The sequence below is a fragment of the Euphorbia lathyris genome, chromosome 8, assembly GCF_963576675.1.
Source record: "Euphorbia lathyris chromosome 8, ddEupLath1.1, whole genome shotgun sequence".
NCBI lineage: Eukaryota > Viridiplantae > Streptophyta > Magnoliopsida > Malpighiales > Euphorbiaceae > Euphorbia > Euphorbia lathyris.
The window spans coordinates 85763606-85835694 of NC_088917.1; the positions used below are offsets into that span (position 1 = coordinate 85763606).

Consider the following 72089-nt stretch of genomic DNA (forward strand, 5'->3'; position numbering starts at 1 on the left):
ACCCATCTTAAGAGATGGAGGATTAGGGTTTTAGTTTCCTATAAATAGGCTTAACCCTAATCACCACATAAGATAAGATAAGGTTGAAAGGTTGCCTCCTCCTCTCCTGCACCTCCTTTCTCTCTCTCTCTCTCTCTCATTCTTCTTCTTCACTTTAGTATGTGGATTATTCAGTCTTCCCTGATTAATGCTGTGTGGTTGCCTGTTACCGGTGGTACAAGATCATGGTGCTTAGATCCGCTTCCGCTACCACTTCCGCTACTCTGAGAGATCTATAGGTTCTGCTATTCAATAAGGTACGTCTGAACCCGTATATCTCAAATGGATTAATTATCGTTAATGCCTTCATAATCATCTCTAATTAATTAGTATATATCCATCTTTTTATTGGTCGGGAATATTACACTCGGTATGTAATACAAGTTTCCTAAATATAAATTCATTATATATTTCAAACAAATAAATAATAAAATAGGACATTTTTAAAATTATTTTTATTAAAATCATCCACTCTCAATTCCATGATTAAAACCTATCAACCAAGAACACAAACATATTAGATCATTTGGTAAATAGTACAGAATAAGGCAATAATAATTTAATTATGATTGAGCAATAGGAAAAGAGCAATGACACCAGCAGATCACAAAAGTAAGTCCTTCATCATCATAAAGCAATCACAACCAAAAGTTATTGTATGGCCAAAATTAATTAGTATGGATGATTACATACTTATTAAACCTATTGAACATCATTGAGAAGCTTAGCTTTGATCTTGTTGAGAGCACTTAGAACATCTTTGCTACTAATCCTCTCCTCAGGTACATCTACACAACACTTCAAGGCTAAGTTCATAATTGAAGATGTGCAATCTATCTTATCCAAATAGTGACGTTCGTCGACCCTAACTAAATTGGGATCTACAAGTTGATAGACTCTAGAAGGCAGAGACTCTTTTACCCATTGTCTTATACTCATATCTAAGTTAAACATCTCATCTGTAGGCCTTTTTCTTGTGAAAGTTTCGATCAACATAATACCAAAACTGTAAATATCACCCTTGATAGAAACAATTCCTTCTGATCCATACTCTGCATCAGAATTTGATTTAGTTAGCCTGGCAAAAGCAAAAAATAAGTATAGTATATAAAGAAAATCAAACATCACCTGGTGCCATGTATCCAACAGTTGCAAGAGTTATAGTTTGTATGAAAGATTGATCTTCTCCGACGAGCTTTGCTATGCCAAAATCGGTTACATGTGCAACCATATCCTCATCTAGAAGGATATTACTAGGTTTGAGATCACAATGAACAATAGGATCTATAGAACCATGATGAATATACTCAACTGCTGATGCAACATCAATCATTATGTTCAATCTTTGAAAAATATCTAAAAAGTAGTTGTGAGAATACAACCACTTTTCCAGGCTCCAATTAGACATGAACTCCATGACTAAAGCCTTAAATTCTGTGGTACAACAACTGGTGATTATTTTTACAAGATTTCTATGCCGAATACCACGTAGTACTTCACACTCCACATCAAAACTCTTGAATCCTCCTTCTAACTCCAAATTGAAAACCTTAACTGCAACAGACAATCCATTTGAAAGATTCCCTCTATATACCGAACCAAAACTCCCTCTGCCAAGCAAGTTCACCTCATCAAATTTATTTGTTGCCCTTTGAAGCTCATGAATAGAAATTCTTTGCCATATTGGTAAAGTTGGAAAATTCACTTGGTGAGTCAACAATCTTATTTTCCTTTTCGAATACCAAATTAGGATAACAATAACAATTCCAAGTGCCAAAGATGTTAATGCAATTGCAACCAGTGTTATCTTGGTTTTCTTTGAATGGTTCTGATTGCTAGTTCTACACGGATTGACTTGGAATTTGGATGCCCCACAAAGTGCTTTATTTCCTAGAAATGATTGTGCTGATAAGTTCATAAATAACCCTCCATTAGGAATTTCACCTTGTAATTCATTGAAGGACACATTAAAATCCTTGAGATATTTTAATTTCTCTAGAGACTTGGGAATTTTTCCTGAAAGATTATTGAATGATAAATCCATGAATTCCAAGCTTACCGCATCACCAAATGATTCAGGAATGGAACCCTCCAATCTATTATTGGATAATGAGAGAAACTTTACAGATTGGAGGCCTCCAAAGGTGCGTGGGATACTACCTGAGAATTGATTTCCAGAAAAATCAAGTAATGTAACGGCTCTCAAATTGCTAATATCTAGTGGAAGATCACCGCTCAAGGAATTTGATGATAGGTTGAGTTCAAGGACATCTTTAAGGCTCCACATGGTTGACGGAATAGTAGAATTAAGTTTGTTGGATTCCAAATAGAGCTTTCCAAGAGAAGTGAGATTACCCAAACAAGAAGGAATATTTCCGTGGAGCTCATTTTCTTCAAAATGTATCTCATTCAAACTTTGTAAACCACATAATTCAGAAGGTATGTGCCCTTGAATTCCATTTGAGTCAAGATATAATACTTGAAGCTTCCTCATTTTACTAATTGTCTTAGGAATGAATCCTTTTATATTGTTATATCCTAGATCCAATGAAATGAAGCTAGTTATGTTGCCAATTTCATTGGGAATGGTTCCTGTTAATCCAGAATCATATATAAGGAAATATTGAAGGGAATAAGATAGGTTTCCTATGGTAGTTGGTAGAGTATCATTCAATGGATTTTCACTCAAGGCTAAAAATGTCAAATTTTTGCAATTTGCCAATGAGGAAAATAAAGTCAATAAAGATTGACTAGTGAGTTGATTTCTCCATAAATTGAGACGTTGAAGATTTTTTAAATTGCCAAGAGCAAAGGGAATAGAACCAGAGAACATGTTTGTTTCTAAGCCTATACGAAGGAGGTTAGAGGCATTAGAGAGAGATATGGGAATATGACCATGGAACTTATTTCCTCCAATATAAATTTCTTCAAGATTGGGAAGATGGAGACCAAAGCTTGGAGGAAGACTGCCTGTGAGATGATTATCATCCAACACCAAATATCTTAATGTTGAAATATTAAAAGTATTGGAAGGAAGCACTCCATCAAGGTTGTTAACTCCGAGATATAGTCCCTCTAGATAAGCAATGTTACCTATTTCAAAGGGAATGCTACCTACAATCAGAATTCATTTGAAAAATTCTAAATTAAAATTGTGTTTATAAAAAAATCCAACTTAAATTTGAAGAAAGATATTTAAACCCAACAACATAAATGAAGATATATTATCAACATGTCATATCATATAAATGATTTATAGGCGAATACGAATTTAACATCTCACAATCATACAAATATATACTTGTCATTTTTCAACCTACTGTCTCCAAAGCTAAAAAACCTAGCTTAGTTAGATTTCTTATTGATGAAAGAACTTTACTATATACGAAGCTACTTGAATTATAAAAACCACACTCAAGAATTTTCCTGAAAATTATATGTTAAAATAAGACAACATATTTATAGCCACCAAGTCTTGGTATTCAAGACAACTTGATGTCCAATTTGTTAAACTTGTCCTTACTCCATGTTTGTAAAATTTAGTCTTTAAGATTTTAACTCATGCACTTAGAGATGATAACCAAGTATTACTACACAAATTAGTAAATATTGTATTTAGATTAATTTTAATTTAACATCTCTGAGTACGAATATATACCTGTCAACTTATTTTCTCCAAAGTCAAAGGATCTTAGCCATGTAAGATTTCCAATGGATGAAGGAATTTGAGCATGAATGGAATTTCTCCATAATTCTAATCTCTCCAAATTTATAAGATTGCCAATAGACTTTGGAATTTCTCCTATAATAATGAAATAAAGGATAAATTTATAACTGATTAGTTTAGTTCTTTTATTTTAAATATATATGAGATTGTAAGTAGAATATGTAACTACAACGATATGTTATATATATGAAGTTCCAGTTTATTTATGGATTTAAAGTATTTATTCAATTTTTTCTGTCATAATCATAGAAACTATGTTATCCGCAACATGTCAATCGATCTTTCACATGTGAATTGACTGTTCGACCAAATTTTGTACTAAAATTAGTGCTATATATTTACTACAACATATTTAGATGAGATATTGGGAGTGTATATTTTTTTTTAAAGAAATAAAAGAATTGATACGATAAATTTGGCTCAATTCAATGATAAATTATTAAAGAACCGTTCGCACAAAACTTGATATATAAACAAATAAAATGATTTTTTAACTTATTAATATGTTGTGAGATATACAACACATGTCAATTTTTATATAAAAAGTCATCCATTTGAATTGGAGAATATGACTCCTTTAATAATATCTGGAATTCCATTAAATTTAAAATTGCTCATTCTTAATTCTTAAGACTATAGAAATTTAATTTTATTAATGTCTACAAAAACATTTTATAGCTATAGTAACTTTTGGTGGAGATAAAATATCCTTATCTACTTTGCACATTGAAATATAACAGATATATTGACGAAATTTGTTTCTTTGCTTAGCTTGTATTTCCCCTTAATGTGCTATATTTTCATTTCTAGACTTCGAATGAAAATTGAAAATCTTTTTAAACCAATTAGTCTATTTTCAATATACTCATGTATAAGAAAACCTTTAAGGAGATTTATATTCTATGTCAACTTGTCTAAGTTTTTCACATGAAGCCCTCAATTTTTTTTTAAATCACATTAAGTCCCTTAGTTGTCAACTTAATTAATTATAAACATCAGTTAACATAGCTTCACTCATTTTATTTGTGTCTGGAATTATATTTTTTTACGAATTAAAATAAGATTCCTATAGTTTTTCTATACCCACATCACACGTATAAAAAAATTATTTTTGAACTATTATAAATGAAAATTCGTACGCATATGAATTTGATGATGCTTCGTTAACTAAATTTTATGTAAAATATGACTTTTGGTTATCAAAGGACTTGACATGATAAAAAAAAAAGATTGAGAACTTAGTACGTCAAAATCAGGATGATCTAGGACCTAAGGTTGCTTTTTTTTTTCATAATAATGATCTCCGATCAAATTTCAAGAAAAATTGAATATTATAGATACCTTTAAAATTGTTAAAGCCAAAATATAAGTTTTGAAAAAATCAATATTGTAGATACCTTTAAAATAATTTATTATAAAACTATTATAAAGTTTTGTAAGCTCAAGTAAACTTTTCATTAATATATCAAAAATTCTAAAGTAAATGAAAAGCCGTTGAATTTTACTCTCTCTAATATGAGTTCAATTAATAGTATTTTCTTCATAAGTACAAATAAACTGAATCTTTATTTTTGTACATCATTTTTTAATTTCTCAATTTATTATATTGAGCTCACAATCACCGTTACCAACAGCTCAAACTAATAGTTAAAGGTCCACTCCATATTCAAACTGACTCTGATACCATATCATGAAACCATTTTAACCAACATCTCAAGCTGATAGTTAAGGCCCAATCGTATATCTTATATCAATCTTCGATGTCAAAGATTGATATAAGATATACGATTGAGCCTTAACTATCAACTTGAGCAGTTGGTTAAATCGGTTCCATGACATGGTATCAGAGCTGCTTGGACCAAACTGTCAAGGGTTCGAGTCCTGATAACCTCATTAGTTAAATCGGTTTCATGACACATACAAGGGCAAATGATTGTTTAGATCCTAACTTCTCGTCATTGGTGCGGTGAGCGTTGACCAGTAAATGAGATACAAGAATTCTAAAGCATGAATATGAGTAAACATATTTGATGAAAGATTGCATATTAGATTAATATACCTGTCAACTTGTTGTCATCGAAGCCAAGAATCCTTATCCCGGTAAGATTTCCAATAGATGAAGGAATTTTACCACTAATGGAATTTCCCCACATGGTTAATGTCTCCAAATTTATAAGATTGCCAATGGACTTTGGAACTTCTCCTATAATAATCAAATAAAGAATAAATTTTTAACTAGTTAGTTTAATTCATTTGTATTAAATATATATGAGATTGTAAGTAGAGTACCTAACTGCAAGTAGGTGCTATATATACGGAGTTACTGTTTATGTTTGGATTTAAAATATTTATTCAATTTTTATGTTCATAGGCATGGGAACTATGCTATCTGCAACATGTCAATCAAATTTTTGTACTACAAATAGTGTCTACATATTGGTACAACATGAAGAGGCTATTGCACATAGAATCGACAGTTTTTTAAAGAAATAAAAGAATTGATATGATAAATTATTAAAGACCCGGGTCTTCTAGCATATATGAAGGACCGCCCACACAAAAATTGATATATAAATAAAATGATTATCGACTTATTAATGTGTTGTGAGGTATACAGCACATATCAATTTTTATATAGAAAACTCTCCATTTGAGTTGGAGAACCTATTTCCTCTAATGATTTTTATCATCCCATTAATTTTAAGTAGATTATGTAACTACAAATACGTGCTATATATATGGAGTTACAAGTTTATGTATGGATTTAAAATATTTATTCAATTTTTTTTTTCATAATCATAGAAACTATGATATTTGCAACATGTCAATCAAATCCTTTACATGTGAATTGATTGTTCGATCAAATTTTATACTAAAAATAGTGATTGTATATTGGTACAACACATTTAGATGAGCATGTTGCACCTATAATAGAGAGACTATATAATTTTCAAAGAAATAGAAGAATTGATATGATAAATTTGGTCCTGTTTTAGAATAAATTATTAAAGAAATCAGGTCTTCTAATATAAATGAAGGACCGTCCACATAAAAAATTGATATATAAATAAATGAAATGAATTTTTTACTTGTTAATATGTTGTGAGATATACAAGACATATCAATTTTTGTATAGAAGATCTTTCATTCTAAGTTGGAGAACTCGATTCTTCTAATAATTTTGCAATTCGATTAAATTTATATTTACTTGTTCTTAATTCTTAAGGCTATAGAAATTTAATTTTATTGTTTTCTACAAAAACATTTTATAACTATAAGAACTTTTGCTCGGGATAAAATATCCTTATCGACTTGCTTTGCCTATTGAAATTTATTGTCAACAACTAAAAAAAAAGTAATTATATAGACCAAATATAACATATATACTCATCGAATATGATTCTTTGGTTAGCTTTTATTTCTCCTTAATGTGCTATATTTTCTTTTCTAGATTTCGAATGAAAATTCTAAATATTTTTAGGCAATTAGTTTATTTTCGATATACTAACCTATAAGAAAATGTTGAAAGTCCCTTGCTTAAGTTTTTCACATATAGTATGTTATATATTTTATAATTAATTTTAAATTATTTAGTTTACTAATTTTTAAAATTTATTCTATGTATAATTCAAGTTTAAATACCAATTAAAATTTGTTGATATTTAAAAATAAAAAATACTTTCTTGTAATATAACAACAATATTTATTTTTTTATTTTATTTAATAATTTTCTTTAACAACGATCTGATTTGTAGCTAAAAAATTCCAGTTTTACGCAACACGTTGTTTGTTGTTGCTATAAATGTTCGCACTTACAGCAACAACTAACAGTCGTTGCTGTAAATGTTTCATTTACTATAACAACATTCAATCGTTGCTGTAAAATTCAAGTTTTACGCAACAAGTTGGTTGTTGTTGCTGTAAATACCCGTACTAACAGCAACAACTGACAGTCGTTGCTATTAATAATTTCATTTACAGTAACAACATTTGTTGTTGCTATAAATGCTTTCATTCACAGCAACGAAAGTATTGTTGCCAAAGCTAATACATATTTCCCACAAACCTCACCTCCCGAAATTTCTTGAAGGAAATATGTAAGAAATTTACAGCAACGACCTTTGGTAACGATATAAAAAATTCGTTGCTAAAGTTCATTTTTAGCAACAATATTTTCTTTCGTTGTCAAAACTTGTTGCCAAAAAGCAATTTTCTTGTAGTGACATTAAGTCTATTGGTTGTCAAATTAGTTAATTATAAACATGAGTTAACATAGTTTCACTCATTTTATTTGTGCCGAAAATTATATCTTTATAGTTTCTCTATAACCACATCACAAATATAAAGAAAATTGAACTATTATAAATCAAATTCGAAGGTATGTGAAATGAATAACGTTCTGTTAACCTAGTTTTATGTAAAATACTACTTTTTAGTTATCAGGAGCTTAACATGGCAAAAAAATATAAGATCGAGAACTTAGTACATCAAAGTCAAGATGATCTAGGTCCTCATGATGCTTTTTTCATAGTAATGATCTCCCTTCAAATTTCAAGAGAAAATGAATGTTATAGGTACCTTTAAAATTTTTAAAGCCAAGATATAAGTTTTGAAGCATGGTGGAATTGCCAGAAACTCTATGCAAATATCCTTGTTGAAACACAAACTTAAAATATGTTTCCTTTTGCATGTCAATACATTGGACCAATTGACACTTGAATTCTAAAGAGGAAACATGAGCAACGTATTTGATGAAAGATCGCATGTTAGATTATTTACGGAAAATCGAAGAGAAAACAATAATGAGTAATATAGATAATTATTCATAGTAGACATATTGACCTTCAAGATTATTATTCCCCAGGTAAAGATGATGGAGCTTTGATAAGTTGCATATTTGTACTGGAATGCCACCTGTAATGATACATGAAAATAATATATGAAATCATCGTTTAAACATTTATTTATTTATTTCAAGGGAAATTAAAATAAAAGTCATTTCACCATTTGAGATTTTGAGGATTATAAATTTGTTTTTATTTTGACAATTATGATAACATTAGTTTTTTATGTTAGCATTTTTTTTTTTTGGGAATATTAAAATGGAGAATATTTTTTCCCATCACTTTTATCTGCTTATATATTCTATTCAGTACGTTTGCAAATAATTCAGACTATACTTGCACATAATTTAGTACAATTAAACATCCACCTTCAGAAAACATATATAATTTATGATATATAATTATCCAATTGTGGCATCCTTCAAATTTCGAGGGTTTAGATTTGTTTTGTGATACCTCTAGTTTTCTACTTTAAAAAAAAAGTTTAGTTCTACGGTCATCGAGGGAACAAATTAAGTCTATCGAAAAAAATCATTAATTAAAAATATGCAATTTTAAACGTTATAGGGTGGCAAGAAGGCTGGATAATGTAGGATGGTCAAAACATGAAATTATGCATCAGAAAAAACTCATCTTTTGTTAACGAAGCTTGAAATTGAACCATCTAGCAAACCTTATGTTTAAGATTGCATTGTTTTATACGTGGAGGCCAAATCTACAAAGGTAGGCTTAAGATTAAAATGTTTTTAAAACATGAAAAAAGGTACGGATAAGGGAAAGAAGAAATTAACCTCCGAATTTATTAGTGTCGAGAGCAAGATACTGAAGTTGAGAGAAAGATCCAATCCATGAAGGGATAATTCCATTGAAATGATTGTTAGTCAAAACAAACAACTTCAATCTGCGTAAATTGGAAAGTTCAACAGGAAGAGAACCATGGAAGAAGTTAAATGGTAAAGAGAAATTAACTAAGAATGAAAGCTTTCCAATTTGCGGAGGTATGGTCCCTGTTAAAGACATATTCCTCAATCGAATGCCTCTAACTCTAAGATGACGAGTTCCACAAGTAATACCAATCCAATCACAGACTGATGTATCTTTAGACCAGTTGGATGCTAACAGATTTTGAGGATCATCTGTGATATGAGCTTTCAATGCAAGTAACGCATCCTTATCCGCACTTATATTACTCGTAGCTCTGATTTCATATGAACATTTCAATAAACACATGAAATACAACCAAATTATCATTGAGAAATACTTTATTTTCTCCATGAGCAACAAATAGCTATTTAGGTTTTGAGGAATTGGGATCACATAAAAGCTTTGCAACTAAATATATAGTACTCAACTAAATATATAATCATTCGTTCTTAACCCTATTGGAACATGGTGCAAACACTTAAGTCAAGTCAACTCATTGATTATTTCCTTCATCCCATTTGTTGGAAAAATATGTAATTTTATGTACTAATTCAAAGTATTTAATTAATTGATTAAAAAATTGTTACTCAATTACCAAGAATGGACATTTATTTTAAGTTTGGGAAACATCATATTATCATACAGTAATATTTTGGTAGCCAGCCATCTAGAAAGTTTTGAAAAAGTTAAATTTATCCTAAGTTAATTTACTTAGGATCAGTATCAACTCAGTTTTTAAAGTTGATTGAAAAAGTTAAATTAATCCTAAATCAAATTAACAGTAAAAATATAATATATCTAGGGTACCCGAACTTTATCATGTGGCCACAATGTTAAATGGATAAAGTTCAGTAGCCACAAAGTTAAATGGATAAAGTTCAGTGTCCATAGGTATAATTTACCCTCTATGTAATATAGGGTAAATTACATCCATGGCTTTACCCATTATCACAGTATGGTTACTGAACATCAAAATGTAACATAAAAGCTATTGAACTTTTCAATTTTTTATACTCGTGACCACTCAACACCTCAAAAAGACCGTTGACGGCCTCAAAATAAAAAAATTAAAGAATTAATGATATTTTAAGCAACTTTAATTCTTTAATTTTTTTTTTGTTTGAGATTATTTATGCGTTGTTTGGTTAGTAAAAAGAGTGATTTTGAGAGAGAGATAAAGCTAAAAAAATGGAAATTTTGGAAATTAAAAAATGTGATTTTATGGTAAATGTCGTTCTGAACAACTTTAATTCTTAAATATTTTCATTTTGAGGTCGTTAAGGGTCATTTTGAAGAGTTAAAGTTTAATGGCCGCACATGTAATAAAGTGTAAAGTTTAGATGGGTTGGTCTCGGGTCAGGTTGTCAATTGGGATAAATCAGAATCTTACTTTGGAGACTCGATTTCTGCTGTCAGGAAAGCTCGTCTTATTAGCATCACTGGGGTCCGTTTGGGAAGTGTTCCGTTTAACTATCTAGGGGTCCCCCTCTTTAAAGGTATGCCTAAAAGGCAATTTTTGAGTGCTGTTTGTGACAGAATTTCTGGGAAATTTGCTAGATGGAAGGGTTCTTCCTTGTCAATGGCGGGCCGTCTGGCGTTGGTGAATTCAGTAATTACAGGTTCTCTCACACACTCCTTTGCTGTTTATAAGTGGCCTCAAAGCTTGTTGCATTGCCCAAAATCTCATATTCGGAATTTCATTTGGAATGGTAATGTTTTTGAGAAGAAATTGGTAACGGTTTATTGGGATATATGTGTAAAGCCGGTTTCTAGGGGTGGACTTGGTATTAAAGATTTGAAGAGGTTCAATTTGGCCCTTTGTGGCAAGTTAGCTTGGGGGATTCTAACTGGTGATTCAATGTGGCTATCCCTTTTGAAATCTCGTTTTCTTGATCGTGCTGGCCTCCCAAGATTGCACCTCTCCAATTCGCCAATCTGGACTTCCATTCGCCCTGCCTATCTGCTATTACGGCAGAACTGCTATTGGTTTCTTGGAGGTTATTCGAATTTGAATTTCTGGTCTGCAAGATGGATTAGGCCAACAGTGGCGGATCGGCTGGGTTTGTCAACAACGGATCAACGGCAGCATTTCGAAACGGTCTCTGATTTCAGATTGGCGGGTGAGTGGAATCTTCCGCCTTTGCCGGATGACATTTCACAGGTAATTCATGAGGCTAAACTTGATGAGGATCAGGATGACAGGTGCGTCTGGATGCCAGCGGCTAATGGCGAATTCTCCTCTAAACTCTTTTATAATTGGTTGGGTCAGGATGATCCTCAGGAGAGAATTTATAAATTTTTATGGCAGAAATATATTCCGCCAGCTCACTCATTTGTGTGTTGGCGAACCTTTTACAACGCACTCCCGACTCACTGGAATCTTAGAAAACGTGGTCTCTGCATTGTCTCTTGGTGTTGTCTCTGTCAGAAAGAAGCGGAATGCTTAGATCACTTGATGATTCATTGTGGATTTGCTAAGGCTATTTGGCGGAGTATTTCCGCTCTTTTCGGGAGACGAATACCGGATGTTGACACGGTTAGGGATCGTCTCTACTGGGCAGCCTCTCAGCGGTTTAGCTGGCAAATTCAAGCCTTGTGGAATAGCGCTATTCTACACGCAATCTGGTCGATCTGGCTCATTCGGAATGATTGCATCTTCAACGATAAGCCTCCGGACATCCACCGTGCTCTTCATCTCATTTGGCTTCACACCAGACGGACTGACCACTTTCGAACAGGCAACACTTGGAACTCGTCTGTTGAATTGGCCATCCTGGACAACTTGGGTCTTCAACCTCGCCTTTCTAGATCCCCGAAAATTTTACCTGTTCGATGGCTTCCTCCGCCTGCTGGTTGGGTGAAGGTGAACACTGATGCCTCGGTGTTGAATGGCGCAGCAGGATGTGGCGGGATTTTCAGGGATAACAGTGGTTTATGTCTTGGTGCTTTCTCTTTCCCAACTGCTGACACACTTGTCCATGTTGCGGAGCTGAGATCTGCTCTTTTTGCCATTATACGAGCACAGAGTCATGGGTGGGATTCAATTTGGCTCGAATCGGACTCAACGTATGTGGTGACTTGCTTCCGGCGTAACTGTTTTGCTATTCCGTGGATTCTGCACTCAGAATGGCAGGACTGTCAGCTTATAATGGTTGCAACGAGGGTTGTTGTTACTCATTTGTTCCGTGAAGGTAATCAAGTTACCGACGCCTTGGCCAATTATGCCCGTTCATCTACCGGGATTACTTGGTGGGATTCACCTCCCTCTTTTTGTAATAGCTTATTAGCTTTCAATTTTTCAGGTCAGGCATCATTTCGTTTTACCTGATTGAACTCGGTTGTATTTCTCATTTTTTATTCTTTTATTCAATTTGGGTTCTGGGGGTGGCCTTCAGGGGTGCCAACATAGTTGGAATGTCTGTATTCCGTTCCCAGTCCTCCGTTTTAATAAAAAAAAAGTGTAAAGTTTAGTGGTTTTTATGTTATAATTTTGAAGTTAAGTGGTCATACATGAAATATAAGTAAAGTTTAGTGGCCATTGGTGTAATTTACCCATGTAACATATGCCAATAAAATCAAATTTCCTGTAGTCTTTTGATGCGGCAAAATCCTGAAGGGCTTCACACAAGTTTCAAATAAGATAGGAACAAAGTCGAAAGAGGGGTTTGATTTCAGCTAATCCACTTTGATATCTAAATCAGGTTTTAATGACGACTTAAGGATGAACATAGTAAATCAAAGTTAGATCATAAGTTTGGTGAATATGAATGAAGTAGTGTACTTTGGAGGATATCTTACTTTGGTGTGTGTTGTGCTACGTTAGACGAACGTGTGTCTGCAGATCGGGGTTTGGTATCCTCCAACCCCAGTTGGTCTGTGATCAACAGGTTTGGTATCCTCCAACCCCACTTAACCCTTAAGATTCAATATTCTAGATCCTAATGTATAAACTCTAGACTCTAAAAAATAATTTATAAATCATAGACCTTAAAAAGTAAACTGTAAACCTAAAAAATAAATCATAGATTGTGAAATTAAATTTTACACCTTAATTCACAAATCATAGGCCTAAAAACTAAATTCTAAACCCCAAAGTCAAAGTCATCCAATATCCAAAGTCATCCATTAGCAGGAAATCAAACTTAAAATAATTGTTGTCACTATGGTAAAATAACTAAAATGTAGAAAAACAAAAACTAAAAAGATATTAATTTTCATTTCAATTTAAATACCACAAAAACTAAGCTTTATTTTTTTTTTAGTAAAAGATGGAAAGCAAATGCAGAGACTTACTTTGATGTAGTGACGATTTTATAATTTTTATCAAGTTTGGAGTTTCGGATTTTGACGTTTTTAACCTTATTTTCATTGGAAATGGATGATGGATGAAAACTCATGGAATTTCCATGAGCAATGTCTTGTTTGGAACAAATTCGGATGTTTAGGTTTGTAAATTCGCAATTTAGTGTTGTTTTCATATCATTTAGATTTTTTTTTCATTTTCGATTTAAGATTTCATTTTTCGTTTCTAATTAAGATTTACTGTTTTCTTTAGATTTTTATTCACCAATTGAAACCTCGTACATAATCCTAAAATGCAAAATCCTACATGGTTTAACCCATTATTAAAGTTTATAGAAACCTCGAGCATATGAAAAATATTTTTAGTTTATTGTTGTTGGAGGAATGACGGTGAATTAAATGTGAAAGCACGGCTTGAATTTGGGTAATCTGAGACCAATAATATATCAAGTAAAATCCCAAGTTGTTCATTCATTTCAACTTGAAGTTAGTTGCAATCCGCCTTTTCATATCTTATTATTTCATTCATTGATAATAATAATAATAATAATAATAATAATAATAATAATAATAATAATAATAATAATAATAATAATAATAATAATAATAATAATAATAATAATAACAACAACAACAACCGATAAGAGTCAAATTTGACGTTAACGTTTGTTTAAGAAGCGTAAATTTAGATCTAACTAATGAAATTATGTAAGTTTAAACCTAACATTTTCAAGCAAGAACAATTTTAGCTCTACATTATCGAAAATTTGAAAAAACTGATTTAACTGTTATTTAATTGTCACATCAGACCACCCAAATAAGATTATCGATGAACTGGATATTTCAGGTGGCTCACCCTTGACGAGACCCGACCAATTGGAAATTAAAAAATGTGATTTCATTGTAAATGTCGTTCTGAACAACATTAATTCTTAGATATTTTCATTTGGAGGTCGTTAAGAATCATTTTGAAGAGTTAAAGCTTAATGGCCACGCGTGTAATAAAGTGTAAAGTTTAGTGGCTTTTATGTTACAATTTTGAAGTTAAGTGGTCATACCATAAAATAAGTAAAGTTCAGTGCCCATGGGTGTAATTTACCCATGTACCTTATCCCAATAAAATCAAATTTCCTATAATCTTTTGATGGGGCAAAATCCTGCAGGTCTTCGCACAAGTTTCAAGTAAGATATGAACAAAGCCGAAAGAGGGGTTTGATTTCGGCTAATCCACTTTATATCTATATCAGATTTTAATGACGACTTAAGGATGAACAAAATAGTAAATCGAAGTTAGATTATAAGTTTGGTGAATATGAATGAAATAGTGTACTTTGAAGGATATCTTACTCTATATATACTATGATTGGATATGAAGTGTGTTGTGCTACATTAGGCGAACGTGTGTTCGCAGATCGGGGTTTGGTATCCTCCAACTCCACTTGGTCCGTGATTAACAGGATTGGGCACACTTGTTTTAACAAGTTGATCTTTGACGGGGTCGATGCTCGGGCTAAGACTGTGAAATTGGGTTCCATCGGGAATCGATTCTTTATGATGATTTTATGTGAACTCTGATCCTGGCTCGAGTTTCATAAGTGCCACATGGATATGTTTATATTGATATGATATCAGCTCTCACAATTCAATTAATTATGTAAATGTTTCTTTCAGTTGTTTGTTTCGTTGGCACGTTGGTACTAAACATGACAAAAAATATATTATAGACACATAGACCCTAAAAAATAAATAGTATATCCCGAAAATAAATCATAAATCTTAATAGTATATTATACTTTAAAATGTAAATCTTAGTCCTTAGGATTCAATATTCTAGATCCTAATGTATAAACTCTAGACTCGAAAAATAATTTATAAACTCTAATTTATAAACCATAGACCTTAAAAAGTAACTTTAAACTCAAAAAATAAATCATAGATTGCGAAATTAAATCTTACACTTTAATTTATAAATTATAGATTCTAAAAAATAAATTCTAAACCCCAATTTATAAATTATAAACAGTGAAGTATATACATGTCATCAGGGGAGGCTCTAGTATTTTAGAAGCCTTAGACAACTAGTTTTTATAATTTTATATTTTTATATATTAAAATTAAATTAATTTTTTACTGAACCAATAAAACCCAAATAAAGATCAAACTTTTAAGACAGTTTATAGAGAACGAATCAGTTAGCAATTATATCATTGTTAGAGTAAAATACAAAAAGGACTGAGGTTTAACCTTTTTTCTAAACAAATTACTGTGGTTTAAAAACTTGCAAACAAAGTTCTATGATTTGTACAGGGTCAGAAATTCTGTCAAAAAATATTATCATGACTATTTACCCTTAAAGAGAGCAATTTGAAGAAATATTTTACATATAATTGATATTTAGAAGGTCCGAAGTGACAAGTAAATACCAGTCGAGCGGATTTTTTCTAATTTTCGATAACGTATAACTAAAATTTATCTTGTTTGGAAACCTTATGGTTAAATTTACACAATTTCATATATTAAAGGCTAAATTTGCAATTTCCTTCGAATATTAAGATTAAATTTGATCTTACCTTTTAACTTCTATTTTTTTGGTTTTTTTTTTTTTTACAGTTTATGGATTTTTTTTTCAGTTTTTTCTGTTTTCCTTAATGTTTTTAGATGGATAGTCAAGACTTATTTATTTCAATTAATAAAAGAATAGAAAAGACATACTTCTAATGATGGAAGATCCATATCAAAAGAATAATGATGAGGGCATCTTGTCCCTGGACGCGGGGCGTAAGAGAGGACACGCGGAGCGTGAATCCGGAGCAAGAGAAAGGAAGAAAACCCCGCGCGTAAAAAGGATATGATCCGAAGAAGAGTCAGCAGCCAAAACACGCAGGGCGTACTGTTGGGCACGTCCTGCGTATTTGAGTGTCTGATCCTGAGAAGAGCTCATCAGCCAAGACACGCAGGGCGTACTGTTGGACACACAGGGCATACTATTGGACACGCAGGGCGTACTGTTGGACACGCGGGGCGTATCTCCACTTTCAGCAAACTTGCTCCTTACTTCAGCTCCCTTATTATTTACACATTTGGTACCTCAGCTCCTTCCCCACTTCCAAAAGACACCCCTCCACTCACCTTTACCCCATCTACCCTTTTATCTTTATGTTTAATTAGCTAAACTCTTTACCCTTTTATGTAATTTAACATTTAGGTTTTTTGAGATGATATAAATTCATCTCTTTCTCTTTGTATTGTTCAACTTTTATGAAATCAAATATATATCTTCTTCCTTGTGAAGTTTGTTAAGGTTTTATCCGTCAACAATGGGGATTTCACTATTCCTATGGATTTAGTCCATGAATTTGGGATCCACTCCTTCTAGTTTAGCTAGATAAGTTGTTAGCCTTTGTGAGTTTACGGTTTAAAACTCTCAGTGGATTCCGCGCTGCATCATTTGGTATCAGAGCCGATCGTTTTCCTTGACCGGAGACTTCTTTCGACTATGGTTCAACCAAACTTATCTCCTAGATATGAAGAAACCATCAAAATGTTGGAAAGACTCAACGCCACCATGAGACGGCACCATGCGGGTTTTAAAGAGGATTTGCGCGTGATGAACGGGCTAATGAGAGAGATGGCGACATCCGTAGAGAGTCTCAAGCAAGAATACCGAAAACCTTCTCAACCTACCATGGAGGTCCCTCTTAAAGATCCATCACTAATCTTTTCTCCATCACACATGGTAAAGGTAACCCCTAAGGTTCCTATCTCTAATATTGAAGTTGTGGATATTCCTATTGCTATGGAAGATGTTGGTGATGTTGTTTGTGGGGATGAAATGGATTTAAATTCTTCTTGTGAAATTATTGATAATGAACTTGTGGAGGAGGATTTAGAGTCGTTTGTGGATGAGGAGGAGAGGTTGTTGGTAGGTGAGGGTGTTGGAGAAACCCATGTTGCAAGGGATGCTCTTTTGGTGTTTGATGAAATGCCTCTTGAACATAACTTCAATGATATGCTTGGTGGGAGTGAGAAAATCACACTATGTGTGAAGGTTGATGGTTATGGTGATGGGAGAGATGTTGGTGGTTCAACCATGTTGGGTGGTTGTATGTCTTATGAGTCAAGCGGCTTAGCACGTGGCATAGTCGGCTTGAGCTATGGAGAGAAGCCAATAGGAACGATAGGTCGTGGGAGAGAGCGGATTGTGGATGAAGAAGGAAGTGAAATTCCGTATGGTCAAGAAGAAGATGAGCTACGAAAGGAGATTGATGGAGAAGGAAACTTTGACATTGAACTCGTTAACAATGATGAACTTGACTATTATGAGCGAGAGTTTCGGAAGGGAAAGGAGGAAAGTGGTGACGTGGGACCAACGTCCGGAGATGGGGAGTACGTGTCCTTCTATGGACAACCACGGGGCATTCTACCTTTGGGGAAGATACCACGTGACATTGCATGGGATCCCGGAGGTCGTATGATATGTCTTCCTTGTGATCACTTGAGCTTCAAGGAAACGGATAAAGAGTACGTTGTGACGCCTCTAGGAAGGAATGAGATTCCTAGCACGTGCACATTAGGAATGAGCCGAGCCTCCCACTTGGTAAATTCGGAACTTGTTATTTTGTTCTTGATTGAGATACATGTGTTGGGATATATGTTGTGTTTGTTGAGGGAACGACAACCCTATGAGGAGTCAATGGGGCGTGATCTTATGGTAAAGAGAGTGAGCTTCATAGAATATTTGGTGAACGGGAATGGCCGACCGGATAATGTTGAGAAAATGGGAGGAGCTCAAGAATGGCGAGATAGTGGCCAAGTTAGTGAAGGGGCGACTCGAGAAGCCGCGAGATTGTTAGCCCAAGAAAAAGAAAGAATTGATATGAGTGTTCTTGGGATCACTACAAAATGGGTTGACAAGTGTCGTCGGGACATCCCATTTGATGTCGGCTATGAGCGGAGTAAAGTTGTGTTCCATGTCCGTGTTCGTGAAGCGGGGGAAGAGGAGACCCGGGGTTGGTCGGTTCGACATGTCGTGGGAGTGTGGAGGAGCTTCCAAGACATTATGGGGGATTGGTTTGATCAACTCTGTCGAGATATCCCGTTCGATGTCGGTCGGAGATTGTGGCGAGTATTACGGGGGATGAGCACCGGGGACAAGACACAAGTTGGGATGTGGGGAGAGTTCATAAAGAGAAGGAGAAGCCGACAATATAGGGAGCGGCTAACGCCTACCATGCACAAGTCTTGTTCCATAGTTGAGTTGGGGTCCAACTCTTTTGAAGAAGAGGAGAATGATGTGGGCATCTTGTCCCTGGACGCGGGGCGTAAGAGAGGACACGCGGAGCGTGAATCCGGAGCAAGAGAAAGGAAGCAAACCCCGCGTGTAAAAAGGAATGATCCAGAGAAGAGTCAGCAGCCAAAACACGTAGGGCATACTGTTGGGCACGTCCTGCGTATTTGAGTGTCTGATCCTGAGAAGAGCTCATCAGCCAAGACACGCAGGGTGTACTGTTGGACACGCAGGGCGTACTATTGGACACGCAGGGCGTACTGTTGGACACGCGGGGCGTATCTCCACTTTCAGCAAACTTGCTTCTTACTTCAGCTCCCTTATTATTTACACATTTGGTCCCTCAGATCCTTCCCCACTTCCAAAAGACACCCCTCCACTCACCTTTACCCCATCTACCCTTTTATCTTTATGTTTAATTAGCTAAACTCTTTACCCTTTTATGTAATTTAACATTTAGGTTTTTTGAGATGATATAAATTCATCTCTTTCTCTTTGTATTGTTCAACTTTTATGAAATCAAATATATATCTTCTTCCTTGTGAAGTTTGTTAAGGTTTTATCCTTCAACAATGGGGATTTCACTATTCCTATGGATTTAGTCCATGAATTTGGGATCCACTCCTTCTAGTTTAGCTAGATAAGTTGTTAGCCTTTGTGAGTTTACGGTTTAAAACTCTCAATGGATTCCGCGCTGCATCATTTGGTATCAGAGCCGATCGTTTTCCTTGACCGGAGACTTCTTTCGACTATGGTTCAACCAAACTTATCTCCTAGATATGAAGAAACCATCAAAATGTTGGAAAGACTCAACGCCACCATGAGACGGCACCATGCGGGTTTTAAAGAGGATTTGCGCGTGATGAACGGGCTAATGAGAGAGATGGCGACATCCGTAGAGAGTCTCAAGCAAGAATACCGAAAACCTTCTCAACCTACCATGGAGGTCCCTCTTAAAGATCCATCACTAATCTTTTCTCCATCACACATGGTAAAGGTAACCCCTAAGCTTCCTATCTCTAATATTGAAGTTGTGGATATTCCTATTGATATGGAAGATGTTGGTGATGTTGTTTGTGGGGATGAAATGGATTTAAATTCTTCTTGTGAAATTATTGATAATGAACTTGTGGAGGAGGATTTAGAGTCGTTTGTGGATGAGGAGGAGAGGTTGTTTGTAGGTGAGGGTGTTGGAGAAACCCATGTTGCAAGGGATGCTCTTTTGGTGTTTGATGAAATGCCCCTTGAACATAACTTCAATGATATGCTTGGTGGGAGTGAGAAAATCACACTATGTGTGAAGGTTGATGGTTATGGTGATGGGAGAGATATTGGTGGTTCAACCATGTTGGGTGGTTGCATGTCTTGTGAGTCAAGCGGCTTAGCACGTGGGATAGTCGGCTTGAGCTATGGAGAGAAGCCAATAGGAACGATAGGTCGTGGGAGAGAGCGGATTGTGGATGAAGAGGGAAGTGAAATTCCGTATGGTCAAGAAGAAGATGAGCTACGAAAGGAGATTGATGGAGAAGGAAACTTTGACATTGAACTCGTTAACAATGATGAACTTGACTATTATGAGCGAGAGTTTCGGAAGGGAAAGGAGGAAAGTGGTGACGTGGGACCAACGTCCGGAGATGGGGAGTACGTGTCCTTCTATGGACAACCACGGGGCATTCTACCTTTGGGGAAGATACCACGTGACATTGCATGGGATCCCGGAGGTCGTATGCTATGTCTTCCTTATGATCGCTTGAGCTTCAAGGAAACGGATAAAGAGTACGTTGTGACGCCTCTAGGAAGGAATGAAATTCCTAGCACGTGCACATTAGGAATGAGCCGAGCCTCCCACTTGGTAAATTCGGAACTTGTTATTTTGTTCTTGATTGAGATACATGTGTTGGGATATATGTTGTGTTTGTTGAGGGAACGACAACCCTATGAGGAGTCAATGGGGCGTGATCTTATGGTAAAGAGAGTGAGCTTCATAGAATATTTGGTGAACGGGAATGGCCGACCGGATAATGTTGAGAAAATGGGAGGAGCTCAAGAATGGCGAGATAGTGGCCAAGTTAGTGAAGGGGCGACTCGAGAAGCCGCGAGATTGTTAGCCCAAGAAAAAGAAAGAATTGATATGAGTGTTCTTGGGATCACTACAAAATGGGTTGACAAGTGTCGTCGGGACATCCCATTTGATGTCGGCTATGAGCGGAGTAAAGTTGTGTTCCATGTCCGTGTTCGTGAAGCGGGGGAAGAGGAGACCCGGGGTTGGTCGGTTCGACATGTCGTGGGAGTGTGGAGGAGCTTCCAAGACATTGTGGGGGATTGGTTTGATCAACTCCGTCGAGATATCCCGTTCGATGTCGGTCGGAGATTGTGGCGAGTATTACGGGGGATGAGCACCGGGGACAAGACACAAGTTGGGATGTGGGGAGAGTTCATAAAGAGAATGAGAAGCCGACAATATAGGGAGCGGCTAACGCCTACCATGCACAAGTCTTGTTCCATAGTTGAGTTGGGGTCCAACTCTTTTGAAGAAGAGGAGAATGATGTGGGAATCTTGTCCCTGGACGCGGGGCGTAAGAGAGGACACGCGGAGCGTGAATCTGGAGCAAGAGAAAGGAAGCAAACCCCGCGTGTAAAAAGGAATGATCCGGAGAAGAGTCGGCAGCCAAAACACGCAGGGCATACTGTTGTGCACGTCCTGCGTATTTGAGTGTCTGATCCTGAGAAGAGCTCATCAGTCAAGACACGCAGGGCGTACTGTTGGACATGCAGGGCATACTATTGGACACGCAGGGCGTACTGTTGGACACGCGGGGCGTATCTCCACTTTCAGCAAACTTGCTCCTTACTTCAGCTCCCTTATTATTTACACATTTGGTCCCTCAGCTCCTTCCCCATTTCCAAAAGACACCCCTCCACTCACATTTACTCCATCTACCCTTTTATCTTTATGTTTAATTAGCTGAACTCTTTACCCTTTTATGTAATTTAACATTTAGGGTTTTTGAGATGATATAAATTCATCTCTTTCTCTTTGTATTGTTCAACTTTTATGAAATCAAATATATATCTTCTTCCTTGTGAAGTTTGTTAAGGTTTTATCCTTCAACAATGGGGATTTCACTATTCCTATGGATTTAGTCCATGAATTTGGGATCCACTCCTTCTAGTTTAGCTAGATAAGTTGTTAGCCTTTGTGAGTTTACCGTTTAAAACTCTCAATGGATTCCGCGCTGCATCAAATAAAAAATGAAAACACTCAATTATCAAAGTCATCCATTATCCTACTTCTTTAGAAAAAATCAAACTTGATATAATTGTTTTGTCACTATGGTGATAAAAGAAAAAATCAATTAAGCCAAAGTGGTCATTTGAAAAAAAATTCCATAAAAAAAGTTTATAAAATATCTTTTACTCACAAATTATTTTATATAGGAATTGAATTATAAAATAACTAAAATGCAGAAAATCAAAAACTAAAAGATATTAATTTTCATTTCAAATTAAATACCACAAAAACTAATGTTTATTTATTTTTCTTTTTAGTAAAAGTTGGAAAGCAAATGCACAGAACTGTGACATTTTGATGCAGTAATATTTTGTAATTTCTATCGAGTTTGGAGTTCCGGATTTTGACGTTTTTGACCTTATTTTCGTTGGAAATGGACCATGGATGAAAACTCATAGAATTGTCATGGGAACCATACTGTTTCGGTTAAATTCTGACGTTCATGCCTTCGGATTTTCAATTTAGTGTTATTTTTGAATTAATTTTTATTTTTCTTTTTAGTTTTTCCTTTCTTGATTTTCTATTTAAGATTTCAATTTCCGTTTCGGATTATGATTTATGTTTCCTTTAGAGTTGTATTCACTAATTGAAACCGCAGACATAACTCTAAAATCTAAAATTCTACATAGTTTAACCTATTATTAAAGTTTGTAAAAACCTCAAGCATATGAAAACATTATAAAAAAAATTTAGTTTGTTATTGTCAGGAATGCGAAAGGACTTGTTGAATATAGATATTCTAAAACGAATAATTTTCAGCTAGAAGTATGCTGTAATCCTCCTTTTCATATCTATTGTTTGCCATTTAAGAGCCTACTTTAATAACAGGTTACTCGATACTTTAATAACGGATTAAACAATGTACAATTTTAGATATTAGAGTACTGAATTGTTAAACAACGTATAACTAAAATATTGATTTAGTTATAATATTTTGCATCAGTGAATTTTTTATTCCATCCATTGATAATTATAATAGTAATAATAATAAAGGAGAAGGATCAAGATCTTAACGTTTTTTTTAAGCAATGTAGATTTAACCCTAACATATGAAATGATATAAATTTAATGGTAACTTTTTTAAGCAAGATCAAATTTAGCTTTATGTTACTAAAAATTTGAAAAAACTGGTTTAACTGTTATTTAATTGTCACATCAAACCTTCCAAACAAAATTATCGGTAAATTGGAGTAGTTTCATACCTTTTCTGTTGGCTATTTGTAACTATATTAGTAATACTCTAAACACTTTAGAGACTTTGACAAAAAAAAATATGATTAACGTCTATGTAATGGACTTAATTGTTAATAACACATTAAATATGTTATATATAATTGATATTTGGAATGTCGGAGATGCCAATTAAATAAATGTCAAATTATTCTTTTAAATTTTCGATAAAACATTACTAATATTAATACTAATAAACGTTAAGATTAAATTTAAACTATTTTATACGTTACGACAAATTTGCTCTTCATCAAATTTGTACTATTTCGCAAATCATACATAAATAAACCATATGTGGATTATAAAAACCACTCAATTGTCAAAGTCGTCCATTATTTCCCACTTCTTTACCATGTGGGGATGAAAAAACACTTCATTGTCAAAATCATCCATTATCCCACTTATCCCACTTGATATAATTTTTTTATCACTTGAGAACACTTGCAACATCATTAAAAAAAATCAATTAAGTAAAGAAAATATTATTAATTTTTTTTAATCACAAAAAATTAAAATGCAGAATAGAATTTACTTTATTCAAAAAGAATTCAGTATCTATTTATAGGATTATAAAATAACTCAAATGCAGAAAAGATATTAAGTTTCATTTGAATTTGAATAGCAGAAAAACTAATATTTATCTGTCTTTTTAGTAAAAGATGGAATACATTTAAAGGAAAAACTCTAGACATCGCAACTAGCCTTTGTAATAAAAACAACTGCGATGGACCGAAAATTAATAAAGATAAAAGAAGATGAAAACATAAAAAGTAATGAAAAAATAAAAAAATAAATCATGTGGTTTGGGGCATCATCAAATATAAACTGGTTAAAAGTTGGTAAATAGATATCTTGTGGTACGTTCGCAGTCTAAAATTTTAAGACTGTTAAAAATGACATGTGGCAACACAATACAATGTAATTGGAATAATGACTAGCATGGAGGAGGAGGAATTTGCTGGCTAGAGGAAGAAGAAGATCCAAAGGGAAGAGGGAAAAAATGTCAAAAACACCCCCCTTTGATATTTTCTTTTACTAGTATTGGCACATCATCATTTTTAACAGTGTTAAAATGTTGGACTGCTTTTGCTAACAGACCATAATGTACCTATTTGCAAACTTTTAAACCATATAATTTATTATGTTTGAATCAAATCACATTGTTTATTTTATACTTTTTCCGAACAACAAAAAGAGTACAACCTTAAAATGCAAATAACAAAAACAAAATTTTCCTAAACCATGAGAACAAATAAAGATTTAAATTGGCCCTTAAAGTAGGCTTGAGGAGTCAATTTAACTAAATAAATCTTTGGGTATGAACTCGGTCCTTAAAGTTGGTGGGAATGGCCAAATTAACCTATGATCAAATTAGCTATGAAAGTATAATATATTTGTGATACGCAAACTTTATCATGTTTATATTTTGATACATAAAATCTATTTTTATATTTAAAAACTATTATATTCTCCGCAGCTACCGAACTCTTTGGGGTTTTATGCACTATTACAGAATATCAATGCACAAATACTATTTTGAGAGGTTTAGTGAGAGTTTTTTCATCCCTGTTTCGAGAAATTTCTATCAAAATTAATTAGTCGTGATCAATACTCCTATTTCGAAAGATGTTTAGAGATTTTCTTTGATAGTGCGGGTTTGGCCTCTATTTATTTTTCTCACATTTTATCACTTAATATAATTATTTCATTAGCAAAAAAGTTTTACAAAATAATTTAGTAGAATTAAAATTTTAAATTCAGTTCATTCTTATCCAAAATTGGGTATATTCTCTTCGTAAATAAAATATATCTCAAATTTATCTTTGTCATATTATTACTTAATATTATTATTTCGTAGAAAAAAGTTTGAAACAAATTTATTTAAAATAAATAAAAGAATAAGCTTCGTATAATATTCATGATTAGAAAACGTATTTATATATTGATATTTTGCACTGACACATAAAGTAACTCGTCAAGCAAAAACATTTTATAACTGTGCAGAATATAATAATTTTTCATTTCAGGTATAAAAATGTAAATATAAAAATGTTTGGATATTGATATAAAAAATATATTATACTTTTACGGCTGATTTTACCGACTTTAAGAATTGAACTGATATCTAATTATTGACCAGGACTAAATTCACCCTTCCTACAAATTTTAAGAGCCCATTTCAACATTTGTTTCCGTAAAAACCATTATAGATGAAAGATATAAAAGAAAATTAGGGAAAGAATGCTCACCATAACTTGTAAAGCCAGAGCTTCGGTAAATTATATTCAACAATGGTTGGCTGATTATGTGATTAGGTTTGTGATACGAACCCACGAGAAACGGGGTTTCAAAATCTAACAACTAGATTTGATCCTCAAGAAAGCCAATGAATTAGAGTCGGACAGAAAAAGAACCATTACAAAACTAAGTTACAAAGTGTCACGTCCGTGTCTAAATTTCTAGAATTTATAACTTGATAGTAATATATAGTATGATTATTAGGTGTGTGATTTTATGTGGTGCTATAGAAAAAGTTTGGAGTTACTTCGGTGGTTTTAAGTATAAATTAAAAGTTTAGGATAATTTAAAAAAGATTATATAAAGATGGAGGATCAAACTGGATTTTTTCCAGATTTGAATATAAATCTCAAATCACCAGATGTTTCCGGGGTCTTCTTCTTTCCTTTCATTTCTTTTCTTTTTTCTTTTCTTTCATTTTCATCATCAGTTTTCTCTAACCGTTTCTCAATCGTTTCTTTGATTTACGGAGATTGAACCGTCCGAATCACTCGAAATTTAAAACATAGCATCCTTATATATAGATCTAAGTCCTAACCGAAGAGTTTTTGAGTTTCGAAAACGTTTGGAGGAAAAACGTCTTAGACAGAATTTAGAGAAGAATCGATCGGGTCAATTAGTAGCCAAGGTAAGTAACTATCAACTATATTTTGAGTTTTACGTATATAGATAAATATATATCAAAGATTTTTCAGAAATTGATATTTTAGGATTATGCAGGAATTTTGTAAAAATTAGGGTTTTTCATGATTTTGCTTTTTATTGTGAAATTACGGTTCAAATGAAGCTATTGATTATGCTTCTATGTGAATTTCAGATTTTACTTGATTATGTTGATTTAAGGCTTAATTTGGTTGATTTACATATATACATATATGTTTTTGGTTTCAATGTATATATATATTGAATAAAATGAATTTGATGATTTTTTACGAATTGTTTTTGGATTGAAAAATCTGTTGCGATTATTGTTGTTATTATTTTGGATTAAAGTCCAAATATGATTTTGATGAGTTGTGATATTTCGAAAGATTAAATGGTTTTGTCCATCTAGGATTGCCCGGGATAGGAGTTGTATTTGTAAGACCATACCTAATGGCGGTATGGCCAGAGTGCACGGCTGGTAGTCCTAACTGTTAGGCAAGGAACGAGATATAAATGAGATATCTCGATATTGTTATGATTGATGTTATGATCTACACGGGTAGAATTCGAGGATGGATACACATACACAAATCTTATTTTATGAACTTAAGTTTTGAGAATATTTTATAAGGTTTTGATGACTATCTTATAAACTTAAGTTTGAGTATATTTTATAAGGTTTTGATTAAATCCCTTTACAAATGTATATATATGTAGCTATGTTAAGTAAAGTTGAGTTTTTATAGCTGATAGTTTCTTACTGAGATTTTTGTCTCACGTTTTTAAATGTTTTAATGTTTTTAGGTGATAAAGTACAGGATATAGAGAAGGTTACCGACCGATTAGACGAGGTTTGGCAGTTGGCTGCTTATTGTTAGAATTATGGTTAGAACTTTGGTATTAAAATTGTAATATAATGGAGTTGGAAAATATATGTGAGGTCATCGAATGACTAATGTAGTAAGATATGCATTATTTTAGAATATACATTGAAGAGAAATATTGATTATGATCTTTCTATTTCACGTCCGATGCCGATTGAGGTCGTTTAGGGTCGGGTGTGACACAAAGACTCAATCTCAATCTCCAACAACCAATAATTAAACCTAATCGTTTAATTGTGACGAAAGAAAACTTTGCAAAACAGAATTGTAAAAATCCAATTCCTAGTCTATAACCAACAAAGATTCGATCCTGAATTGCTCAATTTGCCCCAAAGAGCACAAGAAAAACCCTCACTTGAACCTTAAGAGAAGAAATTCAAAAGGCTTAATACATCATTTGCCTCCTGAACTTTTAAAGTATCCCAATAGTCCTCTCAACTTGCATAAAATATTCAGTTAGCCCCCTGAACTTGTGTAAAATATAATCAATTAATCACTCGGTTGTAAAAAAGTAGTTAAATGCGGAAGATGTATTCCACGCATCTTAGAATGTTATTACATAATTAAAAAATAGATTAAAAATTAAGTTATTACTTGTCCAACTACAAAACTTGTCTTCTCTAATATTAGAACCGCTTACTCCGATCTTGGTCGTTTTGCTTTTTTTAAGACGCGAGCAATACATTTTCTGCATTTAACTTACTTTTTTGCAGCCCAGTTATCAATTTGATTACATTTTGTGCAAGTTCAGATGGCTAACTTAATATTTTATGCAAATTAAAAGAACTATCAGAATAGTTTGAAAGTTTAGGAGACCAATCTAGTTTTTTTCAACAAATTCATGGAGCAAATAATGTATTAAGCCAATTCTAAATTTAAAATTTTAATAAAAAATGGTTGTGTGCTACAACCTAAAAGAAACTAAGTTTAAATACCTAACTAACTAAACTAAAAGTGGACGCAACTTGTCCTTACAAAATAAGTAGAACAATTCACTATTTAAGGACCAATTAGTAACTTAACTAATTAAGCAACAATAATTATTGGCATAAATGTAAATAATATTGTAATATGGAGCTGTGGAATTTGAGTAATTCCACGCCACTTTGCTTGTGAAGAGGCAAAAGACTACCTCCACGAATCCATCTCTATGCACATTTAGTAGCTCCATATCTCCAACGAGTATATAGCAATTGAGCTTTCGATAGTATGTCAGTCACATAGACTAATAGCGAAAGGTGAGATAAGAGTTTTGAGATGAGTATTATTGGAATTGGTTTTATTGCGTACGAGTAGGAGATGTTAGGATTAATTAGGATTAATCCGACCCATCCAAAATGGAACCGGCCAGGCCCATCTTATGAGATGGAATAATTAGGGTTTTGGGATTCATATAAAAGGAACACCACTAAACCCTAATCAAGACATATATAAAGCTGATCATAATGAGATACTCTACCTCCTCTCCTCTATGCCTCATGCGCCTCTCTCTCTTTCTCGATCTCTCACTCAGTTCGTCTTCTAGTATGTGGATTACACATTCTCCCCCGGCTAATCACCGAGTGATTGATTGTCTCCGGTGGTACAAAGATCGTGGTGATTAGATCCGCTTCCGCTTCTAACGAGATTAATAGGCCAAATAAGGTACGTCCGATCTTTTAATCTCAATTGGATTAGTTGCCGCTAATCCCTTCATCATCATTATTATTATTATTATTATTATTATTATTATTATTATTCATCCGTGTTAGATCAATAATTGAGTAAGAAATTTATATTTTCATTTTAAAAGATATTTTTGGCAGGGTGTTTAATAGGAATTAGGTCCTGTTCTTTTTGACTGAAATTAAATTAAATTAACTGAACTGAATTGAATGTTGCTGAACTGAACTGAACTGAACTTAAATTAACTGAATTGAACTTAACAATAATGATAATATTAGACGTTAAAAAAAATAATAATAATAAATAATAATATTAGATGAATAATATTGAATATTGAATAATATATATATAATAATAATAATAAATGATATATTATATATATATATATATATAATTATATATAAATAATTATAATTATAATAAATAATTATAAATTATATATATATATAATAAATTATATATAAATAATTATAATTATAATAAATAATGATGAGGTAAAGATGGAGAATAAAATTAATATTTAAAACTTAATGAAAGTCAAGAGAATAAAAACAGAAATCCGGAGAAAATAAATATGTAGATAGTAAACTTAATCTATAAAAGAGTAAAGCATTAATTATGAGATAAAAAATAATTAGGATGAAGAATGAATACTAATTAATGAAATAAAAATATGAAAACTTACGTGAGACTATAAAGAAAGAGCAAGGAAATAGAAATTTTGTATTGAACAACTAAAAGAGAGTAGGAAGATTTTATTATTATTTATTGTAATATAAAGTGAATTCTAACTTTATTATAATATCTTATTCGTTGCAGAATATAAAGTGCACTTCAATTTTAATAAAATAAATTTATTTTTTTTAAATTGAAGATAATACCTGAAAATTTGAGGTAATAATTTAAATTAAAATATTATACATTAGTTATCACATCTTCTTGTATTCATTCATTTATTATTTATTTTTGAAAATTAAACTTCCCATCTTTAAAGACAAAAAACATATTTAAACCCTAAAATTTTACCTGTTTTAAAGATCAAATCCTTGATCAATTATTTTTTCATATTGAACCCTTACTTAACTTTTATTTATCCACGTCAATTGATCGAATCGTCCTAAGAATACGTGTCGTTCAAACTCGACAGAAAATTTCAATAAGGGTCTAATCCAAAACAGAATCAAAATCAAGGACTCAATGTGAAAAAATAATTGATGAATGGTTTGATCCTTAAAACAGGTAAAATTCAAGGACTTAATTATACTTATTGCTATATTTAAAACATTTAAATTGAAAGGGTTAAGATGCAAAAATCCCCTAATGTTTTAGGCCAGGAGCAATTTTACCCCTAACGTCTAAAATGGTGCAATTTTACCCCTAATATTTGTATCCAAGAGCAATTTTACCCCTAATGTTGATAATTTGGATCAATTTCAGACATTATTATAAGACATACATTTTTTTTCTTTATTTTGCGCCAATTGCATATCAATTTATTCTAAAAAAAAGGATTTCATGTTTTTTTAATTTAATAATAGAATTAGAAATTAATATTTATAAATTCGGTGAATTTTTTAAATTTTTTTTGTCTAATTCGTACAAAATACAGTATATTTTTTTATATTTTTTTCATATCCCAACATATGTTTGTGATTTGTTACTGATAAAATGGTATACGTGTGAATTGTAGATGACACGATTCATGGCTGGAAGACAGTTTAATGAATTATTTATCAAATTGACCCAATCTATCAACGTTAGGGGTAAAGCTCTTGGTTACAAACGTTAAGGGTAAAATTGCACCATTTTAGACGTTAGGGGTAAAATTGCTCCTGATCCAAAATGATAGGGATATTTTTGCACCTTAACCCAAATTGAAACCAACTACCACACTTAACTTCTCCTTCTAGAATATCACAATGGATACTTCTATCACAAATTCATAATTTCTAGAATATCCATAATCTCTTATGATTAATTTGAATATCCATAAGAAACTGAACTACATCCACTTTGTCCCACTTTCTTTATCTACATGTTTGGGACGCCATACATCATAAGTCCTCCGATTCAATTAAAATGTTCATAGGCAGTAACTTAGTGGCCCATTCTGTTCAATGGAGCCTTGGAAGCTGCCAGCAAGTTAATCAAAAATATCCTGCGAAACATTATGGAGACTTATCATGACTGAGTAGATAAATTACTTGGGAATAAAGCCTAAAATTAAAACTCAATGTTAAACTAAAAAAAGCTAGAAGTTTAAAATACAACAAAATTGAAATATGAATTGGACAAAGTTTAAAACAGAGGTATAAAGGCTGAAATTTAAATAAGAAAATGTGAAAACAGAAAAAAGGATGAAATAGGCACAAAGTTTAATATGAATTGGACATATACAAAATTGTTTTGATTTGAATGCCAACATTATGAGAATTCAAAATCTATTTATTTACGATGTACACAAAGTTGAGATGCAAACATCACAGTGTCACCTACACCAAAAGCAACCTTGATATACTGTCTGTCATGGAACCGTTATCCTCAACCGTTTGGTCTAAAAGACTCTGATACCGTGTCATGCAATTTAATCAACAAATGGGACTGCTAGGAATCAAACCCTTGACCACTTGATTAAACTCGCTCTTATACCATGTCATGGAACCGTTTTAACTAAAAACTCAAGTTGATAGTTAAAACTCAATGATAGATTTTATATTAAGATCTGACGCTGCCTACCTACATGTCACTCAATAGAATCTTTACAATTGCTATAAACACTTCCTGCATAATTCATTTCAAACTGCTCATTCCCACTCTCAAAATCTCAATTGCTCAACTCTGCATATTTCAGGAGGAAAATGCAAAAAAAAAAAGGAAAAATTGACAACTCTCATGACACAGTTGCTATATATGTAGTGCAAGACGCGCCTCCTGCTCTAACCGCACCCCCTTCCCACCTTTCAACCATATAAGAGAATTAGAAATATCCTACCTTAGAGTTTCAAATTACTAAATTACGATAATTGTCATGATAAAGCAGAAATAAACACAGAACTTGAAGAGTTGTCATACCTATAGCTAAAGGAAGTTTGGGCTGCTAAAAGAATCCATAGTCATACCCCTAGGCAAATCAAACTACTTCAACTACATATCTACTTATAGAAGCAAGTATGAATGATTTTCTAATTGAACTATGAATACATATATGCATGCCGATGTAGGTAATCTCTTATACAGACATGCACGTAATTGGTACAACCATTAAATAATCTAACGGTTGGAGTACTCACTTTATGATTTTGATTTCATCACCATTTTGTAAATGTCTACATTAAATATATAAATATTAAAATTGAGTGTACTGATTTTTTAATTTATAGCAAATTAAAGTATTAAAAAAATTTGACATTTTTTTCCAAGCAAAATCGGTTACAATTGTATTTATTGAAATTTCATTTTCATCACAAAACAAATTAAATACTATTAAATACTATGATGACTAATTAACCATTCTGTATTATATATACATTAAGAGTTAATTGAAGTAAAATGGTCAATATCAATTAACAAAACCTATTAGATTGAAAATTAAACAAAAGAAACTTCTGCTAGCTGGACTTAAAACTGTTGCAAGTCATTGTGATCTTAGAATTCAAGTAAATCATAATGAATAATATGGACAACAACAAAATAGAATCAATAGTAACTTGTTTATAGAAATATGGACTGATCCGTATGAAACTCGTTGATGATCCCTTATTTGAAACAATAATATCAATGTTTGCAAAACTTAAACATCAGTTAGTTAAAATTCAATCAAAACAATGGAAGGTCAATATACCATGCCAAACATTTTTTTGAACAGAACGCAAGCTCTATGGTGAAAAATTATAGCATAACTTTGGAACAGTGAAAACCAAAACTGATATTCAATTCAACTAAAAATTCTCATATGGCACAATTCCAAAAAAATCTAGAACAAAAGAAAACTGAAAACACCTCAGGTGAGAATTAAGATGAAATTTTAAGTGAAAGTGGACTATATATATTTGGATAAAAAGTATAGTAACAAACAAATGAGGTCCAATGAAAAGCTTTCTTGTCCTAAACCATGTGTTAATCTCTGCACCAATTGCTTCAAATACTCCAAATCCTAGCAGTTGAATTAATTTCTTATACATGAGAAGGAAATTAATTTCAAATACTCCAAATCGGTGACTAAAGAATGCATATAAAAAACACAGCGTGATATAAAACATGCTATACCTGTTGAACAAAATTCAAAGTTCATCTTGAAAAAATTGGATTTGCACATGCTATAATCATCAACTAAAAATTTACCATACTAATCAATGGAGGTAATTTATATGTGCTTGAGAGGTTAATCTTTGAAGGTTGAGCTGAATGGAAAGGGGTTTCCTATTTTAGACTTGTGCATCTTCATATACTAATCAATTTTGAAGATGCAAATCAAATCAGCAAGCAAAAACTTATATAGTCATCTTTCAATTTTCTAAAAACTGCAGCAAAAAATTCTCATATCGATCTCTAAATTAAAAATGAAGCATTGAGGCAGAGCACCTAAACCAGATATCTGTACACACCTAGACATTAAGTAATCAAGTTCATTGCTGCTCTAATGGACTACACTTTAGATTACAATTTACCGCCAAGTGTTTTTTCTGAATCTCTTTCTGTTAGGATAATAAAGTTAAAATAATAAATCCAAATAATAAAGTTAAAATAATAGAGGAAACTTAACTGATGCCAATAACTTGAAGTTAATTTGAACCAAACTAACTGCTTGAATAAGTCTAAGGCATAAAGTAGCCTAATCTAACTGTTCACATAACAATTTCAGAGAAAATGCTTGAATACTTTTGAAGCTGCTATAAAATCACCATATAGACCATTTACTATTTCTGCAATTCAGAATTGAGAGAACAAAAAACTTAGAGGTAATCGTACCATTACTTTGTAAAATTACACATTCAATGATTTTCGAGTCATTATCAGGCTTCAAATCTATAATAGACAACACCAAACTCCACGTCCTAAAAAACCAATGCAAATATGTCACATCCGTATCCCTAATTTTAGTTATTATACCCTAATATTATGTTACATTATATTTATTTATTGATTGGAGAGTTAATTGGGTATTATGGATATAGTTTTGAGGCTAATTCCATGCTTTAAGTGTAAAATTAAAAGTTTAGGGTAAGTTTTAAAAGAAGTCAAAGTTTAGAGGGACCAAAAGGGAGATTTTCCCTTATTGAAAACATAAATAGCACATTCCAATACATGGAATTCGTGCAAATCAGATTCATGGTCATCCCCTCAACATTTTGAACTCCATCTTCCTCATCTCCTTCATTTCAAACACCTAAACTCACATACCTTTGATCAAACCTTGATATCTAGAGATTGAACCGTCGGATCGAGCTCATTTTTTTACAGTAGGTTCTAGACATCCTAATACACATTGTGATCGGTGTGATTTGGATTTGGAGACTTCTAGCTTGGGTTCGACCTAGACAGATTAGTGGGACAAATTTGGGGTTTAATGTGCTAATTTTCTCAATTAGTGCTAAAGTAAGTAATTATCAACTACCCTTTTAAGTTTTTATGTATATATATGTATACATAACTCTATATTTTCCAGAAAATTAAATTTTTGTGGTGACTTTTGACATGCATTTGATTAATTGGAGTTTCTATGAATTAGTTTTTAACATGAGCTTAAAGTTAAGTTCAATGTAATTATATATGTATTTGCATGTTAATTTTAACCTATAATATATATTAATGTATACATGATTTGGGTTTTGTTTTGATGAACTTGGTATATTTGATTAATATTTATGTAAGATTTGATATTTTGAAGAGTAGAATTTAAAGAAAAGAGTTTTGAGAAACTTTATTGAAATTGCTTTATGTACAAAAGTATATGTCTATATATTAAGTGATTTTTAATAAATTTATTTGTCAAAGTAAAGTTTAGTTTTAATTAAAGATTATTAAAATAGTAATTTTGATGAATTTATGATTTATTGAAATAAAGTTTATATATGATGATTTGGGTATATTTTTAAGAAATTGAAGTTATTGATAAATATATTTTTACACATATATATATATATATATATTTCTGATTTTAGTTATATTAAAGGAGTATTGGATTTTAAATGATTTTGTATTTTGAGCAATTTTTAGAGAATATTTGAATAATTGTGGTTCTTTTGTAGAGACCAAATGATTTATGGTTTATGGTTATGAAATTTGATTGTGAAAAGAGATTTGAGCATGTTATAATTTTATGATATAATATTTTTAGTATCCATCAAGAGTAATCCGGATAGGTGGTTTTTATTAAAGTCCGTATTTAGTGAGAAATACGGCCTGTGTACACAGTTAAGACCTAATAGGGCATGGCAAAGAAGTGTTGAGTAAGACCATGCAAGGTTAGGTAAAATTATGAGATATCTCGATTCTATTATATTGTGGGGATTGATACATATGGGAATTATCTCTCGGATGGATACGGTTGCGAAGTATTTATTGATATACGATTTGCGAAATATTTATTGGATATACGGTTTGCAAAGTATTTATTGATATCATTGATATGTGATTTATGAAGTATTTATTGATATATGGTTTATGAAGTATTTACTCGTATACGATTTATGAAGTATTTATTGATTATGGTTGATTTGAGTAAATGGTTAATTGCAAACCTATTTATTTTGTATAGTTGAGATTTTAAACAAATAAAATATATATAACTATTTTGGATATGAGTTTTGGTATTAAGTATTTTGATACAGTTTTACAATATGTGGTATTTGAGAAATAATGTTTATATCAAGCTTACGATATTTTAAATTGCATTTTTGGTTAAGAGTATTATTTGAGTATTTTATTATGGTTTCATCCAAAAAAATGTTCATTTTAAGAAGATGGATTTAATATAATGCATTTTGGAAATTTAACTATATATATATATAGTTATTTTGAGTATAAATATTTTATGTAGTTGATAATTGCTTACTGAGATTTCTGTCTCACGTGTTCAAATGTTTTAATGTTTTTAGGTAAGAAAGTACATGATGTAGAGAAGGTTACCCCCGATTAGGCGAGGATCGGAAGTTGTTGCTTATTGCTAGAATTATAATTAGAACTTTAGTATTTAATTGTAATATGATGAAGTTGGTAAATACGATGAGGTTCTTGAAGGACTAATGTAGTAGAAATATGAATTATTTATTGAATATATGTAAGAGGAAACTTGAAAATGTTTGAAATTTATGATATTCGGATAATTTGGAGACTTATAGGTATTGATTCTGATCTTTCTATTTTACGCTCGATGCCGATTGAGGTAAAAAAAGGGTCGGGTGTGACAAAATAAATATAGAAAAAGGAACAGTGCCACAAAATTCAAATCTTTTTTCCAGTTTTTATATTACAAAAACAGCTCATGAAGAGTTATGAAACTGCTTATCACAAATTAAGAGAAGCATTACCCGATGTTTTCAACGTGCTCAATCGCGGAATAGGCTAGATAAGCAATGCCTGAAACACACCACAGTGACAGAAAGCAATAAAAAACTCATTTGGTAAGATATAAATCTAAAGGGCAATAGCCAAACGAAACCAAAAGCCTAATTTTACATTATATCATTTCAGAAATTAGCATATGAATATAAAGCAAGTAAATGAAAAATGATTGGAGATAATCTGAATTACTTGATTATCTCCAATATCATGCACTTGACTTGCTTTATCAGCATGATATCTAAAGCGATTGAGATTGAAGAAATGGGTGAGAGAACCTAAAAATTTCAAATAAGAATTCTGATATTTAAAATACTAAAATGCCCCATTAAATTAGAATTGAAGAAATTCTGATATTTAAAACACTAAAATGCTTCATCAAAAAAATAAACACTAATCTGCCCAATAAAAAAGCCATCTTAGTTGTTCGTCTTGATCTTTCATCTCAATGGCCTTGAATGTCGAATAAACAGGTACAATGATTCCCACAGAGGATATATAAATTAGTTATGCAGACCACAACCATATAAGATACTACATTATATAAGTTCGAGGTTTCCTGCCTCGGAATAGCCTTATGAAATGGAGTGTTTTTTAATCATATAGATTCAGATTAAGATGCAACAAATTAAGTTTCTATTGATAAATTAATTTATCATGAAACTTAAATAATCTCAATTCTCCATTTACAGTTCATTTTTCTGCAAATTGTTTTACACAGTGGTGCAAACTGAACTCCTAATTTCATCATCTCACAGTTTAAAACCGTTCTCAAACAATTGAGATTTTTAAGAATTTGACACATCAGCCATAGATAATTCTGAGAGATGACACGTCAGCGTCTATCACTACAGAATTAGTATATTGTATTGATTGATTGATATGATAATTTTTATATAATTCATCATCATTTATTATAATTATAATTATTTATATATAATTTATTATATATATATAATTTATAATTTATTATTATAATTATAATTATTTATATATAATATATCATTTATAATAAATAATAATAATTACTGAAATTAAATTACTGAACTGAAATGAACTGAACTTAGGTGTTGTTTGATAAAACTGAATATTAAGTGCTGAAAAATTAAGGACTGAATTTTAAGTGCTGAATATTATAAGTGCTGAAAATATCGAATGGTTTAATTTTTATAAAAATATTAGTTCATAATATTTAACTTAAAATGTTAAGTTAAATATTTTGACTTATCAAAATAAGTGGTTTTTAACTTAATTAACTAATTTAAGTGGTACAGAAACAACCTTTATCAAACGCACTTAAATTAAATAAGTGCTTAATATTTTAATTTAAGCAATTAAGTGGTTTATCAAACAATGCCTGAAATTAAGTTAAAAAGAATAGGGCCTTAGTATTAGTATTATACATGTTATGAATAAACCAAAATACAGAAAGTAAAAAAAAAAAATTAGAAATAGGGGAAAAGACATAAATTCCAATATAGAAGAAAGGGTAAATAATTTATTAGTCTTATCCTTTTTGCCTAACATATTATTTAGTTTTCCAATTTTGAAAAACACATTATAAATTCCATATCTTTTTATCAACATTAACTCTTTGGTCATTCTGTCTATTTTTTTAGATTTTTAACCGTTATATTTGGTATAAACAGTCTGACAGAAAATAACAAAGTAACATGGTCTTTTTGTATCGTACTATGGTTGTATTGGAAAGCTAAGATATGTTTGGTTAAAAATCTAAAAAATATAGACAAAAGGACTAAAGAGTTAATATGGATAAAAGATAGGGACTTTATAATGTGTTTTTCAAAATAGAATAACTAAATAATGTGTTACGTAAAAATATGGGGACTAATAAATTATTTACCCTAGAAATGAAATGTAGGTTCTTAAAGTACTATTTAGCTTATGAGATTTCCCAAATTTTATCGCTTGGCCCTAACCTATTATTTCATTACATTTTGCTCCCGATTTATCCCAATTAGTGAAATTTCATCCAATTTGGACGGAGACTTAACATAATTGTTGTCCCCCCAACACGTGATGCTATTTTGACACTTAGATTTAAAATGTTCTATGTCTTAAATTTTGTTAAGTTTCCATCTAAATTTGATATCGGTAAGAGGCCAAATATGACTAAATAATAGATCATGAGCCAAAGATCAGGGGTCAAATAGTAATTTAAGTCGAAAAGTAAGACCATAAAGATATAAAAATTTAAAAAGAGGACCAACGCTCACCATACTCCAAAAAGGTAATAATGTAAAATTAAAAAAAAAAAAAATTTGTTCCTGTAGCAGTTATGGTTGCAGTAGGAAGTTTTAGAGTATGTTAATTATGCTTTTTGTGTTTCTTTAATTTTTTTAGCATTATTCAGGTAAAAACACTTTGTAAAGATTAAGAACTGAAATAATGGAAAAAAATAATAATTAATGACAAATCGTTAGAATAAAAGGAAAATTAACTAACCCAATAGTACTATAAATTAACTTTTATTTATATATTCTCATATATGGACGATTACATACTTATTAAGTCTATTGAACATCATTGAGAAGCTTAACTTTAATCATGTTCAGAGAATTTAGAATATCTTTACTGTTAATTCTCTTCCGAGGTACATCTGCACAACACTTCATGGCTAAGTTCATAATCGAAAATGTGGAATCTGTCGTAGCCAAATGATGTTGTTCGTCCACCATAAGCAAATTGGGATCTACAAGTTGAGAAACTCCAGAAGGCAACAACTCTTTAACCCATTGCTTCATACTCATGTCTTCTTTAAACATCTCATCTGTAGGCTTTTTCCTTGTGAAAGTTTCCATCAACAAAATACCAAAACTATAAATATCGCCTTTTATAGAAACAAGTCCTTCTGATCCATACTCTATATAAGAATTTGATATAGTCAGTTTCGTACAAGCAATTGCTATTTCAAGTATAATATATATGTAGAAAATCAAACATTACCTGGTGCCATGTATCCAACTGTTGCAAGAGTTATAGTTTGTATGAAAGATTGATCTTCTCCGACCAGCTTTGCTATGCCAAAATCAGTTACATGAGCAACCATATCCTCATCTAGAAGGATATTACTGGGCTTCAAATCACAATGAACAATAGGATTCATAGAACCATGATGAATATATTCAACTGCTAATGCAACATCGATCATTATGTTCAATCTCTGAAAAATGTCTAAAAAGTAGTTGTGAGAATACAACCACTTTTCCAAGCTCCAATTAGGCATGAAGTCCATGACTAAAGCCTTAAATTTAGTTGTACAACAACTAGTGATTATTTTCACAAGGTTTCTATGTCGAACCTCACGTAGTACTTCACACTCCACATCAAAACTCTTGAATGCTCTTTCTGACTCCAAATTGAAAACCTTAACTGCAACGGACAAGCCATTTGAAAGATTCCCTCGATATACCGAACCAAAACTCCCCCTGCCAAGGAAGTTCACCTCATCAAATTTATTTGTTGCTCGTTGAAGCTCATGAATAGAAATTCTTTGCCATATTGGTAAAGGTGGAAAACTCACTTGGTGAGTCAACAATCTTGTTTTCCTTTTCCAATACCAAATTAGGATGACAATAACAATTCCAAGTGCCAAAACTGTTAATACAATTGCAACCAGTGTTATCTTAGGTTTCTTTGAAAGGTTCTGCTTGCCAGTTCTGCACGGATTGACTTGGAATTTTGATGCCCCACAAAGTGCTTTATTTCCTAGAAATGATTGCGCCCATAAGTTCATAAATGGCCCTCCATTAGGAATTTCTCCTTGTAATTCATTGAAGGACACATTAAAATCATTGAGATATTTTAATTTCTCTAGGGACTTGGGAATTTTTCCAGAGAGATTATTGAATGATAAATCCATGAATTCCAAACTTATCGTATCACCAAATGATTCAGGAATGGAACCCCTTAACCTATTATTAGATAAAGAGAGGCGCTCTAGAGATTGGAGGCCTCCAAAGGTGGGTGGTATACTACCTGAGAATTGATTTCCAGACAAATCAAGTAATCTAATGGCTCTCAAACTGCCAATATCTATTGGGAGATCGCCGCTTAAAGAATTTGATGATAGGTTGAGTTCAAGGACATCTTCAAGCCTCCATAAGGTTGACAGAATAGTAGAATTAAGTTTGTTGGATTCCAAATAAATATTTCTAAGAGAAGTGAGATTACCCAAGCAAGAAGGAATATTTCCAGAGAGCTCATTTTTCGAAAAATCTATCTCACTCAATCTCTGTAAACCACATAATTCAGAAGGTATGGACCCTTGGATTTTATTTGAGTGAAGGTATAATGCTTGCAGCTTCCTCATTTTTCTAATTGTCTTAGGAATGAATCCTTTTAAATTGTTATCTCCTAAATGCAATGAGATCAAATTGCTTAAGTTGCCAATATCCGGGGGAATGGTGCCTCTAAGTCCACAACTATCAATGTAGAGATATTCAAGGGAATACGATAAATTTCCTATAGAATTTGGCAGAGTAGCATTTAATGGATTGCTTCCTAGATATAAAGATGTCAAATTTTTGCAATTGGTGATCGACGAGAATAAAGAAAGAGATTGACTACTAAGTTGATTGTCATTCAAAAAGAGACGTTGAAGGTTTCTTAAATTGCCAAAAGCATCAAGAATAGAGCCAATAAACATATTTTCAGACATGTCTATAGCAAGGAGTTTAGAAGCATTAGAGAGAGATATGGGAATATGACCATGGAACTTATTTATTGCAATATAAAGATGCTCAAGATTGGAAAGATGGAGACCAAAGTATGGAGAAAGACTGCCGGAGAAATGGTTATCAACCAATGCCAATACTGTCAAAGTTGAAACATTAAAAATACTCGAAGGAATTACTCCATCAAGATTGTTCACTCCAAGAGTCATATACTCTAAGTAAGCAAAGTTACCCACTTCAAATGGAATGCTACCTGTTGCAATTTATAAATAAAAAAATTAAATAATTTTTTATATTGTATATAGGTGGATAAAAAGTTCACGTGAACAAATTTTATGGTGAACAAATTTTATAATAACATACCTCTCAAGTTGTTTTGACCCAAGTCAAGACTCCTTAGATGTGTTATATTTCCAATAGATGGAGGAATTTTACCACCAATGGAATTTCTTCTCATGGATAATAACTCTAACTTTATAAGATTTCCAATGGATTTTGGAATTTCCCCTATATCGAATAAAAAATAAATTTATATGCTCATATAATGATTCTATGTTAATTAAGATAGAAATTGAAATTGGCATAATTTTTAAAGTGGAATTAAAAAAAAAAAAAAGCTACCTTATCACATGGATTTAGGAAGATATTAAATATTTTACCAATCCAAATATTAGATAATTTATTTGACGACTGAAAAAGAAATTGATTTTAATTTATTATTCAGGACAGGTGGAAGTTCATATAAAACAAGAAAAAAAATATGAAATTATAAATGAACACAGTGGTACATATATGTAGAATAAATGTTAACAAAGAAATGAAATCAAATTATAAATGTTCTTTTATGTGCTTAGAAAATAACATTAAGCATATGATGATGATCTAGATACTCTATAGATTAACTAAATACAATGTTTGTCAAGTGATTTAGATGAACCTATTTCAGGGGTTACAATTTTTTATTACCGCGTTAAGATAGTGTTCTATATGATCACATTGATCGTGTTAATTATGTTGTGTCATTCAATTTGTCTCTATAAATCGTGTGTTACTAATTGGCACTTCTAGCCTATTTTTCGATATAGTATTGGTGTTCATCTTGTTAGATATTAATATCAATTGGACCTTTAACTATCATCTTAATCTTTTAGTTGAATTGGTTTCATGACATGGTATCAAAGTCTCTTTGACTAAGTAATATAAACCTGTGTTGTGCATGCTTCACATGTTAAATATTAATATTAATTTGGCTTTTAACTTTCAACTTAAAGTTTTAGTTCAAACGGTTTCGTGACACATCTAATATTGTTGTTCAATTTTAACAGGTAAAACTGATACTGCCTTGAAAAACGTGGCTATCAAAAACTTGTTCTACCTGGTTGAAGAAGTTTGCGGACTTGCAAATTAATTATGTAAGGCTTCTTCTTATATCTGTATTAGAATTAAGCTATGATTAATGTTTTAAGGAAAACTAGAAGCTTTTATATTTGGGGTTCTTAATTTTTTAATTAGTATTACTAGTTTTCAACTAAAATTTAAGAAATTATAAATTGTAAATATGTTTAAAAAAAAAAAATCAACTACAATTTTAAGAAAGATATTTAAATCTAGATGCCTTCTATACTTTGTTTTTTTGCAAAGTAAGTCTTAATTTGTTTTTTTCATCATTGGATGATGGAGTGCAAAATGCATCAAATGGTGAAAACGTACAAAGTAAGACTTACTTTATAAAAATGAACAAGTTTTACAAACATGTCATACAATATAAATGGCTAACACCATTATAAAATGCTAACATGAAAAATCTAATCAAATATTCACAAGGGTATATGTACTTATATTAAAATGGTTAAATGGTCAAACATTGAAGTTCAAAAAAATACAAAGTGAAAATCCAAAGAATAGCAAAAGAAAAAGACAGTGTTATGAAAATCGAATCAAACCAACCGGTTCGACCATGAACCAATTAGGACTTCAGTAGTCGATGTTAGTTTTTTATGTAGAAGGTAGGGTTTGACTTAAACTACCAAGTATTTAAACTAATTTCCACTTGTGATTAATAGCAACATATTTATATATTCTGTGTTAGTTGAGTTTTATGTAAAAGTTAACTTTCTTTTGTTATTAGAGGTTTAACATGACAAAAAAAAATCAGAAACTTAAGACATCAAAATCATAATGATCAAAAACATCATCATTGTTTTTTCCATAGTAATTATGTTGGATGAAATTTCAAGAGGAAATAAATGTTATAGGTACCTTTGAAATTGTTAAAGCCAAGATATAATTCTTGAAGCATGGTGAGATTTCCAAAATCCTCATGTAAATCTCCTCCAAAATTGTTGATAGACAAGCCTAAACTTTGCAACCTCTTACATGTGAACAAAGTGGAAGGAATTTGACCACTAAATGAGTTGTTAGTCAAATCCAATCTTTCTAGAACATCAAGTTTGGCAAACATAATAGACGGAAGACCACCTATCAGATTATTTGTTCAAAATGAAAAAAAAAAAAAATGAAGTGAAAGAATATCAGTATGCAACAAGGTTGTTGGGGTGGAACCTAATAGCCAATTATTATTAATATAAGTTGCTTGCAACGAAGAAATGTTTAAGATAGTAACCTGAAAACTTGTTATTGGCCAAGGACAATAATTCTAAGTTTTGAAGATTTCTGATTGTTTCTGGAATTTGGCCTTCAAGATTATTTGTTCCCAAGTAAAGATGATGGAGGTTTGATAAGTTGCATACACATATTGGAAAGCCACCTGTAATGATCCATGGAAATTAACATTGATGAAACAATTAAACCTTCGTACTTGGAATTTTATTCATTTACTAATGTATTTTACTAATTTAATTAATAAAATTTGAAAATAGAAGTTTGGACTAATTTACCATTGTATTTTACTTGAATGCATTTAGAAACATTAGCTTATTTAACTTTGTTGGAGAAAGTTTCTCTTATAGAAGTTATGCTTCCACTTTAATGGAGAAATATATTAGGAAATTTTATTTTTATAATGATCCAAATCTGTCATATTTTTCTCACATCATATTATTTTTCTTGCTAAATGTTATATTTTCCCAAAATTTGGGGGTTAAACACCAATTTGGAGTTAGTTGAAAAAATATTCTAAATGTAGTATTAGTTAAGAAATATTTCTTTAGGAAAGATTGTTTTTAACTGGATAGTTAAAACAACCTCATTACGATAATTTAGACGTTGTAATGGTAAGAAAATGTTTCTTACCAACAGACGCCTAAGTTGCGGATGGTAAGAAAATGTCTTTTTAAACTTTTAAGAGATATCGTGACTTTTGAGATTTTATAGTTTAAGCTTTTTAATTTTTCAAATGCTGGTCATTTAAATTAAAATTTAGAGTATAATGATTTGAAATGGAATTTAGAGTAAATAGATTATTAATTATTGAGTTTATATATGTTATTACAATAATCAATTTCTTTATTTTTAAAAAGCGATAAAGATCCAATTTGATCGTAATATTTTTAAGAAAGATTAATTTCTATGTTCTTGAAAATTTGAAAAGACTAGTTTAAATGTTATTTAATTGTTACATCGGACCTTTAAACATCAAATATGTTATTTAACTGTCACGTCGGATCTCCAAACAATAGGTACGTTTAAGATATTTAATGTTTTGTTAGCATAGTAACAAAAACAATTGTTAACAACAAATTTTAGAGTTTTTAAGTTTTGACAAAATTAATAACTCTGTCTTTTCATCCAAATTTAATCATAACTTTTCTAAACAAAAGCAATTTTAAACATGCGTTACCAAAATTTTGAAAAATTTGATTTAACTGTTATTTAATTGTCACATCACACTTTTCTAACATCAATTACAGCTAATATATTTAGTGTATCACCAAATATTAAAAATGCTAATAATTAAGTCCGTCACATACAAGTTAATCGTAATTTTTTTCAATGTGTCTAAAATGTTTATTGTGTTATTAATAAAGTTATAAATAACGAACAAAAAATGTATGAAGCTGCTTCAATTTATGGATAAACTTGTTTGGAAGGTCTAATATGAGAGTTAAATAACAGTCAAACTAGCTTTTTTTTAATTTTTGATTACAGAGAACTAAAATTGATCTTGCTTAAATGTTAAAATTGCACCATTTCATATATTAAGGTTTAATCTCCATTTTTTAAAAAACGTTAGGTTCAAATTTGATATGATAAAATAAAAAATTTAATATGATAAAACTAAATTAAAAAAAAAATCAATATAGATAAATATATATATATATATTTTTAAACTAATAGTTATTGTTGTTATTAATATTATTAACACATAAATATAGTAAGATAATTTATAATTCAATTTTAATTATATAATTTAGTACTTTTAAATTTTATGTGTGCATTTTTAAAGTTGGAATAAGGTGACGTTTAAAATTGTGCAATTTTACCCCTAATATTTACAGTTAAAATTAATTTTACCTCTAATATTGGCAAGTTGGGTCAATTTCAAACATCATTATGATATTTTGTTCCTTATTTGTACCAATTGCATAATTATTGTTTGTAAAAACAATATTTCATATTTTTTATGATTTAATAATAGAATTGGATATTAATATTTTTAAATTCTGTGAAATATCTAATTTCTTTTGTCCAACTCGTACAAAATACATTATATTTTTTTTTTCACGTTTAATCATATATTTCTGATCCATTACTAATTAGTGAAAAAAATGATGCATGTAGGAAGTTTAGATGACAATGTTCATGACGGATAAGACAGTTTGGTGAATTATTTTTCAAATTGACACAACTTATCAACCTTTGGGGTAGAATTGTTCTTTGCTACCAACCTTAGGAGTAAGTATGCTGATATAGCCGTAAAGGTTAAGGGTATTTTTGTTCCGTATTCCATTAAAGTTTAAGGGAGAATTAAAATTTAGGAAAAAGTAAAGAAATACACGTTGTGGTTGGCCAATTTGCAAACACAGTCCCCGTAGTTTAAAAGTTTGAAAATAAGAGTTTCGTATTTTGTGCAGTTTAGAAATTTAGTTGTTCTGCAAAACATTATTATCTTGACTATTTAACCCGAAATGGACCAATTAAAAAGATTGGTTTTACAAATTACTCAAAGTACAAAGCCTAACTTTATAAATTAACTAAACCGTAAGTATTGATTGAAAATTATATAATACATATATATTTAATCACCATTCGTGATAATTTATTATAATAAAAAACTAGTTTCAAAATCAATGTTTTAAGTGATAAGGTGCAAAAATACCTCTAACATTTATATCTAGGAGCAATGTCACTATTAACATGTAAAATAGTATAATTTTATGTTAAACATCCCATATTGCTAAATGAGGAAGCTATATGGCTCCTTAAATATGTGAGACAATCCTCACCCTTTGAGGTACCTTTTGGGGTGAGTTAGGCCTTTGTTTACATGGTATCAGAGCCATGGTTCAATGTTGGGGCTCCCGCTGATATTAGCATCACGCACCAAATGAATTGGCCGTGACGGGGGCGTGTTAAACATCCCACATTGCTAAATGAGGAAGCTATATGGCTCCTTAAATATGTGAGGCAATCCTCACCCTTTGAGGTACCTTTTGGGGTGAGTTAGGCCTTTGTTTACATTTTACCCTTAATGTTGGCAACCAAGAGAAATTTTACCTCGATAAGTTAGGTCAATTGGAAATATTATTCATCAAATTGCCTTCTACGTCATTAATTTTATCATCAACACTTCATATATGCGTTATTTTATCACTCATTAATACAAACATATATGATTATATGAATTTTATCTTAACTCGTGAATTTCTGTTAGCTAGACTTTTTTGTTGTTTTCAATTTTCATTTTTACCCATATTTGGTTTCATTTTTCTAATCTATGAGCTTCAATTTCACAATTGGTTCAGGAAAAAAAAAGTTGTTATTTCACGCTTTGAGGATCACTTGTGATATGAGCTTTCAAAGCAAACAGTGCATCCTCATCAGTGCTGATATTTCTCACAACTCTGCTTTGATCTGAACATTTCAGCAAACACATGAAACACAAAATAATTATGAATGAGAAAGAATTTATTTTCTCCATAGATTTCAAAAGTGAGAAAGATTTTGAGAAATTGGTATAAAATAAAAGCATTTGAAACTACATATATATACTTACAATCTTAGCCCCTATATGGGTGCAAAAACTCAATTATTCCCTTACCACATTCATTGAACATTGAAATATCTACAGAACATTGAAAACTTATAGAAAAATAATTAAAAGTATTTAAATTTAATGAACTAGATACTAATGTTAATGAATTACAATAATATTATTTTTACTCTTCATTATCAAAAGAGAAGGGAACTTGACTTATAACGAAACTACATTTACAAAATTTAATTTTTATAAATATTGCAGCATGTTGATTTTGTTTTTATTTATTTGGCAAAAGAAAAACATTATCAGGCCCCTAATCTTTACCTTTTTGGTTCATTGAAGCCATGAAATTTTTTTTAAATACATTAAGCATTATCTTTTTTTCCCATTAAGCTCATATTGACCAAAATTAATAATTTTCAACATAAAATTCAGTTAATAAAAGCATTTTCATTTTACCTGAAATTTCTAATTTTTATAGTTTCAAAGTAGTTGAAAACAGTTTTTGATATGTATAGTGTAACTATGGGAAAAATGTAAAACCCTATTTCAAACACAATGAAATTAATAACATTTTTTTCACTGAATTAAATATTTAGAACTAACTAAATTCTGTTGAAACAGGAACTTAGAAAATAGGAACAGACCGAACAAAAATTAAATGGGCAGAGTCGCGGACAATGTCGCTTTCTTTAAGACGTTCGCGGAACTGCCGGAAATTAGCAAACAGTATGAACTTCGGTCGCCTCCAGGATAAAACAGCCCTCTGAATATACGATTTTTGTATTGCACACCACACCACACCACACCACCCTCGGTTCAGTTCGGTCGAACGGCGCGCGCGCGCGTGTGGTGGTCAACCAAAGAGATAGGTCCTCACCCTTTCACAAAAGTGGGTACCCTTTGGGGCACACCAAGCATGTGAGGACCTTCATTATAAACATCTCCACCAAGTGCTTTGAAAGCAATGTGGGATGTTTTTTCACTTGAAAACACTTAAAGACAAATGAAGACACATGGGTGGGCTCATTTCATAAATTATATTTGGGCCAAGCCCAACAGTATACAAGGTCTTTATCATTTATTACTGTTAACCACTTGGTCATTCTGTTGATTTTTTTAGATTTTTAACCATTATATTAAGCATAAACATGCGGGCAAAAAACAACAGAGTAATATGGTTATTTTGTATTGCATTACAAATGTCTTGAAAGCTAAGATAAGTTTGGTTAAAAATCTAAAAAAATAAACAAAAATGACCAAATGGTTAATGGTGACGAAAGATAAAACCTTATTATGTGTATTTCAAAATAGGAGACTAAACAATTTGTTCTGTCATAGATTACATGGATGAGTCATACACATGTCAATCACCTACAGAAATTGCATCAATTAAAGTAATTCAACAATCTAGATTTCACCAAGTTTTGAAACTTTTACAAAATCAAAGATTTTATTTCTGATTAGTTTCAGGTCTTAAGATATTTTCTTTCATTAGCAAAACTATTATAAAAGCAAATGGCACAATAAATGTACAGAATCAAAGATTTTATTTATGAAAATAATACTGAAAATAAAGATTTTATTAGTCTCAAGATATTTAATTTTCATTACTAAAAATACTGAAAATAATGGTACAACAGACTTCCAGGGGAATCTAGCAAAACAGGAACTTGGAAAGCCTGCACTTGTATCACTATTATAATTCCTTAATTTTTTTTATCATTTCTGTCTTATCTTGAGTTTCATTTAGGGATTAATTTCTGATATGATAGTGTAATTTACAGAAAGCTTAATACATTGGGGGATATATTTGTCCACACTAACATTTTCTACGTGTAATTTACAGAAAGCTTGTACAAGTTATTTTAAAAAGTTTATAAATAAATTGATGTGGTTTTGTACATTTTCTATTAATTATTTGTAGTTATTTTAGCAACATAATAAAATTTTATTATCAATGTTGCAAAGCAATCCGTGATTCGTATTAGTTAATTAAAAAAAGCACTTTAGTCAATTTAACCTATTTTTCTTTTATTTTTTTTTACTTATTTTTGTTTTGGCCAATTCAAGTCCAGTCATCAATTATGTAATACTGCAAAAACAAAATAAAGAGGAGATAACTCAATTCTCTATTAAGAAATCTCAAACTTCCACACGCTATGAATCAAAATAAAATAAAGAAGAGATAACTTAATTAATAAATATTAGAATTATACTTCTGAAAATATTGATTTTATTAGTCTTAAGATATTTTTTTCATTGCCAAAAATACTGAAAATAATGGTACAAATATATATATGGCTGTTTATACACGATTTAATTGACTTGAGGTCAATTATATATTGTTGTAAGTCTGTAGAAAAGACTAAAATAATTGATAAATTCTAAACCATGTAACGGTTTAAAAGACTAAAGTAAGTCATTAATCTCTACCAACTTGACAATTGAAGTCAATCTATCAAAATAAAACAAAAAAAGAATTAAGATTTGTGATGAAATTCCAGGAAATTTCATTAGCATATAATTTCTTATCCAATGAAATGAATTTTCATTTTCAACCAGAAAGATACCCTTGCTTCGCTTCGGGAATAAAATAAGTTGATAATTTTTACTAAATTGATTTACCTTTATTTTTGTAGATAGAGTGGGGATATTTTCTTTGCTCGTCGTCCCGATCTACTTCAACTTTATGCTTAACACATGTAGTGACGGATCTAGGATTGTTTATCATGATTTATGAGTGTTAAATTAAGATTTTTTTTAGTATTGTTACTGTTGGCCCAAAATAAATAAAATTTATTATATATATATATATATATATATATAATGCTTGTTGTCAAATTTAGGATATAGTTTATATTTTGTCTAGGAAATAATAATAATAAATGAAAATCAGACAAAACAATTCGTAAGCTCACCTCAAATACGCGGGGCGTATTCCACACATCTGAAGACGTTCCGCTTCAGAGACGGCCTTACGCGGGGCGTGTCTTCCTATACGCCAAGCGTAAAGCGCATCAACAAGGCGTTCCAAGTTCAGGAGCACAAACACGCGGGGCGCCCTTCTCTTACGCAGCGTGTACTTTCCTACACGGGACGTAACACCAGAGGCGCCACGTGCAGATACCATCAACGAAACGCACAAGCTTCAAGACCTCCAATACGCAGGGCGTAACCAACGATACGCTGGGCGTATCGTCTCTTCCGGCAACAGTTAGAAGTAGTCAATGGAAGTTGATGGTAGTTAGTGGAAGTTGATGTAGTGTGGTGATGTGGCATGGAGGTAGTTGAGTTAGTTGGTGACTAATTACCAAAATGCCACTCAATAATTACCAAAATGCCACTCTAAAATACTATAAATAGACCCCCTCCCCTTCATTAAAAATCACACTCAATCACAACACAAATCCCCTCTCTAAAGGTCCCTTTCAATGTTCTAGTTCTTAGTTTTAAGTTCCTAGTTCTTAAAGTTCTTCAAAGTTCTTTCTTCCGTTCTTCGTTTTTCTTAGTTTTAATCCCTCATTTAGCTTCCTTTAGCTTCAATTCAAGTTCTAAAGCCCTTTTTTTTAGTTTCTCAAATCAAATTAGTGTTTTTAAGTCGTTACTCTGCTCAAGTTTTCAATTAGAATTTCTTTTCTAAAGTAATTTTCCAGATTCGTCCATCCTTTTTCAAAGCTCAATTCTGCCCATTTAAATTTATTTTTTGCCTTCGATCCCTTCGACAAAGTTGTTCCTAACGTCCTGAATTTCGATCTAGCCTTTTGATTCACTCAATTCCGTGTCCAGAAACTCCGTTTACAAGCTGATCTTTATACCCCAAATTCTTTTAGCTATTCTGCCCAGATTTTTCCAGATTCAATTAGTCATTTCCAATCCTCAATTACGTCTGTTTAAAGTCCGTTTTAGCCTTTAATCCTTTATACAAAGTTGTTCCTGACGTCCCGAAGTTCAATTTACACTATTTACTTGCCCAATTCCGTGTTCTTAAGCGCTCCAACCAAGCTCCCGAAATTAAGGTATAAATCTGCCCCATTTGCCTACCAACGTTTTGCCATTGCACAAAGCACATACCGTACGGGCCCGACCGGTTGCAGCTCTCCGAGGACCTCACGCCGACGCCAAAATTCAACATCAATCCGAGATAGCTATTGTGGCTCCGAGTTTGTTGTTGAATTCCAATTTTAATTTAATTGCACTTCAATTCCTTGTATTTGATTTGTTCTTCCAATTCAATTGAATTAGCTATATTCAATTGAATTAGCTATATGTTTAGTATAGAAGTTCTTCAATTGTAATTCATTTCCAGTTTCATGTTTCAAACACTTATTCAATCAATAAAATACCAATTTTCATCAAATCTTGTGTCAATTTCGCACTTTAAATTCCTTTATTTTCTCGTCTTCAATTTACCCGCATTAGCTTAAATAAAACAATTTATCTAGCAAAGTTTTTATAACGGCGCTAGAGACCCAAGAGGGACTTTTTCAATCCTTGCGTCCCTCGCCAATCGTTTCGTTTAGAATTCAAGTTTTGGCGCGCATAACCATAAACTTAACCATTTCAATTGAGAAGTAATCTTCTCTGGCACGCCCACACCTTAACCACACTTGACAAGGTTGAAATTAGCATATTCGCAAAATATCGCTAACAATTTTTGGCACGCCCAGTGGGACCTTTTTTTTTTAGGCTACCAAAAATTGTGTTTAGGACTTAAAATCTTTTTACACCATTTATTTATTTTTGAAACCTCGTATCGCATTTTCTCGCCCCACTTTACCATACCAAAATTTATTAGCTAACACTAACAATTTTTGGCACGCCCAGTGGGACTTATTTTTGTTAGCTTAGCCAAAAAATAGTATTTAGGACCTAAAACAATTTTTTAATTTTTTTTTACTCAGTTTTCCACTCATTTTTCATGCTTTGCTTTTATTCCATTTGTTTATTTTCTTGTTCTTTCTTTTTTCAATATTAGATTACTAACTTAATTTCATCATTTTCACTTATAAGTACTCATGGAGAATGCCTCCTAGGAAGAACACGGGGAAAGATCCCATCCCATCGGACTCCGAAGAGAGTCAAAATCAGAACCGGGATCAGAGCAATGAACCCGGCATGCCTGAAGGTTATGCGACGGAAACCGTGAACAATAGCGGAGGCGCAAACCAACAACCACCTCAAGGCTCACCCATATTCGACATGGCACCATTTTTAGCAAAGCTAGAAAAGCAGATCGACCAATTTCTACATGGATTTTCGCAATCCATGAGAGAAAGTTATGAGGATGTGTGCAAGGCAATGCAAGCCAACAACGAGGCGGTGAACAATTCCAACAAGGGACCAGCTCTCGAGGAAAGGATCGTTGATTTAACCGGAGAGATCAGCAAAATCCCAGAAAAGTGCACCAAGCTGTTCACACAAAGGTCAACATCTCAAGGACCGGTAGACGGTGGGAAGAAAACACCGACATCAGGAGCTGGGGAAAGGTATACCCCGCCACCAGCTCGAGAAGAGAATCTCAGGTTCAATGAGCACGGTGACAGGATCAGCCCAGAACCTATTCAAGTCCCGCCACCTCAACAACAGTTTAGATCTCATACAAGACCTAGTAACCATGTCGAACATTACGAGGAAAGCTATGCTCGTAATGTGGGGGGCATTGTGAGACAAACCAACTTTCACCCACAACGGACGACGCATACACGCATGGAGCCCACCAACAACTTGGGAGAGGCCCAACGCATAAGAAACATCATCCAAGAGATCTATGGGCCAGCCGTAAGGGAAGTATACCGACCCGAGTTCCAGAAACCCTATCCACGGCACTACGATCAGCTATACCCTCTACCCCACAACTTTAGAGTACCTGATTTCGCTTTATTTTCAGGGGAAGAATGGCAATCCACTGTGGAGCACGTGGCACGCTTCACCTTTCAGTGCAGCGGTTTGAGCATGGACACAAACTTCGACATGTTACGCTTGCGGCTATTCCCAGGTTCACTAACGGGACCAGCTTTCTCTTAGTACACCACCTTACCATCCGGATCCATTCATGGATGGGAACAAATGGAAAGACTGTTCCACAACCAGTTCTATCGAACGGAGCCCGAGATCTGTGTTGCGGAGCTGTCCCGAATGATATAATGACATGGAGAACCGGTTGAAAATTTTATCAACCGATTCAAAAAGATACCTCATCGTTGTCGAATCAGCATCCCCGAGGTCGAGTTCGTGAAGATTGCCCAACGTGGGTTGGAATTCGAAAACCGGAAGAAATTTCAGGGGATAGATTTCCGTGACTACTACGAATTGGTGGCCAAGGTTTCAGAGTACGAGGAGTTGATGAGGGAAGATCATCGACGCAAGAAGAACTCTGTGGGAAGTTACCAAGGGGATGTACAAACACATGAGGTAGCCATCACCGATTTAACAAACACCGGATCTCGAACGTGTCCCGTGTTGTTAAAAAATCCCAAAGCACCGGAGGTGGTCAAGAGGATCCCAACCACCCAATATACGTTTGACGTCTCGAAGACGGAAGAAATCTTCGACTACCTGTTAAGGGAACAATTCATCACGTTGCCTCCTAGACATGTGATCCCATCCAAAGAGGCAATACGCGGGCGAGACTACTGCAAGTATCATGACAACTGGAGCCACAACACTCAATCATGTTTTGGTTTTAGAAATGCCGTGCAGGATAGGATTAACCGCGGGATACCCCAATTCCCGGAAAAGAAAGAAAGCATGCTGATCGACGAGGACCCATTCCCGGTAGCCAATATGGTCAATGCCACTTCACTAGTATGGGGGGGCAAAGGAAAGCAACAGGGCGACGTGAGAACCCGACAGATATGGGTACCAAAAGCGACGCCATCTAAGTTGGAGGACATCTCAAAGCAGTCGCAAAACACAAAGAAAAGAGAAGTGCAACAACAACGGCCGCGTTTCGTGACACCTTCGAGTACATCCCCCGTCGATCAATGGAAATTGAATAGCCACAAGAAATTCCCAAGGCCTCTCTCCAGGAATGCAAAGAGAAGATTAAGGAAAAGAGAGGCAGAAAAGAGAAATAGTCAAAAGGAGTCATCCAGCGTCAACTCCAACGATGCGAAAAGAGGAGGAAAAAACCAAGAGAAGAATCTCCAGATCCGGGTTGGAGATTTCATCATACGGGTAGATTGTGCAGCTACCTCTTTAATCTTACCTTCCGACTTTAGAAGCGAAGAAATCAAAAAAGAATTCCCCAAGCCTGAGTACAAGGAGCAAGAAGACGCAGCACCGAAGGCATCGGGTGAAGAGGGCATGAAGAGGGTTTACTTTGACAAGCCCACTCCAAGGATGACTCGCCATATCAAACCTCTATACGTCAAAGCTCATGTAGATGGCAAACCAATCTCCAGGGTGCTCATCGACAATGGATCAGCCATTAACATCATATCGATGAAGATGGTCCCAGCCTTAGGGAAATCAGAAGAAGATATAATCTCATCAGAGGTGTCAGTTTTGGCCTTCACGGGAGAAATTGCAAAGACATACGGCGTCCTACCATTGGAACTCACCGTTGGCTCTCACACCACCATAGCCACTTTCTTCGTGGTAAATTCAACCGCGAGTTATCAGGCACTATTAGGGAGAGATTGGATTCACTCCAACTCATGCATCCCTTCGTCTTTGCACTAACTTCTTCTGTTCTGGAAGGGAGACGAGGTGGAAGTCATTCGGGCAAACGAGAAACCATTCGAAACCTACTCAGATGTGGTCGAGGCTAGACTCTACGAGGAATCTGTAGGCCCAATCCGGGTAGAATCCAATTACAAAGAGCAATCATGTGGTGAAGAGATTAAGAATATCCTAAGCCCAACGGCAATCGTGCCCCATCGAAGGCCATTCCGTGATGAACCGATAATTGAAGAGATTCCATGATTAAGACAACATCCGGAAAAGAAGCGGTGGCTTCAGTCGCTATATCAAAACTGAATGCACAACAACTAGCGGAGAAACTATACCAGGAGGACGACATGAGGGTCTCAGAAATCGAAGCACCCAAAGGAATAGCAGAACTAGATCCTCAAGGAGAAGAAATCCAGTTACAAGATCTGAAAAGGGCGAACCCGAAGTTAGAAGATGAAGGTTCCATGATAGTCGATCCTCTAGACGAAGTGAACCTAGGGACAGAAGAGGAACCTCGGGTGATGCGCCCTCACCTAAGGTTAAGATGAGAACTCACTAAGGGATAAGTGTACCCCGTCGTTATCAAGTAATAAATTTCTGGTTTAAGTCCAGGTTATCGTCCACAGGATTTATTTCTGCAAGTACCGAGCTACTCGATCTCGGATGTTATCTAGGCTTAGGGGGTTTTGAGTTGGTTTGTTTATATTAATCTACTCCTAGGTTGAATTATACTAATCCTAGCTAAGTTATCTAATTCTAACTAAGTTATTCTACGCATAACCAAGTTACTCTACCCCTAATTAAGTTAAACTACTCCTAAGTGATCTTTTACCAATGCAATTAACCGAAGGAACATGAAGGGATACGATGATAATGAAAATAGGATGTTTAAATAATTGAATTGAAACCTAAGTCACTTGTGTCCAACGCGATTAACCCGACCTATCCTCCTAAAGTCCCTAGTTCGTGATTCCCTTGTAAGGCCGAAACTAGCTCTAAGGCTCAGTAATTTGGGCTTAATCTTCTATAGGGTCGTCAATCCTATAGACACTGACTAGGTCAGATTCAGCTCGCAATATGTGCCAACCTAATTTTGGGATTATCGAATGAGTTAAACCAATCAGACAAAAAGTAAGACAAAGATTAAAACATCAAAACAATTGAATAAACAAGAACTATAATATATATCAAAGATGGAAACATTGTCACGAAGTTACAATAAACCTAGAATTCATAGCATGTATCAGAGGCTAGACAGAATGTAAAAGAAGAAAAATCCCTTTCAGGGAACCTGTCTACCAATGCAGGCGTCTTTCTAGGATTTAAGGATGAAGCTTGAGCAATCCTCGATGAATGGAGCTTCGGAGGTGTCTTCAATGGAGGTTTGAAGGATATGGAGGAGGTGGAGAGGATTTCTCAAGGTGAAAGCTAAGAAAATTACAAAGGAAAAAGATATCTAAATTACATTGAAAAATCTCTATTTATAGACGCGGTTCGGGCCTCGTTTTGACCTATTTTCGTGTCCTTGTTGGTGTAGGAAGACGTGGGGCCAATCGTGGCTTCGTGGGGGCGGAATTGGTCTTTTTGACCAATTCCCGCAAGACTGCTCGCCGAGCAGGGCGAGCTGCTCGCCGAGCAGGGCTGCTCACGACGAGCAGCCCCCTGCTCGCCGAGCAGGCTCCTGCTCGGCGAGCAGAAATGGCCCACGGGGCCCTGCTCGTCGAGCGTTTTCGCCCGGAATGCTCCGGAAGCGTGCCGAACAACCTCGATGTCCTTTTTCGCCCGAACTTACACCTGCGCACGTATAGAAACTCCAGATAACATTAGTCCAAAAGCTAAATTGATCCGTTAATCGCTTATTTTGAGCAAACGCTTCGTTTGGTGCAACTTTTGACGGACCAATTAGCTTCAAAAGATAACGGAATTATACTATGCATGCTATTTCGGCCGTATTTTCCTAAATTGATCACAAAACGAGCCTAAACGACGAAAAGTAAATAGAACGTTTCCAATTTCTAACTGACTCACACAAAAGCATTTAAATGCGAGAATTGGTCGCTTATTAGCTAAATAACCCTAAAACCCGTCCTAAAACCCTACCCAAAGATAGGGGTTTTTGACCCCTATCAAACCTCCTCGCACTTAAAACTTTACTTGTCCCTAAGTAAACTAAAAAAACTAAACCCGCCATCACAAGCAAGCTAAAAAACCTCCCGGTTTGACTAGGTGCTTGACACAATTTCGAGCATCTGTAATTACATGCATTCGGAAATACAAAGTAGAGACACGATATCCAAAAGCCGCATTTCAATTATCATGGGTCATAGTTTTAAGCAAATGGACACATGTTCAATTAAACGAGTTTAAGGGGATCGCTAAGTAAAACACCTCACCATAGGTAGTTCACTCATTTCACACAATTTTGGTGGCTAAAGTGTTTACTCTCGGCTTATGTTCTTGCTTAGGATTACGTTAATTTTGCACGTTCATCCGCGTTCCTCTACTATGCCATATGATTCCGATGATATCAAAAACAGCCTCTAATCGGGGTTGTAATGTGGTTAGAGGGTTAAAGGTACAACAAGGGTTATTAGTTCTAGCGCTACAAAAACAAAGTTTAAATGGCTTTAGCAAATATGAAGTGACTGAGCTTTTTATTCATCCCTTATTATTTTCTTTTCTTTTTTTTTTTGAGATATTTTCTTGAGACGTTTTGATTTTTAGGAACTGGGGAATGAAGTTCTCCCCTTTTGTTCGTCTCTTTTCTTTTCTTTTTTCTTTTTCTGTTTTTCTCTTTTTTTTTTTCTTTTTTGGGATAGTGATGCTCATTCACTTCTTAGCCTTTTGGCTTGCTACTGTAATTCCATTAACAAAGATAAAGCGCTAGAAGAAAACAAAGGCTCTAATTGAGCTTTGCAAAATAAATTGGGTTAAACAGCAAACCAAGTTGTGGTTTGCAAAAACAGGTTAGAACGAAAGAAAAACCTATAAACTACAAAAACGTAGGCTCAAAGGGGCTTCCTAGAGTGGATGAAAAAGAAAAAATAAGGTAAAGAAAAGGGTTAATTCTAATGAGGCTGATTCATTGTTTATCATCTCAAACCATTGCATGTAGGTTCAACACAGTATTAGGTGCAAAATCTGTAATCTTCCACAAGTCAAAGCATTCACACAAAAATATCAAGAAAAAGAGCTTTTTTGATGTTCGCTCTTAGGCTCAAATTCAACTCACAATTCTTTGGGTTTCAATTTTGTGTTTACTAGTTTTCCCCAAACTCAAGTTTAATGTCACATGCCTTCAATTCTTAAGTTAACTACCTAAGTAATGATTTTAGCATTTCTTCAAAAGTAGGGTCTAAATGCAAACTTTAGCTCACGCTTTTACAGATACAAGAGTTGTGTCCTACGCCTAAACTAGTTGTCATGCAATTTTAGATTCGTTTCTCAGCCCTCAAAGACAAATAACGAAGTTTAGATTCGAAGGAGGTTCACGGTTTTAGGTCCTAAACATGCAAAAATATAAATAAACCCCAAAAACGCTAAACTAAACTAGACACGACGCAACAAAAATTAAAAATTTATACAATTTTTGCAAGTTTATCTACCCCTCCTCCTCACACTAAAAATATGCAATAAGTTCCAACATTGCATCACAAATCATGAAGTACGAGTGTAAAGAGTTAGGGTGGAGAAGATAACTTACTGATCGGCCGGGGGGTATGGCCAAGGCATGTTGTAGCGTTCGCAGTAATCTGCCGCTATGTATTCAAGACCTGAAAGCCTTCGGTCCATATTCTGCTCAAAGTTGGTGAATCGTTGGTCCATCTGTTGAACAGTGTTAAAGGTCCGTAGGTTAAGATCTCGCATTTCTGCTATCATGGTGTTGATGGCTTGGAACTGGGCCTCCATCCCCGACGCTTGGTGTTCCCTTTGGTCTCCTGCTGTCGCAAGTTCTTCTTCCTCAGGTCCCTCGTCCCTATGCTGTGGTGGAATTCGTGCTCTTTTCCATCCCCCTCTGCTAGAGCTTGCTCCTCTGGTTGGGTTCCTGTTTAAGACTTCATGAAAAGTAGACTTCCCCAAAAATTTGGAGTTAAGCAAAGTAGGGTAAATAGCAATTTCTTGATTGTCCAAATTTTTGAATTGGCTTTCAAGTAGGTTGGTAACTAAGTGCGCAAGACCTAGGGAACCGCGTTTCCTACTCGTTTGGCTTGAGAAGCCTTCAAATATGGTCTTAATATTATTCACGTGTTTGTGGTTGGCCACACACCATAGTATGAGTAATTCTGTCTTTGAGACTTTAATGCTCTCGTTTTTGCCCAACAAGTTGTGGGCCACAAATTTGTGAACAAGATTGAGAAGTGGGTCTCGGAGAGCGACTAGGCTAGCAGTCTAGGAGTCAAAGTCCGATATGCCTGTTAATTGTTCCCAAGCCATATCTTTTGTTAGAGGTTTCTTAAAATCTGAGATCGCCTCTGGGTGGTTATGGACTCCCATTAGGGCTGCTAATGTGGTATCATCAAGACGGTAAGGTTTACCGTTTAGTCTAAAAGAATGCTTCCCACCGCCCAAGGGTAGCTCTTTTTTCCAAGTGGTCAAGAACTCCATAGTAAAGTTGTGATAAACTGGGGTCTGTTTTGTGGCTAGTCTATACCAGCCGTGGAATTTGAGGATTTCATTGAAATCCTTTTTCAGACCTATAGTCGCTAAATAAGTTTGATCGACAACTATATGTGTAGCAAGATCTTGCTTGGAAAATCTATCGTATAATATTCCCTCACGTTCATCAATAAGACCAAAGGGTGGATCATACTTAGCTTGGAGGCTTTCGTCGAACTCGACCTCAGATTCGGCTTCATTCTCGACGACGACCTTAGCTTTGCCTAATTTCCTACCCATAGTTCCTGAGGAATAGACCAAAAATGGAAAAAGATAGGACATATTTACAAGTTTCAACATAAACCCCCAAACAAACCATTCATATGCATAACCATAGCTTTAGGAACTTAGGGACCAAAACCATAAGTATTTGGTCCCTAAGTGTTTTACCCGTAATTCACAAATTTATGCAAATTGGAGATACCCAATGACTAAAACATGGTAAGAATGCAATTCACAACTCTATTGACAAGTTTCTAACTATAATTTGAATAGTTGAACTTTGAGCTAAAATGGGGATTTTGCCCAAATTGAGCAATTTCTCCAAATATCCACAAATTGAGAATAGAAATCACACCCAAACTATAAATTAATCATTATGTCAACATAAATTGCAAGGAAATCAAGAATTTAAAAGCAAACAAGAGATTAATTTGAGAAAAGAGAGAGAAACCTAAAACTTAGGTTTTTTTCTTAAATCTCAAAAATTATCACCCTAAGCTAAAATCTAAGCCTAGAAACATGTTAGAAATCAAAAATAGGTAAAGATTCATACCTTATATCTTGAATTCGGGTTAGAATGGTGGATTTGGGGGGTTAGGTTTTTGAAGAAGCAAAAGGAGAAGGAGAAGGGAAGAAAGAAAGAATGGAATAAAAGAAAGAAGAGAGAAGGGAAGAAGAAGGTGGGGAAGGTGATGATGAGTCACCCCCCTCTTTTTCTTATTCTTTTCTCTTTTCTTTTTCTTTTATTTATTCTTTCTTCTTTCTTTCTTTTTTTGGTTCGGGATTTTTAAAATCCCGAACAGCCCGTGTCGGCCGAGCCGGCTGACTCGGCCGACCAGCCCGGCGAGCTGGGCATTGCCTAACTCGCCCGGGTTGGGCGAAATTCGTTTTTTTTTTAATAGAGTGCGGGGGAACAAAGTTTGACAGCGTAAATAAACAAACGAGATTAAAATTCAATTAACGAAAACAATAAAAGAAAATAAAAACAAAAAGAAAAGGGAATGCATAATCAAATTGTTCAAACTTTGAATTAAAAACCGAGGAGAATCCGATTTCTCCCCCTTACTCAATCCTTTCTCAGGACCTTTGAATTCTTCTCCGTTGTGCTCGGGAGAGAACCCTGTGGCCTTTCCTGCCTATCCCTATTGATCTGAGCTGCCTGATTGCTCAAATCCTTGCAGAAGGCTTCATTGTTGGCAAGCCTAGCCGAGATCTCCTTCAAAAGAGTGATCACCTCGTCAGATTCTTTAGGAGGTTGCATTGGCCCTTGGTTCTGCTGTTGGTATGGGGGCATGCCAAGCCCCTGATCTCTATGTTCTTGAACAAAACCGCTGGGAGGTCGAAGCACGTTTTGGTTTGAATTCCCGTAAGAGAGGTTCGGGTGCTGAGGCCTCCTGTAGTTGCCATTGTTGTTGTTGTTATAGGAGTTGTAGTTGTTGGGGTTGCCGTTGTTATAGTTATGATTGTATCTCGGCTGCCCCCCAACATAGTTGACCATCTCCACCCCATCTCTAGCGAAAGGGCTACCTCCTTGACAATCCTTTCCAATATGGTCGCCGCCACAGTGCACACAGGTGGGAGGTCGGCTAAGCGTAGCCAACAGTAAATCCATCTTCCTACTCAAATCCACAACAACTGGATTTTGTTCCTGTTCTTCCACAGTAAATACCCGCTGCCTTGTGGGGCCGACGAGCTTCTGTTCTTGCCATTGCACACTCTTTCTGGCCAGCTCGTTAATCATGTCATATGTCTCTGTTGCTGTCTTCCTAAACAAATCTCCACCCGCTGCGGAGTCTACAATGGCTCTGTTGGTGGGTGTTAGTCCGTGATAGAAGACGCTTACTAACTGATGCTTGGGTATGTCATGATGAGGGCACATGCGCAGCATTTTTCTGAATTGGGTCCAAGATGTGTGGAGCGCTTCATGCTCGGGTTGGTGGAAGGATGTGATCTCACCCCTGAGCATTGCTGTCTTCAAGGGAGGGAAGTAGTAGGACAAGAATTCCTTCTCCAACCCTGCCTATGTCGTGATTGAACCGGGCTCCAGTGTTCTCAGCCATTCCAAAGCTTGCCCAGTCAGAGAGCATGGGAACAATTTCAGTCTAGCAGCATCTTGGGGAACCCCATTTGTTCTTGCGGTGTCTGCGCACATTAGGAAGCGATCCAGATGATCATTCGGGCTTTCATGTGCTTCCCCTCCAAACAGTCCAGTCTGTTGGATCAAGTGAATTATCCCGGACTTGATTTCGTATGTATTAGCCAGAATGTTTGGAGCGGCAATGCCTGACAAATACTGGTGCCGGTGTGGTGCCAGGATCGCACTCATCAGACGAGTGTCATTTTGTGGCCCGGTGTCCTCAGTGTACCGCTCATTGTTCCGTTCATTGTCAGTCATCTTGATAGGCTCAATGATCTCGTCTTGCTTCTGCTTTCCGATTTGTTTGCTCCTGCGAAGAGTACGTTCAAGTTCAGGGTTAAGAGGGACACACGGTATTTTCGCTGATCTAGTAGGCATACGCTGAGAAAAGATAAATACAGAAATAAATGAAAGCTGACGGAAAATCATACACATCATACAGTTTTGTACAAGTATAAGAATGGTATAAATAAACAGATACAGACACGTATAGATGAAGTTGACAAGTACAACTACATTTTCGTACAAGCGAATATAAACAAGCGTAAGTATAAACAAGAATGGTTATCATAAATGAGTATATATAAACATGTGTATATAAACAAGTATAAACGGTGTAGATACGTATGAACAAGTATCATGATTATAAACAAGTATGGTTACTATAAACAAGTATATATAAACAAGTATATATGATATTAACAAGGAAAATATTCACAAAGAATGCCTAAACTAACAAGTCGACCTTTGGTTCGATATTGCAGAAGAAATAAATCCCCGGCAACGGCGCCAAAAACTTGATGCGCCCTCACCTAAGGTTAAGATGAGAACTCACTAAGGGATAAGTGTACCCCGTCGTTATCAAGTAATAAATTTCTGGTTTAAGTCCAGGTTATCGTCCACAGGATTTATTTCTGCAAGTACCGAGCTACTCGATCTCGGATGTTATCTAGGCTTAGGGGGTTTTGAGTTGGTTTGTTTATATTAATCTACTCCTAGGTTGAATTATACTAATCCTAGCTAAGTTATCTAATTCTAACTAAGTTATTCTACGCATAACCAAGTTACTCTACCCCTAATTAAGTTAAACTACTCCTAAGTGATCTTTTACCAATGCAATTAACCGAAGGAACATGAAGGGATACGATGATAATGAAAATAGGATGTTTAAACAATTGAATTGAAACCTAAGTCACTTGTGTCCAACGCGATTAACCCGACCTATCCTCCTAAAGTCCCTAGTTCGTGATTCCCTTGTAAGGCCGAAACTAGCTCTAAGGCTCAGTAATTTGGGCTTAATCTTCTATAGGGTCGTCAATCCTATAGACACTGACTAGGTCAGATTCAGCTCGCAATATGTGCCAACCTAATTTTGGGATTATCGAATGAGTTAAACCAATCAGACAAAAAGTAAGACAAAGATTAAAACATCAAAACAATTGAATAAACAAGAACTATAATATATATCAAAGATGGAAACATTGTCACGAAGTTACAATAAACCTAGAATTCATAGCATGTATCAGAGGCTAGACAGAATGTAAAAGAAGAAAAATCCCTTTCAGGGAACCTGTCTACCAATGCAGGCGTCTTTCTAGGATTTAAGGATGAAGCTTGAGCAATCCTCGATGAATGGAGCTTCGGAGGTGTCTTCAATGGAGGTTTGAAGGATATGGAGGAGGTGGAGAGGATTTCTCAAGGTGAAAGCTAAGAAAATTACAAAGGAAAAAGATATCTAAATTACATTGAAAAATCTCTATTTATAGACGTGGTTCGGGCCTCGTTTTGACCTATTTTCGTGTCCTTGTTGGTGTAGGAAGACGTGGGGCCAATCGTGGCTTCGTGGGGGCAGAATTGGTCTTTTTGACCAATTCCCGCAGGGCTGCTCGCCGAGCAGGGCGAGTTGCTCGGCGAGAAGGGCTGCTCGCGACGAGCAGGCGCCTGGCACCCTGCTCGGCGAGCAAAAATGGCCCACGGGGCCCTGCTCGTTGAGCGTTACAACCCGAAATGCTCCCGAAGCGTGCCGAACAACCTCGATGTCCTTTTTCGCCCGAACTTACACCTGCGCACGTATAGAAACTCCAGATAACATTAGTCCAAAAGCTAAATTGATCCGTTAATCGCTTATTTTGAGCAAACGCTTCGTTTGGTGTGACTTTTGACGGACCAATTAGCTTCAAAAGATAACGGAATTATACTATGCATGCTATTTCGGCTGTATTTGCCTAAATTGATCACAAAACGAGCCTAAACGACGAGAAGTAAATAGAACGTTTCCAATTTCTAACTGACTCACACAAAAGCATTTAAATGCGAGAATTGCTCGCTTATTAGCTAAATAACCTTAAAACCCGTCCTAAAACCGTACCCAAAGATAGGGGTTTTTGACCCCTATCATCGGGTTACATTTGTCAGTAACCTGCTACGCCCAACGTTAAAGGAAGCCATCATCGTTTTGCTACGGGAGTTCAAAGACTGTTTTGCTTGGAATTACGACGAAATGCCCGGTTTGAGCAAAGACGTAGTGGAACATAGGTTGCCAATCAAACCGGAGTTCAAACCCTTCAAACAACCAACAAGAAGGATGAGCAAAGAGGTTGAAGGCAAGGTGAAGGAAGAAATAGAAAAGCTGTTCAAAGCTAAATTCATCAGACCAGCAAAGTACGCGGTATGGCTATCTAACGTCGTGCCTGTAGTAAAAAAGAACGATAAATTACGCGTATGCGTAGATTTCCGCGATCTAAATTTAGCTACACCAAAAGACATCTATGTGATGCCTATTGTCGATATGCTAGTAGACGCTGTGTCTAAAAATGAATTAATATCTCTTTGCGATTGCTATGAGGGATATAACCAAATCCCCATTGCCAAAGAAGACATTGCAAAAATGGCATTTCGATGCCCGGGGTCAATTGGTACGTTCGAATGGGTCGTCATGCCATTCGGTTTGAAAAATGTCGGCGCCAAATACTAAAGAGCAATGAATGCCATCTTTCACGATTTACTCGGCACCTCCATGGAAGTATACGTAGACGACATCGTTATTAAATCCAAGCGAGAGGCAGTACACGTCGGCATTTGAGGAAGAGTTTCGAGTGGATGCGTAAGTACAATTTGAAACTCAATCCTCTAAAGTGCGCCTTCGGGGTCAAAGCGGGAAACTTCCTCGGATTTTTAGTCCATCAAAGAGGGATCGAGATTGACGATAATAAGGCGAAAGCAATCAAAGAAGCGCAACCTCCGAAGAACAAGAAGGAGTTGCAGCGGTTCTTGGGCCAAGTAAACTACTTGAGACGATTCATATCAAACTTGGCTGGAAAATCCAGAGCATTCTCAGATCTGTTAAGACTCAAAGACGAAGAAAGCTTCAAGTGGGACGACAAGCATCAAGCAGCGTTCGAAGAGATCAAAACTTACTTGAGCAACCCACATGTGTTGATGCCACCAAGGGAGGATACTCCACTCAAACTCTATATATCAGCGACCGACGAGTCAATCAGATGCTTGCTTGCCCAAGACAATGCAAACCGTCATGAACAAGCCATCTACTATCTAAGTCGAACATTGCTATCGGTAGAGACGAGGTACAACCCAGTCAAAAAGACGTGCTTAGCCCTCTATTTTTCTTGCACGAAGTTGAGGCATTACTTGCTCAAAGCGAGATTTTATGTGATTACTAGCACCGACTTGATCAAATACATGCTAAACCAGCCTATCCTCTCAGGAAGAATAGGAAAATGGTCACTAGCATTGGCCGAGTTCACTTTGGTGTATCTCCCACAATCCTCGATAAAAGGGAAAGCAATTGCAGATTTTGTGGCCAACCACCCAACCAAATTTCAATATCCCGAAGAAGCAGAACTGCCAATTTATCTGACACACAAAGAACCGTGGCAGTTGAAGTTCGATGGTTCAAGCACAGACAGTTCCAACGGAGCAGGAGTGATCATCACAGCCCCATCCGGGACTAAGACAATATTAGCGGTAAACTTGGATTTTGAATGGACGAACAACCAGGCTGAGTATGAAGCTCTAATCATCGGCTTAGAAATCTTGAGAGACCTAGGAGCGAAAGAGGTCAAGATTTTCGGCGATTCACAGTTGGTCATCCGGCACCTAACAGGAGAATATAAATGCTCAAGTTTATCTCTGCTACCTTATTTCGCGTTTGCAATTCAACTTCTGGAAATGTTTGATGAGGTTAGTTTGGAGCATATTCCAAGAAATGACAATTAGGAAGCTGACGAGTTAGCCCAAATCGCTTCTGGAAGACAAGGTCATCCATCCGTGGCAGACAGAGGTGTCCGATTTGAATCGTTCGACATCGACATCAACTTAGCTTAGGATTAGAGGAAACCATTTACCGACTACCTCAATGACCCATCCAAAAAAGTAAAATATTCATTGAGCATTCAATCTCGAAATTACATGTTGATGGCAGGTGATTTATACTGTAAGAGCTACGACGGAATGCTACTCAAATGTCTCGGCTTCCCAAAAGCAATGGAAGTCATAAAGCAAGTCCATAAAGGCATATGCGGAGCTCACCAATCCGGAAGGAGAATGCGGTGGCTTATCAATCACCATGGATACTTCTGGCCAACGATCCTACGCGATTGCATCACATATGCGAAGGGTTGCAAGAAGTGTCAACTGTATGGCCAAATCTAACGAGTCCCGTCAGAAGAATTACACTCAGTGGTGAAGCCGTGGCCGTTTAGAGGATGGGCTATTGATCTAATAGGGAAAATATTCCCAGCTTCATCAAAAGGTCATTGTTTCATCATAGTTGCCACAGATTACTTTTCCAAATGGGTGGAAGCAGCACCAATGAAACAAGTCGGCCAAACACAAGTGATCCGATTCATCAAAGAGAACTTGATTCATAGATTCGGAATCCCAGAATCCATCACCACGGATCAGGGGACCATGTTCACAGGAGAAGATATGAACGAGTTTATGGAAGAGTACGAGATTAAGTTGATTCACTCCATCCCATTTTATGCACAAGCGAATGGTCAAGCTGAGGCGTCCAACAAGATCCTGTTCCAAATCTTGGAAAAGATGCTAGAAGACAATCCTAGAGAATGGCACAAAGTTATCTCAGAAACACTGTGGGCCATGCGAACGTCTAAGACACGAGCGACCGGAGTGAGTCCATTTTTCCTAACATTTGGTCATGATGCAGTAATACCATTAGAAGTCATCGTGCCTTCATTACGAGTAATACGTCAGAATGACTTGGAGCCAGACAATTATGTACAAGCCATGGCCATGGAACTAGAAGATTTGGACTATGAAAGGCAGAAAGCGCTCGATTGCATGATGATCCAAAAGAAGAAAGTGGAAGACGTGTACAACAAGAAAGTTAAAAAGAAAAGCTTCAAAGAAGGCGAACTAGTGTGGAAGCTAATCCTACCAATTGGGACGAAGGATCGTGAGCTTGGAAAGTGGTCGCCCAACTGGGAAGGACCATTTCAGATCCACAAGGTGCTTCCCGGGAACGCGTATTGGTTAAAGAGCTTGGGAGGAGAACCACACATGAGATACATTAACGCCAAATACTTGAAGAAATATTTCCAAAGTATGTGGGACGTAATTAATGTAGCAACCAGCCCGCAAGACGTAGAAGAGGCTCAACTACGCGCGGCGCACACCACAGACGCCACACACAAAATACATTAATAAGGCGTTTCACGGTCAGGAGCACAAATACGCTGGGCGTGTTCGACGATACGCAGGGCGTACCTCCCTATGCAAAGCTTAAACACAAGAGACGCCACGTGTAAAATGCATCAATAAGGCGTTTCAGGTTCAGGAGCACCAACACGCAGGGCGTGTTCGACAATACGCGAGGCGTGCATTCTCACACGCAGGGCGCTCCCCCTATACGCAGGACGTGTACTAGACGTACATAGAAGATATACTCCAGGAGCACGAACACGCGGGGCGTGCATTCTCATACGCGGGGCGTACCTCCCTACACAAAGCTCACCACAAGAGACGCCACGCGTAAAACGCATCAATAAGACGCTTCAGTGTCAGGAACACAAATACGCGGGGCGTCCTTATTTCACGCGGGGCGTAAACCAATCGTGTGTAAAAGACAGATCCAGGAGCACGAACACGCGGGGCGTGCATTCTCGTATACCAAACACGCAAGACGCTTCCCCCATACGCAGGACGTGTACTAGACATGTGTAAAAGACAGACTCCAGGAGCGCGACTACGCGGGGTGTAACCAGGTACACGCAGGGCGTATGCGCTATTTTTCTGGGCATTTACGGTTTTTCTGGGCATTTGTATATTGTCTTTTCAAGTGCTATAAATGTTCGTCAATAAAAGAATAAGTGTGCCATGGCAAAAAAATAGATGACTTAGCAAATGTTCAAACGGCCATCAACACACAAAACAATGTACATTTGTGCTACACAAATAAATGAATGAAAGAATGAGCGTACTAACTCAAAACAAAGATGAAAAGCACGGGCAACCCATGAATGCCCCTTACGGAAACAAACAAAAATCAGGCTTTGGGTATTTCGCCCAAGATTCACAAAGTTTGGAGGCAGCCTCTTTGTGTTGCTCGCTCTGTCGGTGCCATGCCAACATTTCATCGTAATGATTGGCCAATCGATCTTTCTCACGGCCCAGCTCTTCCTCCATCTGCGGGAAACAAGCCCTAAACCCGGAGCTAGCTCTAACCATATCTTCTTTAAACACTCGAGCTTCAGCCACCTCCTTCTCCAATGCTGCAAGCCGCTCCTCTACAGCTGCAATTTTGGCCAATCGTTGCCTATCCGCTTCTTCAGCATCAACCATAGCATTAAACTTCTTGCTGTAGGCCTCTAACTCTGCCATATTTGATCTAACTCGAGCTGCGAGACCTGCTGCCACATTTTTCTCACTAACATAGGACTGACAGCAAAACAACACATGGTTCTTGGCGGATTTCAACGGCTCAGTCTTGAAAGGATGAGCACACGCACCCATCATTAGATCAAAATCAGTCATTGCCCTTGCAATACGGGTGGGAGTCCAGGAATCAAGAGGAGAAGCAACGAGCTTGCTAAGATTGGCATGAGCGTCACTCAACGTGTCATCACTAGGCAAGGATGAGTCAGCTGCAGTAGTAGATGGTTCTTTCAAAAATGAAAAATCCAAATCGGCAAAAGGATTATCACCTTTAAGGCCGACAGGGACCAACAAAGGAAGCAATAAGAGCTGATTCCTGCCATATTTCAGCAATTCAATCAATCAATCTAAATAATTTATCTCAAGCAGGACTCATAAGTAACAGATTAGCAAGATCATACAAACCTGAGACAATGGCGTAAGGACCAGTCGGTTCAGAGAAGACGCGGAAGGAAGATGGGTTCGTGCCGGAAGTTGCAATGGAGTCATAGCCACCTCAGTCGAGTCCTCGTCAAGAGACAAAGTGCCGAGCGAAGACGTCAAGTTCCAACGTGCCCCCAGTTGATCCAGCGTCTCATCCTCAAAACCGAAGTATATGCCCTCGTCGGAGTCGTCTTCTTCTTCCATTTGTCTTGTGGAAGTCCCTGCAGCAATAGCCACCCGCTCTCCTTCATCCATCATGATTGCTTTTCCTTTCCCCTTGTCGTTGGCTTCAAGCTCATTCGGAGCTAGGAAATTCGGATTGTTGTCTTTCCCTGAGCTCCCGCTTGAGTCTACAAAAAATAAAAAATAAATAACAAAAAAAATATAGAAAAATGAAAATAATAAAATAAAATAAAAAAGAGCTTACCAACAGGAGGGATACAATGCTGAAAAACAGTCTCCCACCAAACATCAAACGAAGGTTGATCCGATCCAAGCAGAAGTGGTCCCTGATCATATCCCGCATCTAGAACCGCAGCCGCTATGTCTTCATCACTAGCCCCACACTGCTGTGAAGGGGTAGGAAATGGGAGTTGCCCCAGGATAGATTGGAAAAAGCCTAGCTGACGTGCCCAAAGACATGGTGCATATAAGGTCAAACCAGGGTTTGATGAGCGAGAGATTCTAGTTCGGTTCACCCCATGGTGTAACCGACGTGTCGCGCATACCATCATCCACCATTCAACACCTTCATGGGGGGGCAGCGGACAAGTAAGAGAGAGTCCAAGATGGTAGACACGAGTTATCTTTTCCCAAAAAAGAAACAGCTTGTTATGAGTAGATGGCACCAAAGTACGAAAAAATCTCACAACTACACTAACAGCCAAACTCGAAGAGCTGTAGCAAAGGTCCACGCCAAGATGCCCCGAAGTCTCCATTGATGAGGCGGTGGCCAGATGAGGGAAATAAATAAAAAGCCACAGCTGCAGCAGCCACAAACCACCCCTAGGTTTTATGAATGGCCTGTCCTCAACAGTAAGAGCTAGACGGTGGAATGTTGAGGCCAACAACATGGTGCCAAGAGCTAAACGACGGCCCGAAGCCAGAGACTTAGCAACGATCAATATTTCTGCAGTAGGTCTGAGGCCTAACGGCTCAAAAATATAATTGCTAAGCATCATCCACAGAAAATGCACATGATACTCATCATCCAATTCCCTCTTGTCCAATTTCTTTCTGATCATTTGGACATAAGTCCCGGCCTCTTTGGATAAGATAGCCTTCACTTCAGGAAACGCATTCGTCTCAACACAACTCGGGACCTCCTCTCCGATAATAGGCAACCCCGTCAAAGCCACTACATCACGTAAGGTGATAGATATGGGACCCACCGGAAGGATCAACGAATTACACACCAGCGACCAATAATTCAGCACCCCCTCCAGTACATTCACACAAGGAGTAATTTCATTACGGGTCAGACGAATAAAATCCCTAATGCCAACTTGGTTCCAAACACTCGCATATCTCGGCTCTAGGCGATCTACAAGGTCATTCCATCCAATGTAACAGCGAGGAAATATCAGTCCTTTCTTACTTGCAGGGAATTGATAAGTTTTTCTATGGAGGGCCAATTCAGTAGAACTGCTCATGGGATATGGGGGTAAAGGGGAATTATTCGCAGCAACAGGGCTAATAGTAAAGACACTATCCTGAAATTGAAGTATAAACACGATCAATTAAGCCTATGGATGCTACCTTCAAATACATGATCAGTAAATTGCAAAGTTCATTGAAAATTACCTCCTGCAAGCCAAGTGTTATGCCTAAGCGAGAATCAGCGCGAATGGTGTCAGAATATGAACACGCAGCTGAGGCAGACAGACACAAAATTTCAGCAATACAATCACATTCACACATGGTAGCTCTAAAATTCTTATATTTAATTCCAATTCCATTTATCAGCTTTTTCAATGAATATGATTCTACATACACAAAAGAAAAAAAAAAGAAAGAAAATAGAAAAGAAAAATAGTTTGCATACCCATATTTGGAAGATTGAAAGCTTGATTCTGAATGCTTGCTGAGCTTCAGGAAAGAAAATGGCAGAAAAAAAAAGAATAACAAAAGCGGAAAAATAGTTGTAGACAGGTTAAGATGGAGAGTTCTAAGGAATTCAAATTCCAAAAATCCTGCAGGATCCTTTTCTCTATTATCTTAAAAAGAGAAAATATTTAATAAAACTTTTTTTGTACATAAATTTTATTTTCGCTACTTCATTTATGCACAAAAGAGGGGGGCAATTGTTGGCCCAAAATAAATAAAATTTATTTTATATATATATATATATATATATATATATATATATATATATATATAATGCTTGTTGTCAAATTTAGGATATAGTTTATATTTTGTCTAGAAAATAATAATAATAAATGAAAATCAGAAAAAACAATTCGTAAGCTCACCTCAAATACGCGGGGCGTGTATTTTCACACGCGG

At 34.8% G+C, this 72089-nt stretch overlaps 1 protein-coding gene across 4 annotated transcripts; it reads right to left on the reverse strand.

The window, feature by feature from the left end:
• Positions 1–643: 643 nt before the first annotated feature.
• LOC136202031 (receptor kinase-like protein Xa21) lies at positions 644–9916 on the reverse strand. Of its 4 annotated transcripts, none has more exons than XM_065992477.1 (6): positions 9402–9916; positions 8609–8680; positions 5826–5969; positions 3698–3841; positions 1168–3132; positions 644–1091 (listed from the first exon to the last, which is right to left on the reverse strand). In XM_065992477.1, exons 1-6 carry the CDS (start codon positions 9883–9885, stop codon positions 742–744), a joined length of 3159 nt encoding a protein of 1052 aa, XP_065848549.1. In that variant the 5' UTR covers positions 9886–9916; the 3' UTR covers positions 644–741. The 4 variants fall into 4 exon arrangements, with proteins under 4 accessions (XP_065848549.1, XP_065848548.1, XP_065848551.1 ...); XM_065992476.1 differs by having other exon boundaries at positions 1168–3153; XM_065992479.1 differs by lacking the exon at positions 3698–3841 and having other exon boundaries at positions 1168–3153.
• Between the last annotated feature and the right edge of the window lie 62173 nt (positions 9917–72089).

Coding starts and splice junctions, on each gene's coding strand:
- LOC136202031 (XM_065992476.1), bottom strand. CDS start 9,885: ATGGAGAAAATAAAGTATTTCTCAATGATAATTTGGTTGTATTTCATG. Junction 5,970..8,608: donor GGGGAATAATAATCTTGAAG/GTCAATATGTCT, acceptor TGATTATTATAG/GAGAAGTTCCAAAGTCCATT. Junction 1,092..1,167: donor TGTTGGATACATGGCACCAG/GTGATGTTTGAT, acceptor ATTCTGATGCAG/AGTATGGATCAGAAGGAATT.